This window comes from Taudactylus pleione, unplaced genomic scaffold (assembly GCF_031769625.1).
Source record: "Taudactylus pleione unplaced genomic scaffold, aTauple2 ptg000255l, whole genome shotgun sequence".
NCBI classification, from domain to species: domain Eukaryota; kingdom Metazoa; phylum Chordata; class Amphibia; order Anura; family Myobatrachidae; genus Taudactylus; species Taudactylus pleione.
This window is the reverse complement of record NW_028284657.1, coordinates 1,688,022-1,760,110: the sequence shown is the minus strand read 5'-3', so window position 1 is coordinate 1,760,110 and position 72,089 is coordinate 1,688,022. Positions and strand designations below refer to the sequence as shown.

The following is a 72,089-nucleotide window of genomic DNA, read 5'->3' as shown; positions in this document are numbered from 1 at the left end:
ACTTATGGACGTGCCAGGTCACCTTCATGTTCAGGGAGTCAGCAGGAGCGGAAAAAATCACATAAAAATAAAAGTAAGTTTAATGCCAGGGCCACCTGTTCAGGCGATATTCCTCCATTCCCTGGAATTGCCTGTAGCAGGCAACATTCTAGTGCTCGGTGCAAGCACAATACTTCTGCCCATAGCTGGCATAATTTATCTATCCATAGCTGGCAGCATGAAGGGACCCGCAGTCTGTATAAGGGGTCACCTACCGAACAGCCACATCTTTCCTCTAGTGATTTTGGCCAACCCTCCTCAGTGGACTGGGAGTCAGAGGAGATAACGAGAACCTCTGCCTCTTCACAGCGTGGGGAATTTAGTGAAGTGCAGATGGCTAGAGTGACTTTAGCGAGGCGAACCCCCCAGTCTAAATTATATACCACACACTGGCCCCTAAAGAGCAATTCAGAGGTACAGAAATTTGCTCAGCTCGCCTTTAGAGCAACCCTTATTATGGAAGATGAATTAGTCCTGCACTCCTATAGGGGGTTGCCAGATGTACCTGCTCTATTTACTCCTAAAATTGACCCAGCTTTGGCTTCTATAGTGGGGGAGAAAAGACAAAATGACCCCATGGATCGTATGTTAAGAAAGATCCAATACAAAATAGCAGATGCAGCCGGCCCTCTTCTTTTCATACTAGATAAAGTAGAGAGAGAGGGAGAGTCTGGAGGTACCCTAGATTCTTTGGTGGCATCTAAGCTTGCTCTACTTAAAGCTATTAGCAGGGCAGCTCTTATCATAGGTCAAACATTTAATCACTAATACCCACAGATCTAGGTGGTTAACTAGTGCAGGTCTGGCAGACCTTGCTCCTAAATCCATGGAGTTCCCAAACCTTACAGATGCCAACCTATTTGGCCCACAGTTTATAGAAGAGGTCAAAATATGTCACAAAGCTAGGAAATCCTTTTCTGACATTAAAAAAGTGAATTGACCTCGCAGGAGGCCCTTTCTTCAAGGGGGTCAGATTCCGAGAGCCACAGGTCCGACCCGAGACTTTCAAGACACAAGGAGAGCCCAGAGAGGAGACTTCATGCAAAAATCCCATGTTACCCCTCGAGAATCATCCTCAGGTGCATGGAACAATGCCAGACGAGGCCGCGGTTACAGTGAGTCCACACACACGCCCACTTCACCACAAAACCCTAAAAGATTCATATGTGGAGTGGCAACAAATTACCACAGACAAGTGGTTACTAAAAATAATCCACCCAGAATTAAATCACCCTTTAATCTGCTTCCCTCACCAGGCATTTCATACTCCTTGTTAAAGGAGTTGCAGTCCTCGGTTGGACGATGTACTGACTCTGGCCCTACAACAAGGAAAGATAGAATTGGCAAACCCAGCAGTAAAGGGCGGGTTCAGCCATTTGTTTCCTATAAAAAAGCAAAATGGTTCCTTAGGACCAGTCCTGAATATCAAAACTTTGAATCGATTTTTAAAAACAAAACGGTTTCGCATGGAAGGCATTTCAGTCATCCCTTACCTTCTCACAAAGGACGGCTGTGTATAACAATAGCCCTAAAAGAAGCTTTTCACTCTATATTAATATACCCGAATCACAGACGTCTTCTCAGGTTTTATTAGAGAGACAATCTGTATCAGTGGACAGTGACGGTATTTGGCCCCCTCCACTTTTACACGGGTGATGAAGGCGGTAGTGTCTCACCTGCACCAGCAAGGGGTTCAAGGTATAATATACCTAGACAACATTCTTTTGATACACACAGACCACGATACCCTTTTAAAGCACAGGAATTTAACCATTTCTCTGTTATCAAACCAGGTTTCATGCTAAATATCCCAAAGTCAGTACTGACTCCCACCAAGAAAATCACCTTTTTAGGTTTCGACTTAGATACCCATTCTTTCTCTCTAGCCATTCCACAACAGAAATGGCTAAACACAAAAGATTATATTCAAAAATTGTCCGAAAAGCACAGCATGACCCTCCGTACCTTAGCAACAATCATTGGGAAAATTATTTCGACACGTTCCGCTATTATGCAGAGAATTGCAACGCCTCTTAAGAACTTTGATTCATGCCCAATATTCCTGGACAGACACGATGTATATCTCCAGGATTGTAAAAACAGAACTGTCCAAATGGAACAGTCTTCCCACTCCTCCTCCTCGTCCCCTCTTAGATCACCCCTCCTGCATGACTATCACCACGGCTGCATCTCTAACAGGAATGGGAGGTTTCTCACAAGAGAAAGCAGTAAGGGGTGCTTGGTCAAAGGAAGAATCCCGCTTGTTCATAAACATTTTAGAACTACGTGCAGCAAAATTAGCCCTACAGGCTCTAGTCCCCATTCACCTTATAGGGACCTGTATCCAGCTATGCCTGGACAATACGACCGCAGTGTCCAATATAAACAAGATGGGAGGCACCAAGTCAACATCCCTATGCAAGGAGGCATTAGAAGTGTGGGATTGGGCAGTCCAGAGAGATATTCTTCTGGTTGCAGCTTATGTCTTGTTGAATCGTCAGTATTGACCTTTAGTATATTCCTTCCTATAAACCTCTAAGATTCACCTGTCTAGAACCTCTAAGACAAAACCCCGCCTAAAACCTCTAAACAGAATGCTAATTGCGTACGCAGTATAACTGCAAATAAAGACAGGAGTGGAATCTGTGTTTCCAACGCACAAGTATTATTCAGGTAAAAGTACAGTCAGTTACACGCAATCTATACATACACAAGTTAGGCGTAAAATGAAATAATACAGACCCAAGTACAGTTATACATACGCTGCGCCTCTGGACCCAGAGATAGACTTCTGACTAGATATCCTCAGTTCATCCAAAATTCTGCATGAACTGGCAAACCAGTGTTCAGACACATGTATTTATTCCCCCCCAGACTGAAACAGGACAAAGGGGGAACTTCCTACTGATCTCATTGGTTCCCAGAGGAGAAGCATATGTTACGACACATTTAACAGGTTGTTTCAAATAGACTTTCCCTGCCTCTAACAGCCGGAGTCTTTCAGGTAACACCTCCTGTAACATTCCATCAGCTAAACATTTTGTTGCTTCTAAGTTCTGCGATCAGTAACTTGAGTTTGCATGATGCGATCTCTCCACCGATAACACCGGGATGCTGTAAAAAGTGTACGCATCAAAACGAAACCAAACACACCCTGCTTATCATGTATAATACCTTAGTTATCAAAAACCTCTATTTCTTAGCATTTAAACTAACTTAACCAACTTGAATCATACATTTTGATGCTAATGGCACCTTGTGTGCGAATATGTAGTGTGTGAGTATTCGGGGTTTGATATAAGGACGCTAGATAATTTGGGGTAGATGCGTTGCGCATAAAGCTACTTTTTCGGCGGTTTCATACTAAGTCTCATGCATTCGCTAATATGCGATTATTTAATAGCGCCCTTGTGGGTATAATTGTGCGTATGAAAAATGGTGAAAGAAGCGATCGCATAGTGCTAATAAAAATATCGCCACATGTACTATATTGTGAGTTCACCTAAAATGGTGCATAGGCGGCCATTCGCAAAATGGCGTCTTGCGATCGCATTTCTAAAATGGAGTCTTGCGGCCATTCGCAAGATGGCGTCGCTGCGATTAAATTTTAAACTGAACTTGTCTCACTCAATTATTCAGCTTCGACAGTCTCAGGGGAGGTAAACGAATTAGCAGACTCCCTATCCTGGAAAAGGATCTCCCTACATTCGGTAGCACTGAAAAGTCAAATCTTTCAGAAAATAGTTCCCACATTTGGGAGATTACAGATAGATCTCTCTGCCAGTCCCACAAATGCTCAGATTCAGTGTTTTGTTTCCAGAATATGGACAAAAGGGGTGTCGAGGATGGATACAATGTTCTTTCCTTGGACGGATCTGACTTGTCCCTATGCTTTCCCTCCCCCCTGCACTACTCCTGAAAGTCTTGAGGATAAAGTGCCGCAAATTGTGGTACTGTACCCTGTATGGCCATCCAGAGTCTGGTTTTCTCTGATCAACCAGTTACGAATAGGTCCGAAAATTCCACTAGAGTTATCCAAGGAATGCTTTCAGGGGACCCCAGACCTGTTAAAAACACTTCCCCAATGTATGCGGATGGCAATATTACTAGTATGTTAACTAGGGGTGAGCAGGTTCGGATTTCTGAAATCCGAACTCCCCCGAGCCCCCACGATCCGAGGCCGATCTGAGTCAGGCTCGACTTTTCCCGCCTGACTCGGAAATGAAATCGAGGCAAAACGTCATCATCCCGCCTTCCGGGTCTCGCGGGTTTTGGATCCTATATAAGGTACCCGCGTCGGCGCCATTTTCTCACTCGGCTGTGGACAGTGAAGAGGGAGGGTGGGAGTTAGGGCTGGCTGGGCTGTGTAGTATAGTGTAGTGTAGTGCAGTGTAGTGGTCTGCTGTGCTGTACTGCGCTGTGCTGCTGTTGTCCATAGGGGCTGTGTCCACTCCTTCAAAGTCCATAGGGGCTGGCTGGACTGTGTTGTGCAGTCAGTTGTCCATAGGGGCTGTGTCCACTCCAAAGTCCTGTGCAGTGTCCCAGTCCTAAAGGGGTGCTGTAGTGTTGTCCAGGGGGTGCTCTGTCCGTCAGGGGTGCTCCCCCCAAGTGCTAAAAAAAAAATATTTTTTTGTGTTTGTGAATTGTGTGCACTTTGGCTGCACGTGCATCAACAAAGGAGCAGCATCAAGCATGCGCCTGTGTCCCATAAGTAAAGGGCCAGCTGGCTTGTCCGTTAAAGGGTCCTCAAAGCAGCAGCGAGAAGCGTGCGTCTGTCTGTTAATGGATTACATCGGTGACAGCATCCAAGTAGGCATGTCAGACAGTCCGTACATGTACTGGCAGGAAAAAGAGGCAATTTGGAGGCCCCTGTACAAACTGGCTCTATTTTACCTGAGTTGCCCCCCCCTCCAGTGTGTACTCCGAAAGAGTGTTTAGTGCAGCCGGGAATCTTCTCAGCAAAAGGCGTAGGAGGTTGCTTCCACAAAATGTTGAGAAGATGATGTTCATAAAAATTAATTATCAACTCTTCCAGGGAGACCAGCCTCCAGAACGTACAGAGGGACCTGTGGTGGTGGATTCCAGTGGGGACGAATTAATACTCTGTGAGGATGAGGATGTACACAACACTGAAGAGGGTGAGGAATCGGTGGATGAGGAGGATGAGGACGACATCTTGCCTCCGTAGAGCCAGTTTGTGCAGGGACAGATTAATTGCCAGCTTGTTTTGTGGGGGCCCAAATGAACCAATAATTTCAGCCACAGTCGTGTGGCAGACCCTGGCGCTGAAATGATTGGTTTGTTAAAGTGTGCATGTCCTGTTTATACAACATAAGGGTGGGTGGGAGGGCCCAAGGACAATTCCATCTTGCACCTCTTTTTTTTCTTTGCATTATGTACAGTTTGGGGCCTAGTTTTTCTAACTGCCATCCTGTCTGCCACTGCAGTGTCACTCCTAGATGGGCCACGTGTTTGTGCCGCCCACTCGTATCTCTTAGCATAGTCATCCAGCTACCTCGGTGCAACCTTTTGGATATAAAAACACTATTGTGAGGTGTGAGGTGTTCAGAATAGACTGGAAATGAGTGGAAATTAAGGTTATTGAGGTTAATAATAGCATAGGAGCAGAAAAACCTACAAATTCTGTGATTTTAGCTGTTTTTATGCTTTTACAAAAAAAAATACAGATCCAAAACACAAAACCCAGAACCCAAAACACTGAAGGGTGGTTTTGGCAAAACCAATCCAGATCTAAAACACAAATAAAGATCCAGATCCAAAACCAAAACACAAAACCCGAAAAGTGGCCGGTGCACACCCCTAATGTTAACATATGTAGCTCTAGCATCACCTGCAGAAGCCCTAATAAATGCCTCCTTAAGGCCCTGGACAAGGGCTAGATATTGTACAATCATAAAAGAATTTAACCTTTGGCGATCCAAAACAAACCCCTCTCCCCAGTCTTCACTACTCCATTTAGCTTTAGATCTTCTAGCCTCTAAGTATGAGTCAGGCTTGGCATCAGCTACCATTAAATCATATGGTTCTGCTTTAGCTATTATGATTTCAAACTTAACGAACAACAAACTATACCTACATTTATTAAGAGGTGTATACCTCTCTAGGCCCATAGTTCCAAAATATTCACATACTTGGGACATCAAGCCTTTCCTCTCCCTTCCTGGGAAACAGACTCCAACATTTTCATTTTATCCTGTAAATTAGCATCTTTGTTAGCTCTAATCATAGCGGCCAGAGGAGCAGAACTAACCCTGTTACACATCTCAGACCCCTGGTTAGCACAGACTCCTGCAGGGTACCACATTATCATTAAAGGTTACACCAAAACCTCATCGTTTAATAATCTCATAGTTGAATTCGATGTTATCTACGTCCCTTCAGAACCTAACCTTTGTGTAGCTGCGTGCCTGTCCTCTTATCTGGCCCTGACTGCCCCCATGAGAGACAGTATTACACAACTCTTCATTACATGTAGGAAACCCTTTCACCCAGCAAGATCCTCCACTATCATAGGATGGATTGTAGCATCCATGAGGGAGGCAGGGGTAGATACAAGCCAATTCAAAAGTCACTCCTTACGGGGATCGGCAGACACAAAAGCAGCAGCTAAAGGCATCCCATTACAGTCAATAGTGCTAGCAGCGAGATGGTCCTCAGCTCGTACATTTGCTAAGCACTATTGGAGACCAACAGATCTACAGAAGATCGAGTTTCTCAGAGCAACCACCAGGTATTGGGTAGTTTGCCCACCTGCTGTTGCTTGGTGGCAAGCCTCCCGAAGAACAAAACACTAGTTTGCAGGAATCTATGAGCTGCAAACTGGATTTGTTCTAGGGAACAGGATTGCCACCTAGCAACAGCTCCCACCCTACCCACCCTTTGTCCTTTAGCTTTTATTTCCTCTGGAGAGTCTATGTTTAGGTATTAATAGTTTTTTCTCATATTATCCCTCAAAGCTCAGCAAGAGACCCGAAGAAGCCTCAAGCAGTCACCAATAAAGACCAGAAATAGACTACCAGCCAGTGTTTAACTCTGTTCCGGAAAGCCGCAACCAATGCCATTTCCGTTTTTCTTTATTTCTTTCCAGTTCGTACTATTGATTAAGCCATTTCCAAAGATATCTGCTAACATTCAATAAACTTGTTCTTGCTTGGAAATCACTTGTGTCATAGTCTTCTAAATCAGACAGAGTGCAAAGACAATCAAAGCTAAGATTTAAATGTGTTTTTATTTGCCGCTATCCCTTCAAGGGTTGATTTGCCACCAGTAAGCTTCTGAAAAAATCTGACCAGCAGTGCCTGTGCGCGTGCACGTGACCGTGAGCATGCACGTGACCTAACATGCACGTGACAAGCGCATGCACATGCGCACGTGCACACACTGCTTATTGTTATTGCAGAGGGAGTGAAAATTCTTTCAGCGTATTCGGGAGGCTTGCTGCCTATTGGTAGGTGGCAATCCTGTTCCCTAGAACAAATCCAGTTTGCAAGTCATAGATTCCTGCAAACTAGTGTTTTATCAGTTCTTCATTATACAGGCAGGCTTAATAGGAGAGACAGAAAAGTACAGCAGAGACAATAACAAAGACTTAACAAGTTTATTGAGGAAAGTCATCCGTGTTCCTCATGAGATAATAGACCCATTAAAACAATGATTGTGCACCACCGATTAGAGTAAAAGCTGGCCAGCAAGTTCTGACCTCAATTGACATTATAACTGTTCTAGTTATTTATGACAAGTTGTAGGATCATATTATATTGTTTATGAATTGTTGTCTGGTTAACCTTGATTCATGTTCTAGGAACTGAGAGTAGATGAATCAGCAGTCAGCAGAGTTCCAGCATAATAAAAGCTGTCCTGTTCTATGTGTACTTACTTACCTGCAAATATATTTCTGTATTTCCATGTCACAAAGTATTGAGATTTGTTTCATTGCCTATACTTTTAGCTTAACAATTGTGAAGGCAAATAAAGTACCACACACTCGTTGATGCTTTTAGGTCACTTTATTGTGTGAGGACTTGGTTTTCCTAATCTCCATTGGGAAAGAACGTCACTGAAGGGAAAGTTTGTGAGGGCTACTGACTCCATCAGTGGTAAGAAACCCACACCTCACTACACAATCCAACCGCAGTTAGCTGGGTATTACATGTGTTCTACAGGACATGCGTCTTTGTGCATCCAGTGGGCGTCTCAGGATAATGGTGGCTGTAAATGGACTAAGAAGCCTCCAAAAACTTGGTTACTTTGTGCCCCCTCCAAACGGGGAAAGATGCTGGGCATTGTCTCCTTCACATGAAGATGAAACCAGCAGATGGGATTGCACATTGGTGTGACTGAGACAAATGCACTGGTGAGTGATTGGGGAGGGGGTGTAATTTGCAGACTAGTGAGCCCCCTGGTATTGATGTCATTTTTGGCTACTGTTTAGTGTTGTGTGCACAATTATATACACAGTACCTCTTACACTGACTGATAGTCTGTGTGAGACCCTAACATGCCCAGATTAAAGTGGATATATTCATGGACATAGTACAGAACACTGTGGTGTCTAGTAATGTGCTAACATTAATATATGATACATATAGAGCCCTGCGCTTAGCATAGACTAATAATACTGTAATAATAAGATTACGAAATATTTATACTGTGCTGAATCTGCAGTTACTGCACTTTTAGGGATGTTGTGAGGACAAACTGGAAATAATGAAGAAACTAAACAATCTGACAAATTTCCTTATTCTGTAGAATTTTGAATGTAGGAGGAGGGAGTGGAGGAGGACAGGGGAAAGGGGGGTGACACATGAGGGCAGTAAGGTATGTGAGAGTTTAAACTAAAAAAAAAATTGGGCCCCACCTTCTATATAAAAATATCTGCAGTCTGTTAGAAGTAGCCCAAAACTACAGCAGTGAAAGATACAGAAGGGACCTAACACCAGGAGCTGATACCAGGTGAGGACACAGAACAGAGCAGATACCAGGTGAGGACACAGACAGAGCAGATACCAGGTGAGGACACAGACAGAGCTGATACCAGGTGAGGACACAGACAGAGCAGATACCAGGTGAGGACACAGACAGAGCTGATACCAGGTGAGGACACAGAACAGAGCTGATACCAGGTGAGGACACAGACAGAGCAGATACCAGGTGAGGACACAGACAGAGCTGATACCAGGTGAGGACACAGAACAGAGCTGATACCAGGTGAGGACACAGACAGAGCTGATACCAGGTGAGGACACAGACAGAGCTGATACCAGGTGAGGACACAGACAGAGCTGATACAAGGTGAGGACACAGAGCAGAGCTGATACCAGGTGAGGAAACAGACAGAGCTGATACCTGGTGAGGACACAGACAGAGCTGATACCAGGTGAGGGCACAGACAGAGCTGATACCAGGTGGGATGAGAGAGAGATAGAGCAGAGATGACACCAAGGGCCACATATAACAACAAGCTATAACACCTTTAGTAATTACTACAGTAATGTCCTCCTTTCAGTAACAGCAGTATAATAAGATTACCGCTGGCTGTCACTGTAATGTTTTGTCATCTATAGAGCAATGGGAGCTCAGCACAACCTTTCTGGCTTTAGTGAAGCTTTCCAGGTACTGCCAGCTCCCCACCAGGTAACGTGTAATGCACATGACATAGCAGCCCGTCACTGGCAGATTGACCGTACGCTCTTTCTGAGTGGTATCTGTACAGGGACCATGTAGATGCACAGAATCATTCTGTCTCATAGGACTCTTTCTGGTTGTCTCTCTTTAGTCCTCTCTTCTCTCTCCCCCTCTACTGTTCTTTTTTCTCTCCCCTTCACCTGGTTGTCACCTATCCCGCTCTCTTGTTACCACATTTATCTACCACAGCTGGTCCTCTCTCACTGCCCTTCCCATAAGTGGATCTGTTTTGCCTCCTCCCCTCTGATTCCGCCCTGTCTTACCCCTCTCTTTTTCTCTCTTTTATCTCCCACCCTCCGAACCTAATACTTACTCCTCCACTGGTCCTCTCTTCTTTCTCCACCTCTCTAGTTCTCTCTCCTTGTGATTCTTTATTTTTCTAATCTCTCTAATACTTTGCTTCACCCTCTGACCCTCTCTCATCTCCCTCTGAATCCCTGTGCCCCCTCTTTGATTCTCTCTGCACCCCTCTCTGATTCTCTCTATTCTCCCTCTGTATCTCTCTGCTCCCCCCTCCAAATCTCTGTGCTCCCTTCTGATTCCCTCTGCTCAACCTGTGATTCTCTCTGATCCCCCTCTGACTCTCTCCGACCCCCTCTGATTATCCCTGCTCCACCCTCTGAATCTCTCTAAACTCCCTCTGTATCTCTCTGCCCCCCAACCCCTAAATCTCTGTGCTCTCCCTCTGCTTCACCTGTGATTATCTATGATCCCCCTCTGACCCCCTGTGTTTCCTCTGATCCCCCTCTAATTATTCCTGCTCCACCCTCTGAATCTCTCTAATCTCCTTCTATATCTCTCTGTTCCCCACTCCTTGAATCTGTTCTCCTCCTCTGATTTTCACTTCTCACCATCTGATTCTCTCTGAACCCCCTCTGATTATCTCTACTCCACCCTCTGATGCCTCTGACCCCCTCTGTTTCTCTTTGATCCCCCTCTGCTTCTCACTGACCAACCTCTGATTTCTCTGATTCCCCTCTGATCGTCTTCTAATTCCTCTAATCCCCCTCTGATTCTCTATGAACCCCCTCTGATTTCTCTGATCCCCCTCTAATTCCCCTGTGATTATCTCTACTTCACCCTCTGATTATGGGGCCTATTCATCAACACAAAATAACATTTTTAAGGACATTTTCCTAAAATACCGTTATTTTAGTATTCATTAAGTATCTTAACCCAGGAGATATCACTGCATTCATTTCCACACTCCCCATACATTAGTACATTAGTTAGGGGATATGGAAATTATGGTATTTATCACATTTCGAAAATTAAGTAATTTCAGAATTTGATGGAGTTACTATTCGCCACTGTGAGGTGATGAATAGCAGGTAACACTTACCTGCTTCCAGCTGGGCAGGTCCCCTGGCATCTTCCTCCGGTGATCTGGTCCTTTCTCTGGCTCCATCTGCTATGCTGTCATGTGTTCTCCCAGCAAAACACAATAAAGTTTAGAAGAAAAAAAAAAGTTTTTTTTTTCTAAAATGTAGTATTCTGCCGGGAGACCACAGTATCCGAACAGCCATTGGAGCCGGAGGTGCTGCAGCGGGCAGGTAGAGGGGGGAAGGTTTTTAGTGGGGGGATGGGAGAGGGGGTTGGGGACACACACACAAAATTACCGCAGCTGTAGGTAGTGCTACACATGCACTGGTTTTATGAATGTAACAGCGCATGCCCAGCACTGATTACAGCTGGGGTAAGGTAGAGCACAGATTACAGCTGCGGTAAGGTAGAGCACTGATTACAGCTGGGGTAAGGTAGAGCGCTGATTACAGCTGCGGTAAGGTAGAGCACAGATTACAGCTGCGGTAAGGTAGAGCACTGATTACAGCTGGGGTAAGGTAGAGCGCTGATTACAGCTGCGGTAAGGTAGAGCACTGATTATGGCTGGGGTAAGGTAGAGCGCTGATTACAGCTGCGGTAAGGTAGAGCACTGATTATGGCTGGGGTAAGGTAGAGCACTGATTACAGCAGGGGTAAGGTAGAGCACAGATTACAGCTGGGGTAAGGTGGAGCACAGATTACAGCTGGGGTAAGGTGGAGCACAGATTACAGCTGGGGTAAGGTAGAGCGCTGATTACAGCTGCGGTAAGGTAGAGCACTGATTACAGCTGGGGTAAGGTAGAGCGCTGATTACAGCTGCGGTAAGGTAGAGCACTGATTATGGCTGGGGTAAGGTAGAGCACTGATTACAGCAGGGGTAAGGTAGAGCACAGATTACAGCTGGGGTAAGGTGGAGCACAGATTACAGCTGGGGTAAGGTGGAGCACAGATTACAGCTGGGGTAAGGTAGAGTGCTGAGTACGGCTGCGGTAAGGTAGAGCGCTGATTATAACTGCAGTGAGGTAGAACGCTGGGTAAGGTAGAGCGCTGATTATGGCTGCTGTAATGTAGAGAGCTGATTACGGCTGCTGTAAGGTAGAGCGCTGATTACAGCTGGGGTAAGGTAGAGCGCTGAGTACAGCTGGGGTAAGGTAGAGCACTGATTACAGCTATGGTAAGGAAGAGCACAGATTACAGCTGGGGTAAGGTGGAGCACAGATTACGGCTGCGGAAAGGAGGAGCACTGATTACGGCTGCGTTAAGGTGGAGCACTGATTACGGCTGGGGTAAGGTGGAGCACAGATTACGGCTGGGGTAAGGTGGAGCACAGATTACAGCTGCGGTAAGGTAGAGCACTGATTACAGCTGGGGTAAGGTAGAGCACTGATTACAGCTGGGGTAAGGTAGAGCACTGATTACAGCTGGGGTAAGGTGGAACGCTGATTACGGCTGGGGTAATGTAGAGCGCTGATTACGGCTGGGGAAAGGTAGAGCGCTGATTACGGCTGGGGTAAGGTAGGGCGCTGATTACGGCTGGCGAAAGGTAGGGCGCTGATTACGGCTGGGGTAAGGTAGGGCGCTGATTACGGCTGGGGTAAGGTAGGGCGCTGATTACGGCTGCGGTAAGGTAGGGCGCTGAGTACGGCTGCGGTAAGGTAGGGCGCTGAGTACGGCTGCGGTAAGGTAGGGCGCTGAGTACGGCTGCGGTAAGGTAGGGCGCTGAGTACGGCTGGGGTAAGGTAGGGCGCTGATTACGGCTGGGGTAAGGTAGGGCGCTGATTACGGCTGGGGTAAGGTAGAGCACTGATTACGGCTGGGTTAAGGTAGAGCGCTGATTACGGCTGCGGTAAGGTAGAGCGCTGATTACTGCTGGGGTAAGGTAGAGCGCTGATTACGGCTGGGGTAAGGTAGAGCGCTGATTACGGCTGGGGTAAGGTAGAGCGCTGATTACGGCTGGGGTAAGGTAGAGCGCTGATTACAGCTGAGGTAAGGTGGAGCGCTGATTACAGCTGGGGTAAGGTGGAGCGCTGATTACAGCTGGGGTAAGGTAGAGCGCTGATTACAGCTGGGGTAAGGTAGAGCGCTGATTACAGCTGGGGTAAGGTAGAGCGCTGATTACAGCTATGGTAAGGAAGAGCACAGATTACAGCTGGGGTAAGGTGGAGCACAGATTACGGCTGCGGTAAGGAGGAGCACTGATTACGGCTGCGTTAAGGTGGAGCACTGATTACGGCTGGGGTAAGGTGGAGCACAGATTACGGCTGGGGTAAGGTGGAGCACAGATTACAGCTGCGGTAAGGTAGAGCACTGATTACAGCTGGGGTAAGGTGGAGCGCTGATTACGGCTGGGGTAAGGTGGAGCGCTGATTACGGCTGGGGTAAGGTGGAGCGCTGATTACGGCTGGGGTAAGGTGGAGCGCTGATTACGGCTGGGGTAAGGTGGAGTGCTGATTACGGCAGGGGTATGGTAGAGCGCTGATTACGGCTGCGTTAAGGTAGAGCGCTGATTACGGCTGAGGTAAGGTAGAGCTCTGATTACGGCTGGGGTAAGGTAGAGCGCTGATTATGGCTGTGGTAAGGTAGAGCGCTGATTACGGCTGGGGTAAGGTAGAGCACTGATTACGGCTGGGGTAAGGTAGAGCGCTGATTACGGCGATTACAGCAGGGGTAAGGTAGAGCTCTGATTAGAGCTGCGGCGATGTAGAGCTCTGATTAGAGCTGGGGTAAGGTAGAGCGCTGATTACAGCTGGGGTAAGGTAGAGCGCTGATTACGGCTGCGGTAAGGTAGAGCGCTGATTACAGCTGCGGTAAGGTAGAGCGCTGATTATGGCTGCGGTAAGGTAGAGCGCTGATTACGGCTGCGGTAAGGTAGAGCGCTGATTACGGCTGCGGTAAGGTAGAGCGCAGATTACGGCTGCGGTAAGGTACAGCGGTAAGGTGGAGCACTGATTACGGCTGTGTTAAGGTGGAGCACTGATTACGGCTGGGGTAAGGTGAAGCACAGATTACGGCTGGGGTAAGGTGAAGCACAGATTACGGCTGCGGTAAGGTAGAGCACAGATTACGGCTGCAGTAAGGTAGAGCACAGATTACATCTGGGGTAAGGTAGAGCGCTGAGTACAGCTGGGGTAAGGTAGAGCTCTGATTACAGCTGCGGTGAGGTAGAGCTCTGATTAGAGCTGGGGTAAGGTAGAGCGCTGATTACAGCTGGGGTAAGGTAGAGCGCTGATTACAGCTGGGGTAAGGTAGAGCGCTGATTATGGCTGGGGTAAGGTGGAGCACTGATTACGGTAAGGTAGAGCACTGGTTACGGCTGCGGTAAGGTAGAGCACTGATTACGGCTGCGGTAAGGTAGAGCACTGATTACGGCTGCGGTAATGTAGAGCGCTGATTACGGCTGCGGTAAGGTAGAGCACAGATTACGGCTGCAGTAAGGTAGAGCACTGATTACATCTGGGGTAAGGTAGAGCGCTGAGTACAGCTGGGGTAAGGTAGAGCTCTGATTACAGCTGCGGTGAGGTAGAGCTCTGATTAGAGCTGGGGTAAGGTAGAGCGCTGATTACAGCTGGGGTAAGGTAGAGCGCTGATTACAGCTGGGGTAAGGTAGAGCGCTGATTACGGCTGTGGTAAGTTAGAGCGCTGATTACGGCTGCGGTAAGGTAGAGCGCTGATTACGGCTGCGGTAAGGTAGAGCGCTGGTTACGGCTGCGGTAAGGTAGAGCGCTGATTACGGCTGCGGTAAGGTGGAGCACTGATTACGGCTGTGTTAAGGTGGAGCACTGATTACGGCTGGGGTAAGGTGGAGCACAGATTACGGCTGGGGTAAGGTGGAGCACAGATTACGGCTGGGGTAAGGTGGAGCACAGATTACGGCTGGGGTAAGGTGGAGCACAGATTACGGCTGCGGTAAGGTGGAGCATTGATTACGGCTGGGGTAAGGTGGAGCACTGATTACGGTAAGGTAGAGCACTGGTTACGGCTGCGGTAAGGTAGAGCACTGATTACGGCTGCGGTAAGGTAGAGCACTGATTACGGCTGCGGTAAGGTAGAGCACTGATTACGGCTGCGGTAAGGTAGAGCACTGATTACGGCTGCGGTAAGGTAGAGCACTGATTACGGCTGCGGTAAGGTAGAGCACTGATTACAGCTGCAGTAAAGTGGAGCACTGATTACAGCTGGGGTATGGTAGAGCACTGATTACTGCTGCAGTAAGGTAGAGCACTGGTTACAGCTGCAGTAAGGTATGTATAGACAGGAAAAACTATTTCCCGAAAAGCTGTCATCGCAAAATTTACAGCTACCAGAATAGATAGTTATGGAGAGGAGGAATGATGAATTCCTCCGGTAATTAGGTAAACTCCATGCGAGTTCTAAACCTAATTACCTCCCAGGAATTTTAAGTTATGATGAATAGGTTCCTCTCTCTGGTCCTCACTTTCTTCCCCTTCTGAATTTTTGCTGCTCCCTCTCTGAATCTCTCTCTTCCATCTCTAAATCACCTTTCTGGTCCTCTCTGCTCCCCCTATGATTCACTCTGCTCCCCCTCTGATTGTCTCTACTCCCTCTCCTTTAAACCACATATCCAGAACCTCTCACAGTCCTGTCATTTCCATCTTAAAAATATTTCCAGGATCAGACTCTATCTCACCCAGGATGCTACTAAAACCTTAATACACTCACTGGTCATCTCAAGATTAGATTACTGTAACCTTCTCCTATCTGGCCTCCCCAAATCCCATCTTGCTCCTCACCAGTCTATCCTTAATGCTGCTGCATGGCTTATCTTCCTCTCCAAATGCTCTACATCTGCCTCCCCTCCCATACAAGCCCTCCACTGGCTCCCCTTCCCCTTCAGAGCCCAATTCAAGGTTCTCACACTCACTTACAAAGCCCTAACACACTCTTCTCCCATTTACATCTCTGACCTCATCTCCCTTCACTTTCCTGTCCGCCCTCTTCGTTCAACAAATGCCGCCTCTCATGCCAACTGATCACTTCCTCCCTGTCTAGTTGTCACCTTTTTGCCTTGAGACTTACCCCTGTTAGCTGCCCATGGATCTGTGTGTAATTTGCCTGGAGGATTTGCTCTGATTATTGCACCTGGCCTCTCCTCTGTCTGTGAGCACTGCTAGCCCTGATTGGAATCACAGGTGTGGTTCTCATTCTCAGAGCTGCAGAGATGAATACTCCCTCTGCATGTTGTGCCTTCCACCACTCAGAATGCTACTACCAGACCACCTGTCTGTATCCACCAATTGCTGCCAGACCCATAGTATGTATATCCTCTCCCGATAGCATTCTGGGCCTGAACATCTCGTCTTCCTGTGGTGTATGATTTATGCATTCAAGTCTGTCCCTGTAACCTGCTACAGCAATCCCTGGCGCTATCCAGAAAACCTGTTTCAGCTGTACCTGGCAATCCAGTAAATCTGCTGGCAGCAACCCCCAGTGCTTCCTGAAAACCTGTTACAGCCAAGCCTGGCAATCCAGTAAGCCTGCTAACAGCAACCTCTGGTGCATCCCGAAAACCTGCTACAGTAGTACCTGGCATCCAGACGTCCTGTTACAGAATACCTGGCCTGTGCTCTGCTGCTAGTCCTACTCCTGGTAGGTCCCAGGCACTCTGTAAACCTGCATCGTGTTACCCTGCCTTGCTTCCTGCTGTGGATCAACTCCTGCCCCTGTTACCTACCTATTCCCTCCCTGAAAGTAAAATTCCCAAACCTACCCATTCCTTCCTGAAACCTGTTATTTCCAATTATCCTGTCCAGCCAGCAAATTACCAAACCTACCCAATCCTTCTTGAAACCTGTTATTTCCAATTATCCTGTCCAGCCTGCACATGAGTTCTAGCCTTTGTCATAGTAATTCCAGATTACCCTGTTTAGCCCTCGTCTCAGCATTACCTGACTTCCCTTCAGCCATTGTCACATTCCAGTCCAGAGTCAAGTTCCAAGCTCATCAGTTCAGTCCACATTGCTCCAGTCCAGAGTCAAGTTCTTAGTTCATCAGTTCAATTCAACAAGTCTTCCTGCCGGTCCCAGTCCGGTCACTCCAGTTCCTGTCATTTATCAAAGGCAGTTTTCACTGCTACCCAAGTCTTGTAAATAGAGCTATTTACATTATCTGTGATTCCAGTCATGCCGGCCTCCATTGAAACCCGATCGCCACCTGAGACAGGTAACTCGCAGACACCAATCATGACACTCCCACTCCCGCCTCCAAGACTTTGCCCACACAGCTCCCCACCTCTGGAACTCTCTCCCACTCCCCATCACACTCTCCACCTCTCTACAATCCTTCAAATGGGCTCTCAAGACCCCAATACTTCATCAATGCTTTCCAGCTATCATTCTAACTTGCTACTACATGCTCCTTCCTCCCCTTGAGAATGTAAGCTCTTGTGAGCAGGGCCCTCTACCCTCTTGTGCTTCTCCTTACTTTATGTTCATCTACTTCTTACTCACCACTAGGTCACCAAACACTTGGTGCCTATGCTTTGTTGCTTATGTGGGTGTTAAGGCCACCTATGTATCAATGTATATTATCCATGTACTTGTCCTTTATTGTATTGTATTTTACTGTAAGTCACTTTTTGGTTATGTACCTTGTAAGGCACTGCGGAACACTTGTGGCGCCATATAAATAAACAATAATAATAATATTCTCCCTCTAATTCTCTCTGCTCATCCTCTGATTCTCTCTTCTACACCTCTGAATCTATCTGCTCCCCCTTTGAATCTGTGTGCTTCCCCTCTGATTCTCTCTGCCCCCTGTGATTACCTCTACTCTCTATCTGCTCTCCCCTCTTATTCTCTCTGCTCCCCTTCTGATTTTCACTGCTCATCCTCTGATTATATCTTCTACCACCTCTGAATCTGTCTGCTCCCCCTCTGATTCTCTCTGTTCCCCCCTCAGATAATCTCTGCTTCCCTTGACTCCCAATGTTCCCCCTTGTGATTCACCCTGATACCCCATGTTATTCTGTCTGCTCCCCTCTGAATTTGTCTCTCCCCCTCTGATTCCATTTGCTCTCCCCTCTGTTTCTCTCTGCTCCTCTTCAGATTCTCTCTGCTCCCCCCTCTGATTCTATCTGCTCACTCTCTGAATCTGTCTGCTTCCCTTGATTATCTCTGCTACCCCCCTCTGATTTTCTCTGCTCCCCTTGATTCTCTCTACTGCCCTCTTTGTTTCTCTTTGCTTCCCTGTCTGAATCTCTCATCTCCCCCCTCTGACTCTCTCTGCTCTCCCCTCTGACTCTCTCTGCTCTCCCCTCTGACTCTCTCTGCTCTCCCCTCTGACTCTCTCTGCTCTCCCCTCTGACTCTCTCTGCTCTCCCCTCTGACTCTCTCTGCTCTCCCCTCTGACTCTCTCTGCTCTCCCCTCTGACTCTCTCTGCTCTCCCCTCTGACTCTCTCTGCTCTCTCAGGAAGCCAACCATAGATCATATACCAGGGATGTGTGTGTATGTGTGTGTATACAGTATACACACACCTCCCTGGTAATTACAATGACTAGCATAGACCAGTGAGTGGTAATGAAGTTTTCTTCTCACAGAACATGTCACAGGATTATCAAGAACTCCAGAACTTTCATGGGGACACAACACGAGGCAGCGTTGCAGGATCCAATTGGTGGAAAAAACGAGGTGATAATAATATGGGAAGAAGATGGATCTCCGCTATAACGATGTATTTATTAGCAGTTCCTTATATAGCGCACACTTGTTACACAGCGCAGTAATGGGAGTGTTCCGCAGCCTTTCACATCAGTGACTGCCAAGTGGAGATTACAGCCCATGTTCCCTACCATGCATTGGGTAAAGGTCCTGACTCAGCAGCATATGCAAATACGTTCACAGATCTACCAACTGTTTGCACTGTGTGTGCACTGCAATCATGCTGCAATTACCAGAGGCAGCCAGGACAATACAGTAAGGCGGGTGGTATGAACTTGGGGGTGGAGTAGGGGACATGACTGTGTGATTATGGCCCCGCCCCTGTATGCAATGCAGATATTAATGGCAATGTGCAGCAGAGGGCGGGGCCACGATGACACGATTTAGTGCGAATGGCATATTTAGCTCCCCCCGGACAGCCCACTTGTATTGTCAGTCACTTTGCAATGAAATCCTTGTGGCAAGCAATAATAGCAATGAAACCTATCGCATGCACACGGCATCTCAGACGCATGCACAGATTACCGATAGTCACTCAGCTGCTTAACCATCAGCGTTGCGATGCATCCCACCAATGGAGCATGTGTACTGGTACTTGGTGATGCCGTATGCATGATCATTTAAGCAAAGGACAGTTCTTCCCACAAGAGCCATCCTTTGTGGTCTATGACTCGGGTGTCCCTCTGCAGATGCACAGATGTTGGCCAGCACACGCGTTAGTAGCGGGGGATCCTGGGATGGATCCTATTAGATCCCTCTTTGGGAAGTTTCGTGATAAGAAGCTCATTTTAGTCAGCGCCATCTGATGACATTGCCTATTGGATACAAGCTCCCGAAAGCTCCAGATCTTGGTGCATATAGAAAATATGATCAAACACCCAAAAACTGCATTTTCGGTGGTTTCACCCCATTTTTAGCTTTGATGCATTCCGCCCCCAGTGTGTAGATTTAGGAACAGAGGCCCTGATTCAGGGCCGGATGCTATGACAGATCGCTCGCTCTGAATCAGGGCTTTTTATATATTTTTTCAAGCCAGCCTCCTGGCCGCTCCCTAAGCTGTGGGTGACCACCCACAGCTTTAGTGAGCGGCCAGGTGATGGTCGCGATGGTCAAGACCATCGTGACCATTGGGCTTGTGACGAGACCCTTGCGCTAGGGTCTCGTTGCCACAAGCCCCATTGGACTTCCTGCTCTATTACAGCAGGAAGTCCACCTACTGACATCGCGATTGATGCCAGTAGGGCCGCCCATAAATGGCAGATGTTCCTGCAGGAATGCCTCTGTTTGCCCAGCCACCCCAACTTCCAAATGGGGTGAGCTGTCGATCAACATCGGCAGCCGCCCCTTTTGGATGCGAGTGCCGGAGCGAGTGCTTTATGCGCTTGCTCCGGGGCTCACGCGTGCGCACTGGGACATGATCGACCCACTCGCAAGCACTATGCGCTAGCGAGCGGGTCTGAATCAGGCCCAGAAGTCACAGTAAGTCAGCGCTAGCACCCATCTCCGATGGTTTGAGATACCCAGATGCCGCTCTGCGCTAATCTCATTCTGTGACATCACTCAGAGCGTCACACGTATCACAGATGAATGGAAAAGCTACGGCTGTTAGGGGACGGTGATGTGGAGTGTTTGATAGAAATGAAGCATGTCAGCTCTCTTTTGTAAGCGTGCCAAGGCCTGGGGTCTGCGTCTTCTGATGCAGATTTACTGGAGGGACAGCGAGATGGCATCTGCGCAGTATGGCATGGCACTTTCATCAATGGTGTCAGATAGTTGCTCCAGAATGTCACATCTGTAAAGACCACTCATGGCCGATAGAGCCACGGCAGCTGCTAAATTGCGCTGACAAGTGATGATAAATATCCTATCTATAATAATAAGCGAACATTTGATAAATAGGTCCCAGTCTGTTGTTGTGTCTGATAGGTCAGAGCTTAGACAGAGCTGTCAGGGTGACAGGACAGGGGGCAGCTGTATCCTATATACCTGGTGTGTGTCAGCGTAGTGATGTGGCCGCAGCGGGGTGTCCTGTATATAACATGCTGATGGCTGCGCATTTCTGTGGCTGTGCGCGGTGACTGAAGGCTTCCACCATAATATACACTGTACCCTATATAACCAGCAGTAACAGTATGCACTTATACACAGGTCACGCTCAGGAACACGCCTTATACATGTACATACTAGTACACGCACCTTCATCTTACATCTGTGATTGTGACAGGGAATCAGCTGAGGTTGGTAGCGAATATCCTCCATTACCATTCATTATTAGGTTATACTGGGCCCAGTATGTACAGTATGTGGGATGTGACTCTGTAATGGGACCTCTCATCCTGATACGGGACCCGAATCTCCTCGTGTGGTGGATGTGTAGATCTTAGTGTTACCGGTCCCCATAGCAACAACACTGGAGGCCTTGATTGAAATCCTAAGACTAGATTGTTAGCTCTGCAGGACAAAGTATCTGTGTCTGTGTAAATCAGAGTGTGATATAAACATAAGTTTTCTAACTTTTAAATAAGTTATTTTTTATTCACCAATATAACAGGTGAAAGCTGATTAGGCTGAGAATAGAATAGAGTCCTGGGTTTTTTGCTGATTGGCTGACTTGACAGCCTTGTTGCTAGGTAGATTAGCTTTGTTTTCTTGGTCATGTGGGTGGTTGTCTGACCAATGAGTGGATTGTGGGTGTGTTTAAAATGGATGTATAAAAGTGGTAGTGTTGCCTGTGTTTGGCCTCTTTTCATTTCTGGAGCCGATCCTCCATCCCAAAAACATTGCTGCTTTTTATTCCTTATTTAGGGATGGCGCAGCATTGACGGGAGAATGCTGCATCTCAGTGGCTTTATTGTGGCGCAAGAGAGCGTTCTGAGGGTGCTGGCCCTCGATGTATATGGCGAGTTTGTCCTTCTCTGTATGGGGGGACCTGGGCACTTTTTATGCAGAGGCATTTGGACTAGGCCCAGGAGGGGGGCAAGTCCTTTGCAACGTGAGTGTGTATTTAGGAGGGAGGCATTTCAGTCATCCCCCAAGTATGTCTCCATCTAGAAGGCTGGAACTGGGATTGCAGTGTCTCCTGGCCACCTCAGTTAGGTGAATTCATAAATAAAAGCTGTGACCTTTAGCCAAGCTGTGATTATGTCCATCTAGTTATTAGTTATGTTTGGTGTTAAGGTAAGTAAGGATGTTTTAAGGGGTTAATCAGCGATAAACCAATGGAGGTCTAAATATATTCCTGGAGTGGTTGATGAAATGTAGAACAATCAGTCCCATGAGTGACCGGCCCCAGGGACAGGACGGTGGCAGATCCTCTCATCCTTCTTTCTCTCTCTGTCTCTGCAGGTGCCATGATGAGCAGAGGGGTCTCACAGCCCTCCTATCTGACCTGCGCTCTGTACTCGCTCTGTGCCAGTCTCCTTGTCATCATCATCCTCATTGTGGCCTTGACAAGTGAGTGCGTCACACCCCCATGTTCATATTATAGTAAAACTTACAGAGAACACCTAATATAAGTATCCCCAGATGTACAATGGTGGCATCACAGCAGGTGTTTCTGTAGTAGGAGTGTCATATAGTGATGTCACTGGGGTCAGAGACACACAGGGAGCCAATTACACTCCCCACATTAACGCATGTGGCCAAAAAAGAGAGTGGCCTCATAGGGGAAAGCCTCTGCCCGCACTGCTGGCTCCTCAGAGGGTGACACCTGGTGTCGTACATACCTCCCTAGTGACATCACTGACACATTGTAACCTGCAGATATTTCTGAAATCTCCTCCGTTACAGGAATGATGAATGGGGCTAACAAGTAAATTATACAAAATGTGGTGCAAATTGTATTTTTCATCTGCTTGTGTATAAATGAAGTGATGATGAATAGACTATCACACACATGGAGAATAAATGTTGCTTTCCTTTCTACCATAGACAGTGCAGCAAACCGGACAGAGCTGAGCTTCAATTCCAGGCTGGATAATCTTAGTGTGATTCTAAACTCAATGGCGGAGCATCAGTCTCAGGATGGTGAGTGATTCCTCAGAGGGTGGTCTGGCCAGACGGGGTGCTTGTTATTCTAACCCTGTAACCAAATCCTGTCTACAGGTGCCGGCATGATGGATAAACTACAGGACATTGAGATAACAATTAAAAAAAAACTCTAAAGGTGAGAGATGGAGCTGGCAGTAATGTGTGTGACACTTATACATGGCTGGGGAGAGTGAGAGGTGAGAGATGGAGCTGGCAGTAATGTGTGTGACACTTATACATGGCTGGGGAGAGTGAGAGGTGAGAGATGGAGCTGGCAGTAATGTGTGTGACACTTATACATGGCTGGGGAGAGTGAGAGGTGAGAGATGGTGCTGGCAGTAATGTATGTGACACTTATACATGGCTGGGAAGAGTGAGAGGTGAGAGATGGAGCTGGCAGTAATGTGTGTGACACTTATACATGGCTGGGGAGAGTGAGAGGTGAGAGATGGAGCTGGCAGTAATGTTGGTGACACTTATACATGGCTGGGGAGAGTGAGAGGTTAGAGATGGTGTTGGCAGTAATGTGTGTGACACTTATACATGGCTGGGAAGAGTGAGGGGTGAGAGATGGTGCTGGCAGTAATGTGTGTGACACTTATACATGGCTGGGAAGAGTGAGAGGTGAGAGATGGAGCTGGCAGTAATGTGTGTGACACTTATACATGGTTGGGGAGAGTGAGAGGTTTGCGATGGAGCTGCCAGTAATGTGTGTGACACTTATACATGGCTGGGGAGAGTGAGAGGTGAGAGATGGAGCTGGCCGTAATGTGTGTGACACTTATACATGGCTGGGGAGAGTGAGAGGTGAGAGATGGAGCTGGCCGTAATGTGTGTGACACTTATACATGGCTGGGGAGAGTGAGAGGTGAGAGATGGAGCTGGCCGTAATGTGTGTGACACTTATACATGGCTGGGGAGAGTGAGAGGTGAGAGTTGGTGCTGGCAGTGGTGTGTGTGACACTTATACATGGTTGGGGAGAGTGAGGGGTAAGAGATGGTGCTGGCAGTAATGTGTGTGACAATTATACATGGCTGGGGAGAGTGAGAGGTGAGAGATGGTGTTGGCAGTAATGTGTGTGACACTTATACATGGCTGGGGAGAGTGAGAGGTGAGAGATGGTGCTGGCAGTAATGTGTGTGACACTTATACATAGCTGGGGAGAGTGAGAGGTGAGAGATGGAGCTGGCCGTAATGTGTGTGACACTTATACATGGCTGGGGAGAGTGAGAGGTGAGAGATGGAGCTGGCAGTAATGTGTGTGACACTTATACATGGCTGGGGAAAGTGAGAGCTGAGAGATGGTGCTGGCAGTAATGTGTTTGACACTTATACATGGTTGGGGAGAGTGAGAGGTGAGAGATGGAGCTGGCAGTAATGTGTGTGACACTTATACATGGCTGGGGAGAGTGAGAGGTGAGAGATGGAGCTGGCAGTAATGTGTGTGACACTTATACATGGCTGGGGAGAGTGAGAGGTTTGCGATGGAGCTGCCAGTAATGTGTGTGACACTTATACATGGCTGGGGAGAGTGAGAGGTGAGAGATGGAGCTGGCCATAATGTGTGTGACACTTATACATGGCTGGGGAGAGTGAGAGGTGAGAGATGGTGCTGGCAGTAATGTGTGTGACACTTATACATGGCTGGGGAGAGTGAGAGGTGAGAGATGGTGCTGGCAGTAATGTGTGTGACACTTATACATGGCTGGGGAGAGTGAGAGATGGAGCTGGCAGTAATGTGTGTGACACTTATACATGGCTGGGGAGAGTGAGAGGTGAGAGATGGATCTGGCAGTAATGTGTGTGACACTTATACATGGCTGGGGAGAGTGAGAGGTGAGAGATGGTGTTGGCAGTAATGTGTGTGACACTAATACATGGCTGGGGAGAGTGAGAGGTGAGAGATGGTGCTGGCAGTAATGTGTGTGACACTTATACATAGCTGGGGAGAGTGAGAGGTGAGAGATGGAGCTGGCCGTAATGTGTGTGACACTTATACATGGCTGGGGAGAGTGAGGGGTTAGAGGTGGTGCTGGCAGTAATGTGTGTGACACTTATACATGGTTGGGGAGAGTGAGAGGTGAGAGATGGAGCTGGCAGTAATGTGTGTGACACTTATACATGGCTGGGGAGAGTGAGAGGTGAGAGATGGAGCTGGCCGTAATGTGTGTGACACTTATACATGGCTGGGGAGAGGGAGAGGTGAGAGATGGTGCTGGCAGTAATGTGTGTGACACTTATACATGGCTGGGGAGAGGGAGAGGTGAGAGATGGTGCTGGCAGTAATGTGTGTGACACTTATACATGGCTGGGGAGAGTGAGGGGTGAGAGATGTTGCTGGCAGTAATGTGTGTGACACTTATACATGGCTGGGGAGAGGGAGAGGTGAGAGATGGAGCTGGTAGTAATGTGTGTGACATTAATACATGGCTGGGGAGAGTGAGGGGTAAGAGATGGTTCTGGCAGTAATGTGTGTGACACTTATACATGGCTGGGGAGAGTGAGAGGTGAGAGATGGAGCTGGCAGTAATGTGTGTGACACTTATACATGGCTGGGGAGAGGGAGAGGTGAGAGATGGAGCTGGTAGTAATGTGTGTGACATTAATACATGGCTGGGGAGAGTGAGAGGTGAGAGATGGTGCTGGCAGTAATGTGTGTGACAATTATACATGGCTGGGGAGAGTGAGAGGTGAGAGATGGTTCTGGCAGTAATGTGTGTGACACTTATACACGGCTGGGGAGAGTGAGAGGTGAGAGATGGTGTTGGCAGTAATGTGTGTGACACTTATACATAGCTGGGGAGAGTGAGAGGTGAGAGATGGAGCTGGCAGTAATGTGTGTGACACTTATACATGGTTGGGGAGAGTGAGGGGTTAGAGGTGGTGCTGGCAGTAATGTGTGTGACACTTATACATGGTTGGGGAGAGTGAGAGGTGAGAGATGGAGCTGGCAGTAATGTGTGTGACACTTATACATGGCTGGGGAGAGTGAGAGGTGAGAGATGGAGCTGGCCGTAATGTGTGTGACACTTATACATGGCTGGGGAGAGGGAGAGGTGAGAGATGGTGCTGGCCGTAATGTGTGTGATACTTATACATGGCTGGGGAGAGTGAGGGGTGAGAGATGGAGCTGGCAGTAATGTGTGTGACACTTATACATGGCTGGGGAGAGTGAGGGGTGAGAGATGGAGCTGGCAGTAATGTGTGTGACACTTATACATGGCTGGGGAGAGTGAGAGGTGAGAGATGGTGCTGGCAGTAATGTGTGTGACACTTATACATAGCTGGGGAGAGTGAGAGGTGAGAGATGGAGCTGGCCGTAATGTGTGTGACACTTATACATGGTTGGGGAGAGTGAGGGGTTAGAGGTGGTGCTGGCAGTAATGTGTGTGACACTTATACATGGTTGGGGAGAGTGAGAGGTGAGAGATGGAGCTGGCCGTAATGTGTGTGACACTTATACATGGCTGGGGAGAGTGAGGGGTGAGAGATGGTGCTGGCAGTAATGTGTGTGACACTTATACATGGCTGGGGAGAGTGAGGGGTGAGAGATGGAGCTGGCAGTAATGTGTGTAACACTTATACATGGCTGGGGAGAGTGAGAGATGGAGCTGGCAGTAATGTGTGTGACACTTATACATGGCTGGGGAGAGTGAGAGGTGAGAGATGGAGCTGGCAGTAATGTGTGTGACACTTATACACGGCTGGGGAGAGTGAGAGGTGAGAGATGGTGCTGGCAGTAATGTGTGTGACACTTATACATAGCTGGGGAGAGTGAGAGGTGAGAGATGGAGCTGGCCGTAATGTTTGTGACACTTATACATGGCTGGGGAGAGTGAGAGGTGAGAGATGGAGCTGGCAGTAATGTGTGTGACACTTATACATGGCTGGGGAGAGTGAGAGGTGAGAGATGGATCTGGCAGTAATGTGTGTGACACTTATACATGGTTGGGGAGAGTGAGAGGTGAGAGATGGAGCTCGCAGTAATGTGTGTGACACTTATACATGGCTGGGGAGAGGGAGAGGTGAGAGATGGAGCTGGCAGTAATGTGTGTGACATTAATACATGGCTGGGGAGAGTGAGAGGTGAGAGATGGAGCTGGCAGTCATGTGTGTGACATTAATACATGGCTGGGGAGAGTGAGAGGTGAGAGATGGAGATGGCAGTAATGTGTGTGACACTTATACATGGTTGGGGAGAGTGAGAGGTGAGAGATGGAGCTGGCAGTAATGTGTGTGACACTTATACATGGCTGGGGAGAGTGAGAGGTGAGAGATGGAGCTGGCAGTAATGTGTTTGACACTTATACATGGCTGGGGAGAGTGAGAGGTGAGAAATGGAGCTGGCAGTAATGTGTGTGACACTTATACATGGCTGGGGAGAGTGAGAGGTGAGAGATGGTGCTGGTAGTAATGTGTGTGACACTTACACATGGCTGGGGAGAGTGAGAGGTGAGAGATGGATCTGGCAGTAATGTGTGTGACACTTATACATGGCTGGGGAGAGTGAGAGGTGAGAGATGGAGCTGGCAGTAATGTGTGTGACACTTATACATGGCTGGGAAGAGTGAGAGGTGAGAGATGGTGCTGGCAGTAATGTGTGTGACACTTATACATGGTTGGGGAGAGTGAGAGGTGAGAGATGGAGCTGGCAGTAATGTGTGTGACACTTATACACGGCTGGGGAGAGTGAGAGGTGAGAGATGGTGCTGGCAGTAATGTGTGTGACACTTATACACGGCTGGGGAGAGTGAGAGGTGAGAGATGGTGCTGGCAGTAATGTGTGTGACACTTATACATGGCTGGGGAGAGTGAGAGGTGAGAGATGGAGCTGGCAGTAATGTGTGTGACACTTATACATGGCTGGGAAGAGTGAGAGGTGAGAGATGGTGCTGGCAGTAATGTGTGTGACACTTATACATGGTTGGGGAGAGTGAGAGGTGAGAGATGGAGCTGGCAGTAATGTGTGTGACACTTATACATGGTTGGGGAGAGTGAGAGGTGAGAGATGGAGCTGGCAGTAATGTGTGTGACACTTATACATGGTTGGGGAGAGTGAGAGGTGAGAGATGGAGCTGGCAGTAATGTGTGTGACACTTATACATGGTTGGGGAGAGTGAGAGGTGAGAGATGGAGCTGGCAGTAATGTGTGTGACACTTATACACGGCTGGGGAGAGTGAGAGGTGAGAGATGGTGCTGGCAGTAATGTGTGTGACACTTACACATGGCTGGGGAGAGTGAGAGGTGAGAGATGGAGCTGGCAGTAATGTGTGTGACACTTATACATGGTTGGGGAGAGTGAGAGGTGAGAGATGGAGCTGGCAGTAATGTGTGTGACACTTATACATGGTTGGGGAGAGTGAGAGGTGAGAGATGGAGCTGGCAGTAATGTGTGTGACACTTATACATGGCTGGGGAGAGTGAGAGATGGAGCTGGCAGTAATGTGTGTGACACTTATACATGGTTGGGGAGAGTGAGAGGTGAGAGATGGAGCTGGCAGTAATGTGTGTGACACTTATACATGGTTGGGGAGAGTGAGAGGTGAGAGATGGAGCTGGCAGTAATGTGTGTGACACTTATACACGGCTGGGGAGAGTGAGAGGTGAGAGATGGTGCTGGCAGTAATGTGTGTGACACTTACACATGGCTGGGGAGAGTGAGAGGTGAGAGATGGTGCTGGTAGTAATGTGTGTGACACTTATACATGGCTGGGGAGAGAGAGAGGTGAGAGATGGAGCTGGTAGTAATGTGTGTGACACTTATACATGGCTGGGGAGAGTGAGGGGTTTTAGATGGTGTTGGGTGTATGGTGAGTTACATATAACATCTTTGTATCCCATTTCCCAGATACCTCAGTGATGAACAAACTGACGGAGATCGATGAATCGGTGAAGAGGATTCTGTCTGATGAAGTCACAGGTTTGGAACACTAAATGGAGATGACAAAGTTTAGATTTCTGAGTGCATATGGCTCAGTGAAAGGTTTGCACACACGCACGCACACACGCACATAGTCATATATAGGTTGCCATTGATCAATTTATACTGTATTTAGGTCCCAATTCAGACCCTCTCGCTAGGCTGCGTTCGCACATAGCCTGATGATATTTGCTCTCTGTGCATGCGTACGATTACCCCTTGTGCATAGAAACCTCATTAGCTTGTGTGACAGGATGAGGCATTTGTGGGTGGTAACCGGGGTTGATTGATTGAAACGGGGAGTGAAGGTGTGAACGTAAGCGTGCCTGAGCGTAGTAACGCCATTTCAGAGGCATGCATAATTAAGACGCAGCATCATAGCAGTCGTCACTTGTCTGAATTACACACTGAGGCACTCACAGTGCTTGCGGTATGGTCAGGCACAAGTACTGTGTATGGGTACGATGGTACTCAGTGTCACCGATTGTTGTATACACTTCCTGGGGATGATGTGTATAAGTGGGCATCTTAAGACAGACTGGTGGGCATCTAAGTACATACAATGATCACATGCCAAGACATAGTGGGCGTGCTAATGCCTTTCCGTGCGATCGCGGGATTTGCATAATTTGGCTACGTGCGAACGCATCTAGCGAGTGGATCTGAATCTGGCCCTTAGTCTGTGTTATTGTGGAATCTCAGCTGAGGGAGGTCCCTGATAGGGAATGTAAATAATTCTCATAGCAGTTTGTTTTATTACTGTCCCTGAGCCCCTGAGATCTCCCGGCCTGAGAGTCTGGTGACCAGGACATGGGTAATATATGAGGTGCTATAGTGGGATGTAGTGATTGCTGCTTCCTATGGAGATTGGGTGTGAGATAGAGCTGTGCAGAGCAGAGTGTTATATACATGGGGCTGTGGGGGGCAACGTGTTATATACATGGGGCTGTGGGGGGCAGAGTGTTATATACATGGGGCTGTGGGGGGCAGAGTGTTATATACATGGGGCTGTGGGGGGCAACGTGTTATATACATGGGGCTGTGGAGGGAAGAGTGTTATATACATGGGGCTGTGGGGGGCAGAGTGTTATATACATGGGGCTGTGGGGGGCAGCATGCTATATACATGGGGCTGTGGGGGGCAACGTGCTATATACATGGGGCTGTGGGGGGCAGTGTGTTATATACATGGGGCTGTGGGGGGCAGAGTGTTATATACATGGGGCTGTGGGGGGCAGAGTGTTATATACATGGGGCTGTGGGGGGCAGAGTGTTATATACATGGGGCTGTGGAGGGAAGAGTGTTATATACATGGGGCTGTGGAGGGCAGAGTGTTATATACATGGGGCTGTGGAGGGCAGCGTGTTATATACATGGGGCTGTGAGGGGCAGCAAGCATGTTATATACATGGGGCTGTGGGGGGCAGCAAGCATGTTATATACATGGGGCTGTGGAGAGCAGCGTGTTATATACATGGGGCTGTGGGGGGGCAGCGTGTTATATACATGGGGCTGTGGGGGGGCAGCGTGTTCTATACATGGGGCGGTGGGGGGGCAGCGTGTTATATACATGGGGCGGTGGGGGGCAGCGTGTTATATACATGGGGCGGTGGGGGGCAGCGTGTTATATACATGGGGCGGTGGGGGGCAGCGTGTTATATACATGGGGCTGTGGGGGGCAGCGTGTTATATACATGGGGCTGTGAGTAACTGATATTCTCCATATCACAGGTGTATTGCAGAGCGATATACAGAGGATATTAAGTTCTATTGGAAGATTGAGAGAAGAGATCCGTAATGAGAATGGTGAGTAAATATTCTTCCATGCACCGGGGCACTTACCCACCAAGCCTATTTCCCAATACATGCTGCTCTATAAGTTACTAAACAGGTAAAATTTTGCTGGAAAGGTCTATTCTATCTATGGGAAACCAGCACCGCTAGGGGTATTATTCTGTCAGATTGGTATGATGAAATAAGGACATGTATGAACGATATAAAATGTATGTTCCCTTTGAAAAATATACGCAGGTCTGATAAGAGCATTTGAGGGTATTCTGATTCTGGGCATGTGCAGTTTGAGTTCATGAAACGTGACTCAGCCCAGTACTACAGTATCCATTACAAGTACTGGGAACTATGGTAATCATTGCTAATACTGGGGACTCTGGTAACCATTGCTAATACTGGGGACTGCAGTATCCATTGCTAATACTGGGGACTGTGGTATCCATTGCTAATACTGGGGACTGTGGTATCCATTGCTAATACTGGGGACTGTGGTATCCATTGCTAATACTGGGGACTGTGGTATCCATTGCTAATACTGGGGACTGTGGTATCCATTGCTAATACTGGGGACTGTGGTATCCATTGCTAATACTGGGGACTGTGGTATCCATTGCTAATACTGTGGATTGTGGTATCCATTGCTAATACTGGGGACTGTGGTATCCATTGCTAATACTGTGGATTGTGGTATCCATTGCTAATACTGGGACTATGGCAAATATTGGTACCTGGTAGGTATATGGTGTGCTAATACATGGTACTAGTTTCCATCACCAATATATTTTGCCAGGCCTGTGACAAATAGTGAGGACACTGAGGAAACAGACTTGAAGCTGGTATTGGGTGACTCACAGTCAGTTGGCTCCAGCATCCGTGTGGGTCAGTCCTCATCTGCTGCTCATCTTCATGCTGCCCTAAAAATGAGATACTGACAAACATCGCATCATAAGGTCACTAACAGTGCATCTCATTCACGGTATGCCATGAGTGGGGAAAGTTGAGCAACAGAGTGCAGTGTTAGTGCCAACCGCAACGTCTGTTAAACTGGGTGGCACAGCAGAAAGCCCAGTAAGCAATCTGGTCAGCAAGAACTGAGTGCATGATCGCAATGGAGGCAGAACTCATTCCCCCTAAATACAACTGATGGAAAGCGGTTCCATCCCTTTACAGCCCACTTTAACTCCCAATTGGAGTTACCGCAAGTGGTTAGGGACTACCCGAAAGTGAGGGCTACACTGAAAATGGTGGCCCTGAGTCTTGCAAGTACTGGGGACTATGGTATTTCTTAACACAGTGCCTCACAGCGCTCCTAGTAATGGCAGCCTAATATGCCTGAACACAACACAGTGCCTCACAGTGCTCCTAGTAATGGCAGCCTAATATGCCTGAACACAACACAGTTCCTCACAGTGCTCTTATGTAATTTTATTTTAAATAACACAGTGCACCCTTAACACAGCTCTCCTAGTGGTGTTTCTTAGTACCTGAAAGTGAAGTGACAATGCATCAAAGTGCTACAGCCCACAGCCCCACATCCTCTTCCTCTGATCTTCTGTGTGAAATGGTGCCCAAGGGAGGGACTTTTATATTCAATCTAAAAATAATTAAATCCAATGCCGGTAAGATGTTGTTTTGACTTATTTCAGGATCTTAAGTTGTCAGGAACCCTGAGGTGGAGCGCAATTAAACTCGTAATTCCTTTGTTCGGGTGTGTTGGTATTCTAGTAATCCAAAATCGTACATCTCTAGTCCTTACAGCCACAAAAGTTGGGACAATCCTAGTATGCCTTAAACTTAAAAGTGAAACCATAGTCACTGACATCCAGGATGTGTTATTTGTACCAGGTTTGGGGACCAATCTCATAGCTATAAGTGTCCTGGAAGACAAAGAATTAAAGGTCGAATTCACTAAGGACAAAACGTGTGTTGTGCAGACGTATAATGGGACTGTGATAGCAACAGCAACCCAGTGCCAGCAACCGTATGTCCTAGACATGGAGGAATATTATGCGATGACAGCCTCTGATTCCAGACAACCTATAGAGCTGTGACACAGGTGACTAGGTCCAGGAACTCCTTCATGAGGTGATGGCAAGAATAGTCTTGAGCAATCCAGAGAGACTGGCATGTAAAGAACTGTATAAAGGGTGAACAGCCCCTTTGTCCCTCTCCAAAGTCAGTGACCAGTGCTGAGGCTCCCCTAGCATTGGTGCATACAGATGTGTGAGGTCTAATGGAGGTGGAATTAATAGGTGAATACCAATACTTCTTTATATTCATTGATGATGTCACAAGAATAACACACAGTTACTTATTATACAATTACTTGTTAGTTATTATAATAGTAATAACCAATTTCACACTACAAGAGTTTAGTAAAGGCTCAAACGGGTCAGAAACTAAAGACCTTGAGATCTTACAATGTTGAACAATGAGAATAAAATTCTAGCCATCTTCTTAAAAAAAATATGGCATTGAGCACCAGCTAACTATTGCACACATGCCATAACAGATTGGTGTCAGTGAGCGTGCCAACCACACAATCGTTGAGAAAGCATAGACTATGCTGAGTGACTCTGACCTAGAAAAAGTTTTGCGCACAAAAGCTGTGTCTATAGCAGTATACCTAAAAAAGATGTGCACCCACATTAGCTGTGAATAGCAAAATGCCATGATTGGTGTGGTCTGGAAGGAAGCCAAGGGACAGTCATCTCTGAGTCTTTTGGTGCAGAACGTATGTACACATCCATAAGGAGAAAATATTTAGGGGCCTATTCATGATGTTAATTATCGGGGTCCAATACAAAATCAGCTGTCCCCATGAGCGGCTTCACTGCTCTTATTTGGAGCAATGAATCTTTTCATTGCTCCTTACAGAGCTGTAAAGGTACTGTGAATGCGTGACCTAAAGGTCACACATGCACACAGTAGCCCCTATATCTCACTGAAGGATCAGGACAGGGGCAAATGGATCCAAAAGGACAGGAGTGGGTTTTCAAGAGGATTTACCATCTCCTGCTTTACCTTCTTGATGTATGCCGAAAACTTTATTTTTACAAAATCAGGTGAAAATTAAGTGATGAATATAAACTGGATTCCAAGTCAATTTATCATGTTAGGATACTGCCAGAAAAGTAAAGGATACAAAATATGGGACATTACAAACAAAAAGCTTAAAAAATCCAGGTATGCTGTGTACCATGAAATAGTATCATCATAATGTAAAGATGGAGCAAGAACTGCCAAACAAGTTTATTATGCTTGATATGCCGACAGCTAGAAGCCTGGCTGAGTTAGAGACAACCAATTTGGATATCCAATCACAGAGCAGGAGCTCTCTGAAAGCAATAAAAATAAAAACCCCTTGGAGATATTATGAGGAGTTAGCAAATAACACTTTCAGAGAACCGGCAAAATATCCAAGAGGCATAGTCAAGCAAGAAATAAAAATGAGCAATAGATAAAGAGCTAGCTTCATTAGATCATAACAATACATGGACTGTTGTTAACAGGCTGAATCAGTGCAAGACAGTAAAGTTGGTCTTTGGTAAAAAGCTAAATACAGACTGAACTATTGCCTGTTTACAAATCCTATCTTTGCTAAATGTTATACACAAACCCTGGAATTGACTATGGTGAAATCTACTCTCCTGTTCCAGGTACAGTACATTACATTTAGTCATTGCCATTTCTGCCATGTACGATTTACTGCTGTACTAATTAGATTTTGATTTAGCTTTCTTAAATTGAGAATTAGTTGAGTAAATTAATATAAAAGCTCATCAGAGTATGTTCCAAGTGGAAAAAACATTGTATGGTCTAAAACAGAGTGGTCATTGATGGTATATTAAGCTAGATGTTGTACTATTAAAGATGGACTTTATGTGCTCAGAGACTGATCACTGTCTATACCACATGATAATAGAGCAAAACATTTTTATCACCGTTATACACATGGATAATCTGTTCGTGGCAGGTCAGGAGAAACACATAGCCAGTGTCAAGCATCGAGGGCTAAATTTACTAAGAATTGTGTCTGGTCTTGATGTCAATAATGGGTATGTTCTGCCATTTTTTACAACTTTCAAATTTATAAAAGGCAAATTCGGGTGCGAAATATTGAAACTCAGCAAAACCCTGGTGAAAACACAAATAGAACTAAATGCACCAAACTTGCAGGTAATTTCCATAGACAGGAAAACAACACGGAATATACCAAGAATTGTGATTATAATCACGGGTGTAATTTTAGCAAACTCTGTTGTAAATAGAAGTTTTAAATAGATTACCTCTTGAGCAGCTTGTTTAACAGAAACATATATAGATCCGTGTGATCTTTGTATGTTTCTGCCTCTAAATAATGAAAAAAGGGCTAATTTTAGAAAAAAAAAACAGCATGGGGTTCCCCCCAAATGCATAGCCAGCCCCAGACCCTGTCAACCAGTCCTGGTTCTAAAAATACAGCGGAAAAAGTCCCCATATTTTATGAACAGCGAACAGCGGACAAAGGGCCTGATTCAGACCTGCTTGCTGAGCGCTCGCAAGTGGGTCGATGTTGGGCCAGTGCGCATGCGCATGACGGACCCGGCTCAGTCATGCAAATGCGTGAGACCTGGATAGCGATGGGCAAGCCGTTGCTATGGGTCTTGCTACAAAGGGGGTGTGCTGTCGATGGTGAGTGACAGCACGACCCCTTTGGTGGGTGTGCCGGTTCGTGGCTAGCCAGATGGAGGCGTTCCCATGGGAATGCCTACCGTCTGGGGCCGGCCCCACTGACATCACAAGTGATGTCAGTGGGAGTGCTTTTGGCTCTGATAGAGCCAAAAGCACTCCAGGGCTTGCGGCAGATGAGACCCTACCACAAGGGTCTCGTCGCAAGCCCGATGGTCGCGATGGTCTTGACCATCGTGACCATTTTTTTGGCTGCTTGCTATAGCTGTGGGTGGTCACCCACACCTATGCAAGCGGCCAGGAGGCCGCTCTAAAATCAGGAAGAATGGCCCTGATTCAGAGCGAGCGCTCTGTCAGAGCGTCCGGCTCTGAATCAGGGCCAAATTACCCATTTTATATGAACCAGCACTGGACTCTGTGAGCCACTTTTAGTTTTAACTACGGGTTACACAGGGAACATGGGAAGGAAACAGGATCATATACACCATCAGAAAACATGATTCAACAAAACTTGATTCTTGGTAAATTTTGAATGTTTCAGCTAATACAAGTCACCAAAGTTACTGCGATGCTGTACGGGTTTAAACTTGGACAATCTCAGGCCAGACATGATTCTTAGTAAATTTACCCCTATGGCCTGCACAGCACCTCTTAGGCTTAAGGATTTTACAAAACTTGAATGCAGGAACTGTTACAATTGATCAGCAGATATATATATATATAATAACGTATGGGTGTGACATTACATATCGATCTTAAATTGAGGAGCGTACACAGTCCCACAATTCAATTCCATATACTTGGATGCAGTCTTTTTGGAAACTTCAAATCATTTATGAAAAATTATCTCTTCTCCAAGACATTAACTCAAATATGGATGTAGGTGGTAGTATTACTTCAAGAAAAGAGACAATAAAAAAATTCACTAATAGGGCATTATGGTAAAATCTATAAGGATGCTAATAAGTCTACAATACAAATTTCCAATGTTATGTTTGAATAATTATAATAATCACTTACTGTAGGGACCCAGGACCCTCTGTGCAGCCAAGACTGGAGGCATTCTGTGATGAGCTGCTATTATCTGTCCAAGAGAATCCGAACATGGGCTGGGGCCAAGAAAGACTGTGAAGATAAGAAGTCTCATCTGGTCATAATTAACAGTGCTGAGGAGCAGGTGAGCTAACTGGGAGCAGCCCAGAACAGGAAATCATTTAATATAATAGAAGAGACTGAAAGGTGTATAAGTAACTGTGGGAGCACAGAGTACAGAGATGGTGTATAAGTAACTGTGGGAGCACAGAGTACAGAGATGGTGTATAAGTAACTGTGGGAGCACAGAGTACAGAGATGGTGTATAAGTAACTGTGGGAGCACAGAGTACAGAGATGGTGTATAAGTAACTGTGGGAGCACAGAATACAGAGATGGTGTATAAGTAACTGTGGGAATACAGAGTACAGAGATGGTGTATAAGTAACTGTGAGAATACAGAGATGGTGTATAAGTAACTGTGGGAGCAGTAGCTCTGAATCAGGGCCGGGCATTTTTTTTTTTAGAGTGGCCTCTTGGCCGCTCGCATAGCTGTGGGTGACCACCCACAGCTACTGCGAGCGGCCATGATGATGGTCATGATGGTCAAGACCATTGCGACCATCAGGGCTTGCGACTTATGGTAGGGTCTCACCCATCGCAAGCCCCAGACAGCTTTTAGCTCTATCAGAGCCAGAAGCTCTCCACTGACATCATTTGTGATGTCAGTTGGGCTGCCCCCAAATGGCAGGCATTCTCATGGGAATGCCTCCGTTTGGGCAGCCACCACCCCGGCCCACCCACCAAATGGGGCGAGCTGTCACTAAACATTGACAGCTCGCCACTTTTGGAGCGAGACCCGGAGCGACGGAATGCCCGTCGCTAGCCGGGTCTCGCGCATGTGCACGATGGAGCCTGCTCCGTCATGCGCTGTGGGCCACCATCGACCCAGTTGCAAGTGCTCTTCGCTTGCGACCGGGTCTGAATCAGGCACAGAGTACAGAGACGTGTATAATCAGATACAGTATATAGAGAGAACTTAGAAGTGTATTTATTAATGTACTGTTCTCTATTATTATACTTGATTAAGGCATTTGTAGGTGAGATAACCCAGCAGTTAAGAATATGGATTGGTCTCACGGATCAGGACGGCAGCTGGAAATGGGTGGACGGGACACCCTATGACTCGTCACCAAAGTAAGTTATTGAACAGTCCATCTACCATGTGCAGAATAGTAATTGTTACTGACCCCATGTATTCAGTGTGAGGGACACACTATTACTTTATACACAATGAGGGAGTAGTCAGTCTGACTTAGAGTAAATTCTGAATGCAGCTCCCCAGAAAGGCTCTGGCCATCCCCTGATTGGTAGCGCAGTCAGATTGGATACATATTTATTTGGTAAAAAATACAACAATAAAATAGGATGCAAAAATAATCATTTGATGAAATGAAACAGTTTAAAATAAACACTTAGAAGAGAACCTATAGCCAGCGGAATACGTTTTAAACTGTCCTATTCTATTAGCCAGACTGATCTTGTAAATGAACTCTGTTATGTTATAATACTCAATGAGACAATGATGCCACAAACTACATACAAAGGTTATGTGAATTAAACAAACAGTGCAGTCCATGAGTGTGCTGAATCTTCAGGTAACCGCAGAGTGTGATGACACCAGATCTGTATTGCACAAGGAATATGTCCGTTAAGGCGTCAGCCTTAATGATCGGAATTTCATAGATTTTTTGAGATTGAGTGGAAGAGTTACAACAGGTTTCTGAAATGTCCGATCATATGTAAACTATGTACACAGACAGCCACAGGAGCCATGCATGCACTGCTGAAAACTATTGCATGCTGACTTTTCCCATTAAAACCTCTTCTGCGCATGTGCGGTTATTCGGTGGTAGTATAGTTTCTAACTATCAATGGTTCCAGCTAAAACGCCCATTAATTGCAACCATTGATGAGCATCATATTAACCAGCCCCAAAACTGTTCAGCCCAGGGCTGGAATTCCTCAGAAAATAGGGACTCAAACAAATACGTTGGCATCCCCCCTTTTGAGTAACAACCAGCCCTGGGCTTTCGGCATTGGTGGTGGAGGGTACAGTGTTCATTATATCTTATTAATGTTCATTACAGGCTGTCACGACACCTCACCCCAGCCTGTGCTCAGATACGCCAAACTGATGCAGATGGGCGGTTGTGACGTGGGTTTTACCAAAGCTGCAACCATGAAGAGTATTAGAATAGCGCTCTTGCGTTCGTCAGATACTGAAATTCTCAATTATTAGCCAAGTGTAGCATGGCATCTCCAGACACGTAAATTCATTAAACACAGATATAATGCTTATAAACTTTTAAGATTTATTGAGAAATATCTCCAGAGTTAAATTACAAGGAAAAATAGGTGAATAAATAAGACATAGTTATAAATGCAGTTTGATTTCAAGTAAAAGAAAATGATAATGAATCAGAATCCTAAGTTATATTATGATGAGATCTTAGGGGGTCTGTGTGTGGAGGGGGACCACCATAGACTGCAGATGGGGGAGCACTCCTAGCATGCAGCTACTCCCTTGAAGAGTGAACCCAGTGAAACAGGGGTGGCTGGCTCTTATGGTTCATCAGCCCCCTCTCCCTTTATGGGCTCAAAAGGCACTGTCCTTTGTTCTCCCAGGGTCTGTGTAGATGTAAATTAGCACAACTACTGTACAATACCTAAACCTCATAACACTCTGGGCTTTGAAGATATTTTACTGTAGGATGACTGATAAAGTACTGTAAGGTGCTACAAATGACCCTCTTAGCAACCGGTGTGTCTGTTCTCTGGACTTGCACAATGGCCACCTAGGGTGACAGCAGACATTACTTCTGTCATGACTTTAGAAAAGTTGGCCTCCTGTGATGAAATAGACTCTGCAGACTGATATGATGGTAGCATGAACTGAGGAGGTTTTAGATAGCTTTTCCTCATAGGAGAATTAATACTTGAATCTTAGTAGCTTGTGAAAGAACATGAGGTTTTATTGAACAAACAGCAGATAATTGGGAATGATGGGTAGAATCAGAACAAAAGTCCAGAGTGATAAGAACATGAATCTTGAGAATCTGTGATGAGAAAGTGGCAGCGTAGTAGGAGTGGGACGACTGGTAAAACTGCATGAACACCACAACAAGCAGGACACTGGTCAGATGATGCTGGGAATCCTCAACAGATGGATGTAGGAATCCTGAGTCCGAGTCTCCGGGATTCACCCAGAGAGAGGAGATGAGAATACTAGGTCAGAAGTATAGAGGTTTATCCAGCTAGACTGAGATGACTTGTGCTAATCGAGGGTCTTGAGCAGCGGCGTAACTAGGGTATTTGGAGCCCAGGACAAATTAAAAAAGTGGAGCCCCCCCTCCCACTTATGTGCACGCGCCCCAGGCGTGCATGGCGAAAAATGGGTGTGGTCACAAGGGGCGTGGCCATGAAAAATGAGGCATGTCAACATGACACAGCCCTTTCTTGACACTGGGAACATTTCTTTCCATTTCCACCTTAATGCAGTGCCCCTTATACAGTCGGGGGGACTGTATAGGGGGGCTATGCAGTGCCCCTAGTAGTGGTCCCCCTTATACAGGCCCCCAGTAGTGGTCTCCCCTGGAAGCAGTGCCCTCATAGTATCCCCCCAGTAGTGGTCCCCCTTGAAGCAGTGCCCCCCGTAGTATCCCCCCAGTAGTAGTCCCCAGTTGTGGCCCACCTGAAGCAATGCCCTGAGTAGTATCCCCCCAATAGTAGTCCCCCATGATGCAGTACCCCCAGTAGTGGTCTCCCCTGGAAGCTGTGCCCTCATAGTATCCCCCCAGTAGTGGTCCCCCCTGAAGCAGTGCCCCCTGTAGTATCCCCCCAGTAGTAGTCCCCAGTTGTGGCCCCCCTGAAGCAATGCCCTGAGTAGTATCCCCCCCAATAGTAGGCCCCCATGATGCAGTGACCACAGTAGTATCACTGCCCCAGTAGTAGTCCCCAGGAGTGGTCCCCCCCGCCTGAAGCAGTGCCCCCAGTAGTATCCCCCCAGTAGTAGTCCCCAGTAGTGGTCGTCCCCAGTAGTGCCCCCAGTAGTAATCCCCTCCTTAGTAATAGAGCCCCCCCAAACACACACAGAGATGAAACAATTAAAAGAAAAATACTTACCTGTATCCACGCTCCTTCTCCTGCCGCCGCACGCACATCTGTCCTCCCAGGCTGCTCTGCATTATGGGAGAAACGTCATGACGTCTCTCCGATTACTCACTGCAGGAGGTGGACGGAAGCCCGGCTCTTGCAGTGGGTGCGCAGCAGCCAATGATTCTATCTGACTCTCATTGGCTGCTGATTCACACACACACATCGCCGCCACTTGGTGGTGATGTGTGTGCAGCAGCAGCAGCAGCCAATGAGAGTCTGTCTGACTCTCATTGTCTGCTGAATAACACACACATTGCTGCCTTGCTGGCGGCGATGTGTGTGTTAAGCACAGCCTGAGCCCGCCTGTCACCCTCCTCCTGGCGCTATTGGACAAGTGCTCAGGGTGAGGAAAGGGGCTCAGCTGTGCAGCACAGGACCAGCGCTGGAAGCCTAGCACCGGTCCTGTGTAAATGTGTAGCGCTGACCACACTCACTGCGGTCGAGGCTACACTGGCTTACTAGGGCGGGCCGGTCCCACGGCACCCAGGGCATGTACCCTGATCACACTGCCCTAGTTACGCCACTGGTCTTGAGTACACAATGCTGCATCAAACTCCAGATGAAGCACACTGAGATGCGGCATGGAGATGTGGACGGGATGCACAGGTGTGCCACTATAGGTGCTCTGGGTTTGTACCCAAAGTAGCATCTTTAGGCAAAGAGAAGGACATGATGAAATACAGGAAATGGAAGATTGCCCGGTATCAGGAGCCAATACTAGGACTTGAGAAAACGTTGTACAGGCACTGAATGAGCATCCAAGAAGGTCTTATATATGCAGTGCCTGTTGCTGATTGGTGGCTGACTCCCAGCTGACTAGAGAACCAGGAATCAATATTTAGAATGTTACTATTGAATATTATCGCTCCCTAAGTGGCCTTAATGGTGTGAAAAGAGCTGCTGCCAACCAAAGGAACGTGCAGAAGCTTCAGGACATAACAAGTAAATGGAATGTTGGCTGCGCTGATTCAACACCACCGCAAGCTCTACAGAGTTCAATATGAAAAACATTTATTACATAAAACATATTAGTAAATATTAGGGGTGAGCGGGTTCGGATTTCTGAAATCCGAGCCCCCCCGATCCGGGTCCAATCCGAGGCAGTCTCGACTTTTCCCGCCTGACTCGGATCTGAAATCGAGGCAAAACGTCATCATCCCGCCTTCCGAGTCTCGCGGGTTTTGGATCCTATATAAGGTACCCGCGTCGGCGCCATTTTCTCACTCGGCTGTGGACAGTGAAGAGGGAGGGTGGGAGTTAGGGTTGGCTGGGCTGTGTAGTGTAGTGTAGTGCTGCTGTTGTCCACTACTTCAAAGTCCATAGGGGCTGGCTGTGTTGTGCTGTGCTGCTGTTGTTAATAGGGGCTGTATCCACTACTTCAAAGTCCATAGGGGCTGGCTGGACTGTGGTGTGCAGTCAGTTCTCCATAGGGGCTGTGTCCACTCCAAAGTCCTGTGCAGTGTCCCAGTCCTAAAGGGGTGCTGTAGTGTTGTCCAGGGGGTGCTCTGTCCATCAGGGGTGCTCCCCCCAAGAGCTAAAAAAATATTTTTTCTGTGTTTTTGAATTGTGTGCGCAGTAGCCGCACGTGCATCAACAAAGTAGTGCCAAGCGTGCGCCTGTGTCATAAGTAAAGGGACGGCTGGCTTGACCGTTAAGGGTGCTGTAACCCCCGAAAGTACACTCCAGTCCAAACATTAGAAGGCTGGACTAAGTCTTGGCTGGGTGCCCTATCTTTAGAAGTGTCCTATTTTAAAAGTGTCAACTTCTTTTTAAATCGATTAATTGGCGTTATATCAGCGTTAAACAGCAGTGAAACAGAAGGAAACCCACCAAACTACAAACAACAACCTAATTAATTGGACAAAGTGGAATGAACAATTGTGAGTTCACAGTCTCCATACTACTAGCTCCTGTGGACACATAACCAGGACTTTCATTATTGAACTCCCTGTCTGGTGGCTGCATACACCTGGTGCCTCCCTTGCTACTATTGCTGCTGGCTCTGCGCTTTACATATAATCCTAATGCATACTTATCTGTGTTATGTCAGTTTTCCTCTATAATAATGTACTTTTACCTTAGCTCTTTTTCTAAGTCTTAGATCTAGCTCCTACCACTGTATATTTTACTATTTAATTTCTGCTCCCACCAAATCTCCACTTTTTTATACTCAATAATAAACTTTTGCAGTACAGACTCTTTTCCCACACTGCACTATTACTTGCTTTTCTGGAAATCTGCTCTCTCCTACATTCTGTCTTCATTCCTACTTTTAACTTTTCTTCCCCTATTTACATCTTCCTTACTATTACCATGTTTTCTTTAAATCCCACCTTCACTCAGTGTCTACCTAATCTTTTGTTCTGCCCCTTGCTTCCATCTTTATCCTTTCCCCCTTGTCTCCTCCACTTCCTCTTCCCCTTATCTCCTCTCCTCTGTTTACCTTCCTCCCCATCTTCTCCCATTACTCCACTTTCATTCTCTTATACTCCACAGGGGTCCTACAACCTCACTGCTAATCCCTCCTCCCACTCCCCTCTCCATGTCACTTTACCCCACATCCATCCACACATCATTAATTTCCCTTCCTGCCCTCCTTCTACTGGCTCCCCTTCTAGCACTGGAGTCCGCACCATCGCTACACTCTATTCAGCTCGGTCCCCCAAATTAATCTCACCCCCACGCTATAGCAACCCTGATAATCTCATTCAAATCTCTCCAACAAACTCTGTCCCTCTATCCTGTGCCCTCTGGAATGCCAGGTCAGTCTGTAATAAACTGGTCCCAACCCATGACCTTTTCATCTCCAACTCCCTGAATCTCCTAGCTATTACTGAAACCTGGATTTCACCCTCTGACACCGCTTCTCCTGCAGCTCTCTCCTCTGGGGGCCTCACCTTTTCCCACACCCAACGACCTGGGGGTCGCCATGGTGGTGGTGTTGGGGTCCTTCTATCCCCTGGTTACTCATACCAACCCATTCCCTCTGAACCATCCCTCACATTCTCTTCATTTGAAGTCCATGCTATACGCCTCTTCCACCCAGTACACCTCCAAGTAGCTGTCATTTACCGTCCCCCTGGCCCTCCCTCCAAGTTCCTTGACAACTTTGCTTCCAGGCTCCGTCACTTTCTCTCCTCAGACCTTCCCTCCATTATCCTAGGTGACTTCAATATTCCAATTGATATCCCCACAGAATCCTCTGCCTCCAAACTCCTCTCCCTCACATCGTCACTTGGTCTCTCCCAATGGACCTCCTCACCCTCCCATGTGAGTGGCCATGTGCTTGATCTGGTATTCACACACCGTTGTGATATTTCTGACCACCTCAATTCCCCATTCCCTCTTTCTGACCATCACCTTCTCTCTTTTAACCTGTCCCTCTCTCCTTCCCCTCCTCTACCTCCAAAAGCCTCCATTACTAAGCGTAACATTGACACTATCGACACAGGTTCCTTTTCTTCCCTGCTTGACTCACTTCTCTCCCCTATCCTCTCTCTCTCCTGCCCTGAACAAGCTGCCTCCCTATACAATGCCTCCCTTACTTCTGCTCTGGACTCTGTTGCCCCAGCGATCACTATTCACACTCGCAGATCTACTCCTCAACCCTGGCATTCCAAATGCACCAGATACCTGCAAAAGTGTTCTCGAACTGCCGAGCGACAGTGGAGAAGATCACGCTCTAAGGCAGATTTTCTCCATTTCAAATTTATGCTCTCATCCTATAGTGCTGCGCTCTCCCTCTCTAAACAGTCATACTTTAAGAACCTCATCTCCTCTCAGTCCTCTAATCCCCAGTGTCTCTTCACTACTTTCAAATCCCTCCTTCGCCCACCCCCTCCTCGTCTCCCCTCCTTGCTCACTGCCCTTGACTTTGCTACCTACTTTACATCTAAAATTGATTCCATACGTCAGGACATCATATCCAATCAGTCCCCCAGCTCTCCACCTCCTCCTTTCCCTAGTCACCCCTCCCCATCAACTTTACCAACTCTAACATCCTTCTCCCCTGTATCTGGAGAGGAAGTCATGGCCCTCATCCGGTCCTCCCCCCCTTCCACCTCCCCACTTGATCCCATCCCCTCCCGCCTCCTCCGCTTCCTCTCTCTTAGCCTGCTCCCATCTTGCCCACCTCATTAACCTCTCCCTCTCATCAGGCACTGTTCCTTCTGCATTCAAACATGCCCTTGTCTCCCCCATTCTTAAAAAAACCTACCCTTGATCCTAACCTTCTTTCTAACTACCGTCCCATCTCTCTCCTCCCCTTTGCCTCCAAACTCCTTGAGCGGATTGTCTACAACCGCCTTACCACTTTTCTTTCCTCCCACTCCCTCCTTGACCCTTTTCAGTCTGGCTTCTGTTCTCTCCACTCCAATGAAACTGCCCTCACAAAAGTCAGCAATGACCTCCTTGCTGCCAAATCCCAAGGCCACTACTCTCTTCTCATTCTCCTTGATCTCTCTGCTGCTTTTGACACTGTGGACCACCCTCTCCTGCTGAATATCCTTCACTCCCTTGGTCTACGTGAAACTGCCCTCTCCTGGCTGTCATCCTACCTCTCTGACCGATCTTTTTCAGTTTCCTCTCACGACTCCTCTTCCCCTCCACAGCCTCTTATAGTAGGTGTTCCCCAAGGTTCTGTTCTTGGTCCTCTCCTATTCTCCCTCTATACTTCCTCTCTAGGTGAACTCATCAGCTCTTTTGACCTCCATTATCATCTCTATGCTGATGATACTCAAATCTACCTTTCCTCCCCTGATCTCTCCCCCTCTCTTCTGACTCGTATCTCCAACTGTCTCTCTGCTGTCTCTTCCTGGATGTCCCAGCGATTTCTTAAACTTAATATGTCTAAGACAGAGCTAATCATCTTCCCACCCTCCCACATCACCTCACTTCCCACTATTTCTTTATCAATTGATGGAATAACTATCTCATCTAGTCCCAAGGTGCGCTGTCTTGGAGTTATCCTGGACTCATCCCTCTCCTTCAAACCACATATCCAGAACCTTTCACTGTCCTGTCGTTTCCATCTCAAAAATATTTCTAAGATCAGACCCTATCTCACCCAGGATGCTACTAAAACCCTCATACACTCACTGGTCATCTCCAGATTGGACCATTGTAACCTCCTCCTATCTGGCCTCCCCAAATCCCATCTCTCTCCTCTCCAGTCTGTCCTCAATGCTGCTGCACGGCTTATCTTCCTCTCCAAACATTCTGTATCTGCCTCCCCTCTCCTACAAGCCCTACACTGGCTCCCCTTCCCTTTCAGAGTCCAATTTAAGGTTCTCACGCTCGCTCACAAAGCCCTCACCCAATCTTCTCCCATATACATCTCTGATCTCATCTCCCTTCACGCTCCTCTCCGCCCTCTTCGCTCAACTAATGCACGCCGCCTTTCATGCCAGCTGATTACTTCCTCCCACTCCCGCCTCCAAGATTTTGCCCGCACTACTCCCCACCTCTGGAACTCTCTCCCACTCCGCATCAGACTCTCCACCTGTTTGCAATCCTTCAAACGGGCTCTCAAGACCCACTACTTCATCAAAGCCTTCCAGCTATCATTCTAACTCCTTGCTACATGCTCATTCGTCCCCATCTACCCCATCTGTGTCAACCCAGTTTGTCTTCCCCCACCTTTTTAGAATGTAAGCTCTCACGAGCAGGGCCATCTACCCTCTTGTGCTTCTCCTTACTATAGTGTCATTTACTTCTTACTCACCACTAGGGCACCTAACACTTGGTTGCTTATGCTCTGTTGCTTATCTGGGTGATATGGTCACTAATGTAGCAATATATATTATCCATGTCCTGTATTGTATTGTTCTGTAAGTCACTTGTATACAATTTGTTCATGTACTGTGTAAGGCGCTGCGGAACACTTGTGGCGCCATATAAATAAATGCTAATAATAATAATAATAACCAAAAAAAAAATTATTTTCTGTGTTTGTGAATTGTGTGCGCAGTAGCCACACGTGCATCAACAAAGTAGTGCCAAGCGTGCGCCTGTGTCATAAGTAAAGGGCCGGCTGGCTTGACCGTTAAGGGTGCTGTAACCCCCGAAAGTACACTCCAGTCCAAACCAAAAAAAAAAATATTTTCTGTGTTTAGCCGCACGTATATATCAAATCGATATAACATAAATGGAGGACCAAACTTTCTCTGATAAAAATAAAATAGAGAAAGATCAAGAACCACTTCCTCCTAGTGCTGAAACTGCTGCCACTAGTCATGACATAGACGATAACATGCCATCAACGTCGTCTGCCAAGGCCGATGCCCAATGTCATAGTAGAGGGCACATACAATCCCAAATGGCAAAGTTCAGGAAAATGACCTTGAAAAAGACATTTAAATCAGCTAAAGAGAAACGTAAACTTGCCAATATGCCATTTACGACACGGAGTGGCAAGGAACGGCTAAGGTCGATCCCTAGTATGTTCATGACTAGTGGTTCAGCTTCACATGACGATGGAAGCCCTCCTCCCACTAAAAAAATCAAGAGTTAAGCTGGCAAAAGCACAGCGAAGAACTGTGCTTTCTAAGAAGATATCACAAATCCCCAAGGAGAGTCCAAGTGTGGTGGTGGTTGCGATGCCTGACCTTCCCAGCACTGGATGGGAAGAGGTGGCTCTTTCCACCATTTGCACGCCCCCTGCAAGTGCTGAAAGGAGCACCCACAGTCCACTTGCTGATATGCAAATTGAAGATGTCACTGTTGAAGTACAACAGGATGAGGATACTGGTGTAGCTGGCGCTGAGGAGGAAGTTGGCGAGGAGGATTCTGATGGAGATGTGGTTTGTTTAAATCAGGCTCCGGGGGAGACAGTTGTTGTCCGTGGGATGAAAAAGCCCATCACTGTCATGCCTGGGCAGAAGACCAAACATTCCACCTCTTTGGTCTGGCAATATTTCTATCCAAATCCGGACAACAACTGTCTTGCCATATGTACCATATGTAAAGGTGAAATAAGTAGGGGTAGGGACGTCAAGCACATAGGAACATTCTCCCTTATACGGCACCTGCAGCGCGTTCATAAAAAGTTACTGTCAAGTTCAGAAACTTTGGCTAAGACCGTAAGCAGTCCAGGGACACCTAAATCCCGTTGTCCTGTTGTATCCAAGCGCCTGCAAACCACGCCGTCAACTCCCTCCTCATCAATTTCCTCCTTAGTCAGGATCGGAAGTAGTCCTGCAGGCCATGTCACTGGCATGACTGACTCTCCTATCCGGGATTCCTCCGGAGGATCCTGCATTGCTACGCCTACTGCTGCCGCTGCTGCTGTTGCTGCTGCTGGGAGTCGTTCATCATCCCAGAGAGGAAGTAGGAACACCACTACTTTTACTAAACAATTGACCCTCCAACAGTCCTTAGCGAGGAGGATGAAGTACGACAGCAGTCATCCTGAAGCAAAACGTATAACTGAGGCCTTGACTGCTATGTTGGTGTTAGACGTGCGTCCAGTATCCGCCATTAGTGCAGTGGGATTTAGACAATTGATGGAGGTAGTGTGTCCCCGGTTCCAAATCCCGTCTAGATTCCACTTCACTAGGCAGGCGATACCGAGACTGTACAGAAACGTCAGAAAAAGTGTCCTCAGTGTCCTGAAAAATGCAGTTGTACACAATGTCCACTTAACCATGGACATGTGGACAAGTGGAACAGGGCAGACTAAGGACTATATGACTGTGACAGCCCACTGGGTAGATGTATCACCTTACGCAGCAACAGCAGCAGCGTCACCAGTAGCAGCATCTCAGAAACGCCAGCTCGTTACAAGGCAGGCTACGCTGTGTATCACCGGTTTCAGTAAGAGGCACACCGCCGACAACCTCTTAGAGAAACTGAGGGAAATCATCGACCCACTTAGACTCTCCTGGGGATTTGTGTTATCTGACAGCGCCACCAATATTGTGCGGGCATTACATCTGGGCAAATTCCAGCACGTCCCATGTTTTGCTCACACAATAAACTTGGTGGTGCAGAATTTTCTGAAAAGCGACAGGGGCGTGCAGGAGAGGCTTTGGGTGGCCCGAAAAATTTCTGGCCACTTTCGCCATTCAGTGACTGCGTGCCGAAGACTGGAGCAGCAAACACTCTTGAACCTGCCCCGCCATCACCTGAAGCAAGAGGTTGTGACGCGGTGGAACTCAACCCTCTATATGCTTCAGAGGATGGAGGAGCAGCAAAAGGCCATACAAGCCTATACATCCACCTATGACATAGGCAAAGGAGGGGGTATGCACCTGACTCAAGCGCAGTGGAGAATGATTTCCGTGTTGTGCAAGGTTCTCCAGCCCTTCGAACTTGCCACACGTGAAGTCAGTTCAGACACTGCCAGCTTGAGTCAGGTCATTCCCCTCATCAGGCTTTTGCAGAAGCAGCTGGAGAAAGTGAAGGAGGAGCTAAGACGGAGCGATTCCGCTCGGCATGTGGGACTTGTGGATGAAGCCCTTCATTCGCTTTGCCAGGATTCCAGGGTGGTCAATCTGTTGAAATCAGACCACTACATTTTGGCCACCGTGCTCGATCCTAGGTTTAAAGCCTATGTGGTGTCTCTCTTTCTGGCCGACACAAGCCTGCAGAGGTGCAAAGACCTGCTGGTGAACACACTGTCAGCTGAAGCGGAACGTGACACGTCAACGGCTCCTTCTTAATTTTCTCCCGCAACTGGGGCTGCCAGGAAAAAACTTAGGTATCCTAAGCAACCCGCTGGCGGTGATGCAGGGCAGGCAGGACCAAGTTTGGACATCTGGTCCGGACTGAAGGACCTGGCAACAATTTCTGACATGGCTACTGTCACTGCATATGATACTGTCACCATTGACAGAATGGTGGAGGATTACATCGGTGACAGCATCCAAGTAGGCATGTCAGACAGTCCATACCTGTACTGGCAGGAAAAAGAGGCAATTTGGAGGCCCCTGTACAAACTGGCTCTATTTTACCTGAGTTGCCCCCCCTCCAGTGTGTACTCCGAAAGAGTGTTTAGTGCAGCCGGGAACCTTGTCAGCGAAAGGCGTAGGAGGTTGCTTCCACAGAATGTTGAGAAGATGATGTTCATCAAAATTAATTATCAGCTCTTCCAGGGAGACCAGCCTCCAGAAGGTACAGAAGGACCTGTGGTTGTGGATTCAAGTGGGGACGAGTTAATACTTTGTGAGGATGAGGATGTACACACTGAAGAGGGTGAGGAATCTGTGGATGAGGAGGATGAGGATGACATCTTGCCTCCGTAGAGCCAGTTTGTGCAGGGACAGATTAATTGCCAGCTTGTTTTGTGGGGGCCCAAACGAACCAATCATTTCAGCCACAGTTGTGTGGCAGACCCTAGCGCTGAAATGATAGATTTGTTAAAGTGTGCATCTCCTGTTTATACAACATAAGGGTGGGTGGGAGGGCCCAAGGACAATTCCATCTTGCACCTCTTTTTTTTTTCTTTGCATTATGTACAGTTTGGGGCCTAGTTTTTCTAACTGCCATCCTGTCTGCCACTGCAGTGTCACTCCTAGATGGGTCACGTGTTTGTGCCGCCCTCTCGTGTTGCTTAGCATAGTCATCCAGCTACCTCGGTGCAACCTTTTGGACATAAAAACACTATTGTGAGGTGTGAGGTGTTCAGAATAGACTGGAAATGAGTGGAAATTAAGGTTATTGAGGTTAATAATGGCATAGGAGCAGAAAAACCTACAAATTCTGTGATTTTAGCTGTTTTTTTATGCTTTTTTAAAAAAATATACTGATCCAAAACACAAAACCAAGAACCCAAAACACGGAAGGGTGGTTTTGGCAAAACAAATCCAGATCCAAAACACGAAGAAAGATCCAGATCCAAAACCAAAACACAAAACACGAAAAGTGGCCGTTGCACACCCCTAATGTATAGTAAGAGGCAGGATAATGGAGTATTATAGATAGTATAGTATGAGGCAGGATAATGGAGTATTATAGAATGTGTAGCATGAGGCAAATAATGGAGTACTATATAATGTATAGTATGAGGCAGGATATTGGAGTATTATAGAATGTGTAGTATGATGCAGGAAAATGGAGAATTATATGATGTATAGTATGAGGCAGGATAATGTAGTATTATAGAATGTATACTATGAGGCAGGATAATGGAGTATTATATAATGTATACTATGAGGCAGGATAATGGAGTATTATATAATGTTAAATATGAGGCAGGATAATGGGGTATTATATAATATATAGTATGAGGCAGGATAATGGAGTATTTATATTGTTTAGTATGAGGCAGGATAATGGAGTAGTATATAATGTGTAGTATGAGGCAGGATAATGGAGTATTATAGAATGTGTAGTGTGAGGCAGGATAATGGAGTATTATAGAATGTGTAGTATGAGGCAGGATAATGGGGTATTATAGAATGTGTAGTATGAGGCAGGGTAATGGAGTATTATATAATGTATAGTAGAAGGCAGTATAATGGGGTATTATATAATGTATAGTATGAGGCAGGATAATGCAGTATATTATATTGTTTAGTATGAGGCAGGATAATGGAGTATTAAAGAATGTGTAGTATGAGGCATGATAATGAAGTATTATATAATGTATACTGTAAGGCAGGATAATGGAGTATTATAGAATGTGTAGTATGAGGCAAATAATGGAGTATTATATAATTTACAGAATGAGGCAGGATAATGGAGTATTATATAATGTGCAGTATGAGGCAGGATAATGCTGTATTATAGAATGTGTAGTATGAGGCAGGATAATGGAGTCTTATAGAATTTATAGTATGAGGCAGGATAATGGGATATTAAAGAATGTGAACTATGAGGCAGGATACTGGAGTATTATATAATGTGTACTATGAGGCAGGATAATGGAGTATTATATAATGTATGCTATGAGGCTGGATAATTTAGTATTATATAAAGTGTAGAATGAGGCAGGATAATGCAGTATTATATAATGTGTAGTATGAAGAATGATAATTGAGTATTATAGAATGTGTAGCATGAAACAGGATAATGGAGTATTATAGAATGTGTAGCATGAGGCAGGATAATGTAGTTTTATAAAATGTATACTATGAGGCAGGAAAATGGATAATCATATAATTTATAGTATGAGGCAGGATAATGGAGTATTATAGAATGTGTAGCATGAAACAGGATAATGGAGTATTATAGAATGTGTAGCATGAGGCAGGATAATGTAGTTTTATAAAATGTATACTATGAGGCAAGAAAATGGATAATCATATAATTTATAGTATGAGGCAGGATAATGGAGTATTATATAATGTGTAGTATGAAGAAGGATAATTGAGTATTATAGAATGTGTAGCATGAAACGGGATAATGGAGTATTATAGAATGTGTAGTATGAGCTAGGATAATGGAGTATTATTGAATGTGTAGCATGAGACAGGATAATGTAGTAATATAGAATGTGTAATATGAGGCAGGACAATGTAGTATTATATAATGTATACTATGAGGCTGGATAATGGAGTATTATATAATGTACAGTATGAGGCAGGATAATGGAGTATTATAGATAGTATAGTATGAGGCAGGATAATGGATTCTTATATAATGTATACTATAAGTCAGGATAATGTAGTATTATAGGATGTGTTGTATGAGGCAGAATAATGGAGCATTATATCATGGATAGTGTGAGGCAGGATAATTGAGAATTATAGATAGTATAGTATGAGGCAGGATAATGGAGTATTATAGGATGTGTAGTATGAGGCAGGATAATGGAGTATTATAGAATGTGTTGCATGAGGCAGTATTATGTAGTATTATAAAATGTATACTATGAAGCAGGAAAATGGAGAATTATATAATGTATAGTATGAGGCAGGATAATGGAGTATTATTGAATGTGTAGCATGAGACAGGATAATGGAGTATTATAGGATGTGTAGTATGAGGCAGGATAATGTAGTATTATATAATGTATAGTATGAGGCAGGATAATGGACTAATATAGAATATGTAGTATGAGGCTGGTTAATAAGAGTAAAATATAATGTGTAGTATGAATTAGGATAATGTAGTATTATAGAATGTGCAGCATGAGGCAGGATAATGTAGTATTATAGAATGTACACTATCAGGCTTGAAAATGGAGAATTATATGATGTACAGTATGAGGCAGGATAATGGAGTATTATATAATGTATACTATGAGGCAGGATAATGGAGTATTATATAATGTATACTATATGGCAGGATAATGGAGTATTATAGAATGTGTAGTATGAGGCAAATAATGGAGTACTATATAATGTATAGTATGAGGCAGGATAATGTAGTATTATATAATGTATACTATGAGGCAGGATAATGGAGTATTATATAATGTTAAATATGAGGCAGGATAATGGGGTATTATATGATGTATAGTATGAGGCAGGATAATGGAGTAGTATATAATGTGTAGTATGAGGCAGGATAATGGAGAATTATATAATGTGTAATATGAGGCAGGATAATGGAGTATTATAGAATGTGTAGTGTGAGGCAGGATAATGGAGTATTATAGAATGTGTAGTGTGAGGCAGGATAATGGAGAATTATATGATGTATAATATGAGGCAGGATAATGGAGAATTATATGATGTATAATATGAGGCAGGATAATGGAGTATTATAGAATGTGTAGTATGAGGCAGGATAATGGAGTAGTATATAATGTGTAGTATGAGGCAGGATAATGGAGAATTATATAATGTATAATATGAGGCAGGATAATGTTTAGTATGAGGCAGGATAATGGAGAATTATAGAATGTATACTATGAGGCAGGATAATGGAGTATTATAGAATGTATACTATGAGGCAGGATAATGAAGTATTATATAATGTATACTATAAGTCAGGATAATGGAGTATTATATAATGTATACTATAAGTCAGGATAATGGAGTATTATATAATGTATACTATAAGTCAGGATAATGGAGTATTATATAATGTGTAGTATGAGGCAGGATAATGGGATATTATATGATGTATACTATGAGGCAGGATAATGTAGTATTATAGATAGTATAGCATGAGGCAGGATAATGTAGTATTATAAAATGTATACTATGAGGCAGGAAAATGGAGAATTATATAATGTATAGTATGAGGCAGGATAATGGAGTATTATATAATGTGCAATATGAAGCAGGATAATGGAATATTATAGAATGTGTTGTATGATGCAGGATAATGGAGTAATATAGAATGGGTAGTTTGTGGTAGGACAATAGAGTGTTATAGAATGTGTAGTATGAGCTAGGATAATGGAGTATTATATAATGTGTAGTATGAGGCAGGATAATGGAGTATTATAGAATGTGTAGTATGAGGCAGGATAATGGAGTATTATAGAATGTGTAGTATGAGGCAGGATAATGGAGTATTATAGAATGTGTAGCATGAGGCAGGATAACGGAGTAGTATATAATGTGAAGTATGAGGTAGGAAAATGGAGTATTATAGAATGTGTAGTATGAGGCAGGATATTGGAGTATTATAGAATGTGTAGTATGAGGCAGGATAATGGAGTATTATATAATGTGTAGTATGAGGCAGGATAATGGAGTATTATAGAATGCGTAATATGAGGCAGGACAATGGAGTATTATATAATGTATACTATGAGGCAGGATAATGGAGTATTATATAATGTATAGTATGAGGCAGGATAATGGAGTATTATAGATAGGATACTATATGGCAGGACAATGGAGTATTATAGAATGTGTAGTATGAGGCAAATAATGGAGTATTATATAATGTATAGTATGAGGCAGGATAATTGAGTATTATAGAATGTGTAGTATGAGGCAGGTTAATAAGAGTAAAATATAATGTGTAGTATGAGGCAGGATAATAGAGTATTATAGAATGTATAATATGAGGCAGGATAATGTAGTATTATAGAATCTATACTATGAGACAGGAAAATGGAGAATTATATGATGTATAGTATGAGGCAGGATAATGGAGTATTATAGAATGTATACTATGAGGCAGTATAATGGAGTATTATATAATGTATACTATGAGGCAGGATAATGGAGTATTATAGGATGTGTAGTATGATGCAGGATAATGGAGTATTATACCATGTATAGTATGAGGCAGGATAATGGAGTATTATAGAATGTATACTATGAGGCAGGATAATGGAGTATTATGTAATGTGTAGTATGAAGCAGGATAATGGAGTATTATAGAATGTGTAGTATGATGCAGGATAATGTAGTATTATAGAATGTGTAATATGAGGCAGGACAATGGAGTTTTATATAATGTATACAATGAGGCAGGATAATGGAGTGTTATATATTGTATACTATGAGGAAGGATAATGGAGTATTATAGAATGTGTAGTATGAGGCAAATAATGGAGTATAATATAATGTATAGTATGAGGCAGGATAATGGAGTATAATATAATGTATAGTATGAGGCAGGTTAATAAGAGTAAAATATGTGTAGTATGAGGTTGGATAATGGAGTATTATATAATGTGTAGCATAAGGCAGGGTAATGTAGAATTATAGAATGTGTAATATGAGGTAGGATAATGGAGTATTATATAATGTGTAGCATGAGGCAGGATAATTGGGTATTATAGAACTGGTATTATGAGGCAGGGTAATGTAGAATTATAGGATGTGTAATATGAGGTAGGGTAATGGAGTATTATATAATGTGTAGCATGAGGCAGGATAATTGGGTATTATAGAACTGGTATTATGAGGCAGGATAATGGAGTATTATAGAATGTGTAGTATGAGGCAGGTTAATGGAGTATTATAGAATGTGTAGTATTAGGCAGGATAATGTAGTATTATGTAATGTGTAGTATGAGGCAGGATAATGGAGTTATTTAGAATGTGTAGTATGTGGGAAGATAATGGAGTAGTATATAATGTGTAGTATTAGGCAGGATAATGGAGAATTATATAATGTTTAGCATGAGGCAGGATATTGGTGTAGTATAGAATGTGTAGTATTAGGCAGGATAGTGGAGTATTATAGAATGTGTAGTATGAGGCAGGATAATGGAGTATTACAGAATGTGTAGTATTAGGCAGGATAATGGAGTATTATAGAATGTGTAGTATTAGGCAGGATAATGGAGTATAATATAATGTATAGTATGAGGCAGGTTAATAAGAGTAAAATATTATGTGTAATATGAGGTAGGATAATGGAGTATTATATAATGTGTAGCATGAGGCAGGATAATTGGGTATTATAGAACTGGTATTATGAGGCAGGGTAATATAGAATTATAGAATGTGTAATATGAGGTAGGATAATGGAGTATTATATAATGTGTAGCATGAGGCAGGATAATTGGGTATTATAGAACTGGTATTATGAGGCAGGATAATGGAGTATTATAGAATGTGTAGTATGAGTCAAGATAATGGAGTTATTTAGAATGTGTAGTATGAGGGAAGATAATGAAGTATTATATAATGTGTAGTATGAGGCAGGATAATGAAGTATTATAGAATGTGTAGTATGAGGCATGATAATGGAGTATAACATAATGTGTAGTATGAGGCAGGATAATGCTGTATTATGGAATGTGTAGCATGAGGCAGGATTATGGAGTATTATAAAATGTGTATTATGAGGCAGGATAATGGAGTAGTATATAATGTGTAGTATGAGGCAGGATAATGGAGTATTATATAATATGTAGTACTAGGCAGGATAATGGAAAATAATAGAATGTGTAGTATGAGGTAGTATAATGGAGTATTATAGAATGTGTAACATGAGGCAGGATAATGGAGTAGTATATAATGTGTAGTATGAGGGAGTATAATGTAGTATTATAGAATGTGTACTATGAGGCAGGGTAATGTAGTATTATAGAATGTGTACTATGAGGCAGGGTAATGTAGTATTATAGAATGTATTGTAAGAGGCAGGATAATTGAGTAATATAGAATGTGTAGTATGAGGCAGGATAATGTAGTAGTATATAATGTGTAGTATGAGGGAGTATAATGTAGTATTATAGAATGTGTACTATGAGGCAGGGTAATGTAGTATTATAGAATGTATTGTAAGAGGCAGGATAATGGAGTAATATAGAATGTGTAGTATGAGGCAGGATAATGTAGTAGTATATAATGTATAGTATGAGACAGGATAATGGAGTATTATATAATGTATAGTATGAGGCAGGAGAATGGAGTATTATAGAATGTGTAGTATGAGGCAGGATAATTGGTTATTATAGAATGTGTAGTATAAGGCAGAATATTGGAGTATTATATATTCTATCGTATGATTAGGATAATGAGTATTATATAATGTGTTATATGAGACAGGATAATGATAGATTATATATTGTGTGGTATAACGCAGGATAATTTAGTATTATAGAATGTGTAGTAGGGTATTATATATTATTATATATTGTGTGGTAGGACAATTACATTTTATATATGTAGTAAAAAATAATTTAGATTGTCATTTGTCTATTACAGGTTCTTGAATGAGGATCAGCCAGATAACTGGTTTGGTCACAATCTTGGAGGAGGTGAAGACTGTGCTCAGATGTTCAATTTTGATGATGGCTTTGTATGGAATGATGACCACTGTTCTAGGAGCTTTCATTACATTTGTGAGAAGAAAATTTAGTGTATCATGTAACCTCCATGATCAACTTTTTTTTCTATACCCTCACATAGGCTGCTCAGATGTTTAGTCTGATGACAACTGTATCTACTAATGATCATTTCAGTTGCCTTATAGTATCACTAGGATATGTCCATGTTATGCCCCTGATATCCCCTCCTCGGGTAGTAAGAAATTTCTGGCTGTCACATCCGTACAGAGCACATAGTGTATTTCACATGTTGTCATTTATCACCCCAAGCAGGACCTCCATCATTAGTGCCATCTACACACAAATTATTCAGGTTCCTTATGAGTTATGCACCCTACTTTGGATCTCCATCAAGAATGGACTGTACTCATATCCTGTATCATCAAAGTTCTCCCCACAAGACCTTCAGCAAAAATGCAATTAAATCAGAATCTTTTTCTTTAATGTCTTCCACTCTGCACATTCTTTATTAAGGCCTTTCTCTAAGGATTTATACACTCTGGTCCTCCATCATTAAGGCCATACAATCTGGTCCTCCATAATTAGGGCTATACACTCTGTTCATCCATCTTTAAAGCCGTACACTCTGGTCCTCCATTATTAGGTCTGTACACTACTCTAATCCTCCATCATTAAGGCTGTACACTCTGGTCCTTCATAATTAAGGCTGTCCACTCTAGTCCTCCATCATTAGAGTTGTACTCAGTGGTCCTCCATCATTAAGGCTGTACACTCTGGTCCTTCATAACTAGGGCTTAACACTCTGGTCCTCCATCATTAAGACTGTCCACTCTAGTCCTCTATCATTAGAGCTGTACCCTCTGGTCCTCCATAATTAGGACTGTACCCTCTGGTACACCATCATTAGGGATGTACCCTCCATCATTATGGCTGTACACTCTGGTCCTTCATCATTAGGGCTGTACACTCTGGTCCTCCATCATTAATGCCTTACACTCTGTTCCTTTATCACACTTGGGTCACCTTCATTCAACCATCCAATCCATTCTAACCTCCATCATTCCGGTCATCCATTCTGGCCTCCATCATTAAGGACTTCCATTATTCAGGCTATCCACTCTGGGCCACCATCATTCAGGCCATTCAATCTGATCCACCATCATTCAGGACATCCACACTGAGCCACCATCATCTAGGTCATCCACTATGGGTCTGCTTCATTCACTCTAAACTTTAATAATATGCACCGATGAATACTGACACCTATCTTAATCCCGATGCTGGTAGACAGACAGATGCTGGACCGATCAAGGTAAGTCCTGCACAACTGATCTGTTAGCAGTGGGGGAGAGGGTTAGGTTTAGGAACCTCTGGGGGGACATAGGGTTAGGCACCCACCAGGGGCTAGCGGAAAGAGAGGTTTGGGTTAAGTGCCACATTTAAGTTTAGGGTGCAGGAAGGGGAGGGTTAGGTTTAGGCACCAACCGGGAGTTTTAGGGTTATGCACCACCATGGGAGGGTTGTGGAGGATTAGAATACTTTCCAGCCCCAGTCAGGTCATTTTGGGCTTCTGCAGTGGGGATTTCAATCCCATTCCCTGTACAGCAAGTGCCTTCTGCCCTGCACAGCACTGGCCTCCTGCACCACACTGCACCTCCCTCCTGCACCATACATCACCAGCCTCCTGCACCACACTGCACCTCCCTCCTTCACCATACATCACCAGCCTCCTGCATCAAACAACACCTGCCTCCTGCACCATACATCACCAGCCTCCTGCACCAAACACCTGCCTCCTGCACAGTACCTGCCTCCTGTACCACAAAACACTTACCTTCTGCACTACACAGCACCTGCCTCCTGCACAGCACCTGCCTCCTGGACCAAAAGCACTTACCTACTGCACTGCACAGCACCTGCCTCCTGCACAGCACCTGCCTCTTGGACAAAAAAAACACTTACCTCCTGCACAGCACCTGCCTCTTTAGTACAAGTTACTGGTGATGGTCAGAATAACGGGACATTGCTGAAGCTCACTGCTACACAGCCACTGTCTGCACTAAGGGCTGATTCAGACCCATTTGCTAGGCTGCGTTTGCATGCTATGGCCGATTGTTACCCATCTGCGGATGCTTATGCATTTCACTGCACGTGCACAAGCCAGTCATTGCGATCGGGAAGCGATCAATTGGAATACATAGACAGCCCACTTGTTGAATTGACAGAATGTGCCGTTTGTGGGTGGTAACAGGGAAAGACCCTTGAAAACAAAGGAGTGTTGGTGCGGATGCTGGCATATCTGAGCATTAAAAATAGCGTTCTTTTGGCGTCCATAATTAAAGTGGAGAATCATTGTACACGTCACCAGGCTTTTTTTTGACTGAAGCACTCGCAGTACTTGCGGTAGGGTAGGGTCAACCACAAGCACTGCATATGTATCCGATGGTTCTCGATGTTACCGATTGTTAAATACACATCCTGGAGATGACGTGCTGTGAAGGGAAAGTGGCAGCATTAGACTGGCTTGCGATCACACTGCCGTCGCACGCTGACACATAGTGGGTGTCCTGAAGCCATGCCGTGCGATCGTGGGATTTGCATACTCTGCACCTGATGGCAGCATGTGAACGCAGCCTAGCAAACGGATCTGAATTGGGCCCTAATTTAGGACAAGCTTCATAGTCTTTCTGTGAGAAGGCGAGAGCTGACGCGGTCCAGGAATTCATTTATTTTTTAAAGTATGTGAAAAAGGTGATTAAAGAATAACAACTTGTTTTATCTGACGGTATTACATCGGCCATCAGGATATGTTTTTATACATTGTTCTATTTTCTGTTTTTTCTAAAAAATAAATTATACTTCGTTCAAAGTCAAAATACTTTCAAGAATGTTTCCTTAATTGCACAAAGATGTTAAAAATTCAGTATTTAGAAAATACAATAAAGTTGTCATGAAAAATATATGTAAGATTCCCTAGTAATGAGCTGATGCATTTATATGTGAAACAATATAATGTAATCAAAAAGATCTCACAATGAGGAGCAGTGATAGATTTATTGGTGACTGAATGACCAGGTGAGGGGCCAAACCATTTATTGAGAAGATAGTGCTACTCTGGAATGGTCCCAGGGGGGGTTTTGTGAGGTGGTGTGGCTGGCTTGGGGGGAAGGTGGGTGGACCTTTTTAGGGGGCTCCTTTCCATGCTGTTCTGGACCAGCACATTTTCCCTGCTGGACCTATGGTCTACAGTCTTGGTAGTCGCCAGGGGGATGTGGTGATGGTGTGGACAAGTGTGCTGCTGTCGTGGCGTCCCGCACTGTCTAGCAAGCATGAAAATGATCTACCAGTAGGTTGCCTGTGATATGGCATTGCAGATGGGGTATGGCAGCATTGGAGTGATGGAAGACTGTTCCTGGTAGGACAACAGGTGCCAGCACCGGGTGGGCATTGCTGAAGTCTGCAGCATGCATGGGGTGAGTGGTGTAACCATTAGAGGATGCTGTCCATACAACACCTTTGTGGTGATGGAAGTCTGGTCCCAGTAGGACGGTGGGTACTGGTGCTGGTGGGCAGTGCTGGGGTCTGTAACATGCCTCGATTGGTGTGGGTTGGTGCCACTGAGATGGAGTCTGTGGATGGCCACTTGCCAGGGCCTGGGTGGTTGGCGGTGGTTGGAGCCATGAAGCGGTTTGCAGAATCAGTCTCTCTGTCGTGTGGTGAGCGGGAAGCCAATGGTGGAAGGGAGTGTGATGCAGTCCAGGGCAGAGTGCCATTTGCTGAAGGTGCTCGCTGCTCCTTGGACAGATAGGACTCCTGTACACATAGGGGGGTGACAGATGTGGGCAGTCGCGGTGCTTGTTGCAACTGTGTCGGCATGCACCTCAGTGCAGGGGGGTAACTCCGGTCACAAGTGGAAAGTGGGTAGCTGGAGCAGACTGGGTCCTTGTGCTGGGGTGGCAGGAGGTAGCAAGATCTAGGAAGACCAGAGTTAAATGTGATGGCTTAAGATGTGCCTAGTATTACAAGAGGTGATGCAATCTGGTGACTGAGTTGGAGCTTTGGGAGCCGATGAAGCAGCTTGAGAGCAGGAGATGTGGCTGTGTGCTGGTGGTGTGGCTAAAGAGCTGGTGGTGCGGCTTTGAGAGCCGGTGATGTGATGCAGCTTTGAAAGCCACAAGTACAGCAGAGAGCCGGTGGAGTTACCTGAGAGCTGCTGATGTGATGTGGCTTTAAAAGCTGGAGGTGCGTCTGATTGCTGGTAGTGTGGCTTTAGAGCCGGTGATGTGATGTGGCTTTGAGAGCCGGAGGTGCGGCTGAGAGCCGGTGTAGTGGCTTGAGAACCAGGGTTGTGATGTGTCTTTGAGAGCTGGTGGTGCAGCTGATTGCTGGTAGTGTGGCTTTAGAGCTGGTGATGTGATGCAGCTTTGAGAGCCGGAGGTGAAGCGGAGAGCCAGTGTAGTGGCTTGAGATCTGGGGTTATGATGCTGTATTGAGAACCGGAGGTGCAACTGATAGCTGGTGGAGTGACTTGAGAGCTGGTGATGTGATTTGGCTTTGAGAGCTGGAGGTGCAGCTTAGAGCCAGTGTAGTGGCTTGAGAGCCGGAGTTGTGATGCTGCTTTTAGAGCCGGAGGTGTGACTGAGAGCTGTGGAGTGGCTTGAGAGCTGGTGATGTGATGCGGCTTTGAGAGATGGAGGTGCAGCTGAGAGCCGGACAGTGATATGATGCAGCTTTGAGAGCTGGAGTTGTGGTTGATAGCTGGTAGTGTGGCTTTAGAGCTGGTAATGTGATGTGGCATTGAGAGCCGGAGGTGTGACTGAGAGCTGGTGGAGTGACTTGAGAGCCATTGGTGTGATGCAGCTTTGAGAGCTGGAGGTGCGGCTGAGAGCTGGTGGAATGGCTTGAGAGCCGTTGGTGCCGCTTGAGAGCCGGGGAAACATGTGGAAGCTGGAAAGAGGTGATCCACTTCAAAAAACAAGTTCGGGGATACACCCAGACCATGTGACAAGGCTGGGAGAACTCACAGAAAATGCTAGAAAAAGTCTAGCAACAGGAACTGGAAGGGCATGTACGGAGAAGTTAAAGCCGGCAAAGCCATGAGGACACTGCCTGGTATAAAAAGGGTGATGAACCAATCAAATCAATGGGATATCATCCTGTTTTACCAGAAACCCATGACGCTGTCCGGTGTCCAGGTTGCCTAGAAACCGGTGGTGCAGTTCACACACGGCAGGCAGAAGTAGTGGAGGTGATGTCCACAGTGTCGAAGAGTGACAAGTCATGCCAGAGACTTGTAACACTGCTTTCCTAATAATAGCTTGCTCTATTTTAGCCAAACATGGGTTGGCTGCTTATAGTGTTCTCTAGTAAGCTCTATGTATTGTATGTCTGTCATTGGAATGTTTGTCATATTGTATATTGGTCTTTGGAATGCTCCCTGTATAGTATATTGTCTCTGGAATGTTCCATGTAATATATATTGAATACTCCCTGTATTGTATATCAATCTCTGATGTGCTCTTTTTATTTTATATCAGTCTATGATAATTGTCTTCAAGTTCTCTGCATTTAAAGCCTAGCACCAAAAACACCACATAAAATCCTCGTAATGTAGTAAATGTTTTTTTAATAAATAAAAGATACAATATTAAAATCTTCTCTCTCTGTCTTTCGTGTGTGAACTCCTGTGTTTTGGTTCTATCTCATCATCGTGTTTTGGTTTTTGATCTGGATTTTTTATAATTTATAAATACAGCTATAATCATAATTTGTACCTGTTTTTTGTTACTGCAATATTTTTAAGCTCAATAACATTCATTTCCAGTAAATTTTGAGCACCACAGCTAACAATATTGTTCACCAAACTAAGCTAAACTAAGTGACAGAGCAGTGGTACAAATGGACAACTGTTTAAAAGAATATATAGGATATCTATGAAACATTGCATCACATCAGCGACAGACTGGATGGCACTTTAATAAACTGTACAGCCACATAGAAAGAATGTTTTCAATAAGAAAGAACTAGATCAGACAGAGGTTCGAATGGATGTGGAGTATGTAGTGGAAGACAGGTAAAGCATTGATTAATTAAATGATTAAAAAATGTGGCATTGCAAGAGCGTTTTTTCAGCAACTAAGAAGAGAAAAGGCCATACAAGAATACAATGTTAATAGCCAAGGATTCCTGGGGAAGAGACCTGTGTAATACATTTATGAGGTGTACCAGAAAGTCTGAGTATGAGGGGAACTACAGTATTTAAAAAGGCATTCATCTGGACGAGGGATGTGATGAATACAGATGATATGTCTGCTCTCTTTAAAGTATCATATAGTGCAGTAGGTAGCAATGCCAGATATTTGGAAGAGTGAACTATTGGCGAGATTTTCTTCTGGATTGTGAAGGTTCGTATATTACACAAAGTAAGCTCTAGATTGTTAATACTGATCAATGCATATCTTTATGTATCTAACTCTCTATCAATCTATCTATATGGAATACATACGGATGGCTGGCATTCGGGATGCCTGCGGTCAGAACATAGACAGTAGCAATCTGATGCTCAGGATCCAAACAACCATTGGATAAGTATAATAGCCCTCTTCCCACTAAGCCTTCCTACACGATGCCTAACTCTAAAGGTGCGTACACAGTGGGCAATTAAAGTGGATGACTGTACGGTAACTATATTGTTATCATTCAGTCGTTCACATTATCGTCCATTTTTTCACCTAAACGATGAACGATAATGACGAACGACCAACAATGTGTCTTCCCACAGGTCGTTCATCTTTATCGTTCATTGGGCAAACATGCAGGCCAACCTGACGATAATATCAGGTTGCTGCATGTTGGGGAATGGGAGAGAGAGCCCGGTGCTGCACGATATCATTAATGATATCATTCAGTGGCTTTGCTCAATGTCAAGAACAACATTGAGCACACCCTGCCGGGGACACACTAGGCGATATCACTCAGGGAGCATATCATCTAGTGTGTATGCTCCATTATCCTCCCACTACTGCAGCCTAACCCTAGACCTTCGCTGTAGTGTCCAAAGCTAACCCTACCCACTTATTGCTTACATTTAAACCTCTTCCTTAGTGCATAACCCTAAACTATGCTTGTTAGTGCCTAACCCACCCTCCCTGCTGCCTCACCATAACCATCCACCCTTCCCAGCCTAACACTAAGCCTCTAGTGCCTAAACCTAACCTCAAAACACCGCACCCACATGGCTTACCTGTAGCCGAGAAAAGCATAATTGTAATCGATATGCTGGCTGTTGGGATTCCCAAAGCTACAATGCTGTTCCCGGAAACCTTCTCTGAGATTTTGTACAACATCCACAGAAGTTCAGCACTCAGGTCATAATCAATGACGAGTGCCAATGTTAGATTTCAATGTTTCATTCCTATTTTATTTAGGACTGCTTTCTGAATATAAAAGAAAACATAGAAAATTCTTACCTAATATTCCCAAAGAGAACCACCCACGTGCAGTGCGAACACCAGAAATGGGACCCAGCATCCATCAAAGAGACGCAAGAAAATAACGTTAGTTACTAAGTGCCTGACTCACTGTGTCTACCCCATTCCCAAGGAAATTGACATAACACCTTACTTTGAAAGAATACAATAAATTAATGAAAAATTATGTCAAAAACTGCAGTACACTTCTATAGCTATTAATACTGCTGGCCTTCTGATTCTCACATACATCTCACTGCTTATCATCCTTGTCACCATGTCAGTTTACATCTTTCCACTTTGAAACACTGGCCTGATTCAGACCCGCTTGTGAGCACACAGTGCTCACAAGCAGATCAATGGTCCCACACTGCACATGCACACGCTGGAGCCGGCTCCGGCGTGCTCATGTGCAAGACCATGTCAACGACGGGCGCTCCGTCACTAAGGGTCTTGCACCAAAATGGGGTGGCTGTTGATTGTAATTGACAGCTCGCCCCGTTTTGGAGGTGGGCAAGGGGGGTGGCTGCCAAACGGAGGCATTCCCAATGGAATGCTTGCCATTTGGGGGCAGCCCCACTGACATAACGAGTGATGTTAGTGGTGAGATTCTGGCTCTGTTAGAGCCGAAAGCTCTCTGGGGCTTGAGACATGCGAGACCCTACCACAAGGATCTATTCGCAAGTCCCAATGGTCATGATGGTCTCATCCCACAGCATTAGCAAGTGGCCAGCTGATGGTTGTCACCCACAGCATAGTGAGCGGCCAGGAGGCCGCAAAAAAAAAAAAAGTCCGGCTGTGATTCAGTGCGGTCGCTCTTTCAGAGCATCTGGCTCTGAATCAGGGCCACTGTCCTTTATCTTCGCTCTCTTGCCTAGCCGCTGTAGAAGTCTACCTTTTATCAGGTGTTTCATATAGTAATAAAGTCCAATCCAATATACTTAAGAAATTGTCATTTTATTAGTTAATTAAATAAATAGATCTAGCCCTTTTAACTGGGAGAATGTGTCTCTCAGGGTTAATGCAGCAAACAACACCCATTGACATTGTTACATAGTACTTATACCCTCTATTACAGTCCTCAGGTAATACGCCCCCTGTACACCCACTGACATTATCAGATAGACAAAGTTTGCTCTTATGGTCTTATTTCCTTCGGCTATAAAAATGAAACTAAATTCCTTTAAGAGATGCTCATGTTATGCTGCATCCCTATATTTGGTCCGAGTGTTTCTCTTGAGCACAATTATACATAAATGGGCAAGCGCTTGTACACACTTTCAGATAAACAGTTTCCCTTGGGAGCAGCTTTAAAGGCACCTTACCTAATTTCGCCATTTAAATGTGAGTTTAAAATGGATGTGCAAAGGCATATTGAATTTCATGAACTGTTTCATTATAAAGCATACAGCATAAGTAAATATGGAATTATGTAAATATGTTTCTTGCAAATTAGTCTTCCACACTTCACATCCTCTATCTGCTTACAATCTGCGTTATTTTTAAAATTCTGCACATATTAGATCCCTACTTTTAATCCTCCCTATAACAAACTTGTTAATCAGCATACATATTTACCATCACTGTTCTTTCACTTACATTTCAACAAATCTCTTCCATTCATTTTTCATTTAAATTTCCAACTTTCATTCCTCTTGTTTGCTTATAAACACCATGACAAGGTTTTCAACAACTCCCTCCTTCACTCAGTCTCTACCTAATCCTCTGTACTGCCCCCTGCTTCCACCTTTATCCTTCTCCCCCCTCATCTGTCTGCATACTCGTCCCTCCTCTCCAATTACTCCACTTTCTTCCTGTTCTACCCCCCCTCTGTCCTACTACCCCACCACCAAACCCTCCTCCTTCACTCCTTTCCCTGTCACTTCACTCTACTGCCATCCACATCTCCCACCCTGCCCACCTCCTACAGGTTCCCTTTCTAGCTCAGGTGACCACACCATCACTAAACTCTATTCATATCGGTCCCCCAAATGAATCCTGCCTTCACATTACAGCAAACCGGATAATCTTATTCACATCTCCCCACAAATGCTCTCTCTCTATCTTGTGCCCTCTGGAATGCCAGGTCTGTCTGTAATAAACTGGTCCTCACCCATGACCTTTTCACCTCCAACTCCCTGAATCTCCTAGCCATTACTGAAACTTGGATCTCACCCTCTGACACCACTTCTCCTGCTACTCTATCTTCTGGGGGCCTTGCCTTCTCCCACACACCCCACCCTAGGGGTCGACATGGTGGTGGTGTTGGGGTCCTTCTATCCACCAGTTATACCTATCAGCTATACCCTCTGAATCATCCCTTACACTCCCCACATTTGAGGTTCAAGCTATTCGCCTCTTCCAACCAGTAAACCTCAGAATAGCTGTCATTTACCATCCCCCTGGCTCTCCCTCCAAATTCCTTGACAACTACGCTTCCTAACTCCCTCACTTTCTCTCCTCAGATTTTCCCTCCATTATCCTAGGTGATTTTAATATTATTATTGACATTCCCACAGAATCCTCTGCAGCTAAACTCCTTACCATCACCTCTTCATTTGGTCTCGCCCAATAGACTTCATCACATGTGAGTGGGCACTCACTTGACCTGGTCTTTACTCACCGTTGTGATATTTCTGATTACTCCAATTCCCCATTCCCCCTCTCTGACCATCACCTTCTCTCTTTTAACTTATCCCTCTCTCCCTCCCCTCCTTTACCTCCTAAGGCTACCATTACTAAACATAATATTGAGGCTATTGACACTGTTGGTTTTTCCTCCTTGCTTAACTCTCTTCTCTGCCCTATCATTTCTCTCTCCTGTCCTGAACAAGCTACTTCCCTGTACAATTCTTCCCTTACTTCTGCTCTTGACTCATCCTCACAGATCCACATCACAACCCTGGCATTCCAAATGCACCAGATACCTGCAAAAGAGTTCAAGAATTGCAGAGCGTCAGTGGAGAAGATCACGCTCTAAGACTGACTTCCTCCATTTCAAATGTATTCTCTCTTCCTACAGTGCTGCCCTCTCTCTCTCCAAACAAACATATTTCAAGAACCTCATCTCCTCCCAGTCTTCAAACTCCTGGCATCTCTTTGCCACTTTCAACACCCTCCTCTGCCCTTCCCCTTCCCCTCCTCGCCTCCCCTCCTTGCTCTTGGCCCTTGACATTGCCACCTACTTTACATCTAAAATTGACTCCATATGTGAGGACATCATTTCTCATCAGACCCTCAGCATTCCTCCCCCTCCTTTCCCTGACCACCCTTCCCTTCTGTCTCACCAACTATGACATCCTTCTCCCCTGTTTCTGGATAGGAAGTCATGGCCCTCATCCTGTCCTCCCCTCCTTCCACCTCCCCTCTTGACCCAATCCCTTCCCGTCTCCTCTGTTACCTCTCTCCTTTTGCCTGTTCCCATCTTGCTCACCTCCTTAATCTCTCCTTATGATCTGGCACTGTCCCTTCTGCATGCAAACATGCCCTTGTCTCCCCCATTCTTAAAAAACCTTCCCTTGATCCTAACATATTTTCCAACTACCGTCCCATCTCTCTTCTCCCTTTTGCTTCCAAACTCCTTGAGTGTATTGTTTACAACCGCCTTACCACCTGTCTTTCCTCCCACTCCCTCCTTGACTCATTTCAATTTGGCTTCCATTCTCTCCACTCCACTGAAACTGCCCTCACAAAAGTCAGCAATGACCTCCTTGCTGCCAAATCCAAGGCCCACTACTCTCTGCTCATTCTCCTTGACCTCTCTGCTGCATTTTACACTGTAGACCACCCTCTCCTCCTGCAAATCCTTCACTTTCTAGGTTTACATGGCACTGCCCTCTCCTGGCTTTCCTCCTACCTCTCTGATCATTCCATCTCTGTGTCCTCTCATGACTCCTCTTCTCAACTTCCACTAACAGTAGGAGTTCCCCAAGGTTCTGTTCTTGGACCTCTCCTTTTCTCCCTATATATGTCCTCTTTAGGTGAACTCATAAAACTCCTTTGACCTCCAATATCATCCCTATGCTGATGAAACTCAAATTTACCTTTCCACCCCTGAGCTCTCCCCCTCACTCCTTACCCATATCTCCAACTGTCTCTATGCTGTCTCTTCATGGATGTTCCAGTGCTTTCTTAAACTTAACATGTCTAAGACTGAACTGATCATCTTCCCACCCTCTTCCACTACATCACTTTCCACAATTTCATTATCTATTGATGGCATAACTATCTCCTCTAGCCCCAAAGTGCACTGTCTTTGAGCTATCCAAGACTCCACCCTCTCCTTTAAACCACACATTCAGCACCTCTCGCAGTCCTGCCATTTCCATTTAAAAAATATCTCCAGGATTAGACCCTTCTTCACCCATGATGCCACTAAAACCCTCATCCACTCACTGGTTATCTCCAGATTGGACTACTGTAACCTTCTCCTAGCTGGCCTCCCAGTCTCTCACCTCTCTCCACTACAATCAGTCCTCAATGCTGCTGCTCGGCTCATCTTCCTCTCCAGATGTTCTACATCTGCTTCCCCTCTCCTTAAAGCCCTACACTGGCTCCCCTTCCCCTTCAAATGCCAATTCAAGGTTCTTACACTCGCCTACAAAGCCCTCACCAACTCCTCTCCCACATACATTTCTGACCTTATCTACCTTCACACTCCCACCCGTCCACTTTGCTCAACAAATGCATGCCGCCTCTCTTGCCAACTGATTACTTCCTCCCACTCCCGCATCCAAGATTTTGCCCATGCTGCTCCCTACCTTTGGAATGCTCTCCCTCTCCCTATCAGACCCTCCACCTCTCTACAAATCTTCAAACGGGCTCTCAAGATCCACTACTTCATTCAGGCCTTCCAGCACTCATCTTAACCCACCTCATGCTCTTTCCTCCCTATCTTCCCCTTCTGTGTCATGCCTGCCTGTCTGCTCCTCCCCTTTAGAATGTAAGCTCTAACGAGCAGGGACCTCTTCCCTCATGTGCTTCTCTTTACATTTTCTTCTACTCCTTACTCCCCATTATGTCACCTAACACGACTGCTGACTCCCTGCTGCTTATTGTGAGTGTAATAATCGCTATTGCAGCAATGTATATAAATCGTGTCCTTGTCCTGCACTGTAATGTACTGTAAGTTACTTGTTTCTTGTTCAATTATTAGTTCTATTCACTGTGTATGGTGCTGCAGATCACTTGTGGCGCCATATAAATAAAGGATAATAATAATACTAATAATATTCAAGTCAATGTGATTTTGAATAGCTGCAGGAGGGGGATCCCGAAGCTATTCACTACACCAGTGTTTAGAGAGGCTAAGGATTTCTTCTTGCACCCCCCTGGGGATACAAGGAGAAATAGAACAGGAGAGCCGGGCATTCAGCTGTTATCTAGCTTAGCGCGGTGCTAACAGCCACGTACCCGGCACTTTGGCCAGAGAATGCCGGTTCTCATGTCTAAACATCATGTTAAGTCGAAAGAATCAGCATTCTCCTACATAAAAGCTCGCTGAATTGGATAACTACGGGATCTCCCTCACAGCACTATTCAATTAGCGTTGAATTGAATTCCCTAATTCAAATGGTATATATTAATAGCATAACATACATATTATGCATTTATAAGACTAATTTTCCTAAAAAAAATCTAAAATTATCTAACTTAAGTGGCCAAAGCTATAAGGGGTAAATATTCTTTAAGTCCATTAGTGTTAATAACATTTAACGCAATAATCCACCGGGCCTCAGCCTGCCATAACTTTTTTCAACTATCACCTCCACAGGGGGACGTGCACCTGTTTGATCATACAATATCTCTTATACTAGACCATAGGTTCTCAAATTCAGGCTTAGGACCCCACACAGGTCACATGTTCCAGGTCACCCAGGAGGTGCACAGGTGTATTCATTACTCACTAACACACTTTAAAAGATCCACAGATGGAGCTAATTATTTGGAAAAAATGCACTGTTTGGGATCCAGACAACTGAGGTCCTGATTCAGAGCTGAACGAGCGCCCGCTCTGAATCAGGGCCTTTGTTTGTTTTTTTTTGTTGCGGCCTCTTGGATGCTCACATAGCTGTGGGTTACTACCCACAGCTTATGCGAGTGTCCATGATGGTCGCGATGGTCAAGACCATCGCAACCATCGGGCTTGCGACAAGACCCTTGCGGTAGGGTCTCGTGGCTGCAAGCCCTGGAGTGCTTTTGGCTCTATCAGAGCCAAAATCACTCCCACTGACATCACTAGTGATGTCAGTGGGGCTGGGCCCAGATGGTAGGCGTTCCCATGGGAACGCCTAAGTCTGGGCAGCCATGCCCACCAAAGGGGGCATGCTATCACTCACCATTGACAGCACGCCCCCTTTGGTGCGAGACCCATAACGACGGTTTGGCAGTCGTTATTCGGGTCTCGTGCATGCACACAACGGAGCCGCATCCATTGTACACATGCGCACTTGGCCAACAATGACCCACTTGTGAGCGCTCAGTGCTTGCGAGCGGGTCTGAATTAGGCCCAGAGATTGAGAACCTGTGGCATAAACAAATTGTGCCCCACTTATAGAAAGTGGCAAGCTTCAGGTCAGTTGCTTTTTACCAGTATCCAAGGCAGCACTAATCGCAGACCGGTGGGGTGCTAGTCTTTCTTTATTGTACAAAGAAGAAAACTCTTTATTCTGGGGGCACAAACTTATTATCATTTGCTAAAAATTATATTTTAATGTTATTTTTAAAAGTATATTTGGACATGGATCACACATAGACAAAAAACACAAAACATATATATAGTATATCACACTGTAATAAATTATCCCCAGACCTCCGGATTGGAAATAAATTCAGTTATTCGATACAATCAGACCCAGAGGGTATGATTAGTGTGATTTACAATAATATAGAGGGTGACAAAATATATTTAAACAATATACACCAGTGAAGTATTTTATGGAAATAACACCAGACCCATTCCTACTGTGGACTTAGGGCCTGATTCAGAGCCGCTCGTAAGCGGTCGCTCTGAGCGATGTTTGCCCAACTGCGCATGCGTACGGATCGTAATACGCATGCGCGAACCAGTCAGTGCGGCCGAAAATCAATTGTTCGCTAAATAGAGAATGCCTGCTATTTTGAGTGACAGGAGGAGGCGTATGTGGGTGGTAACAGGGGAAGGTGCTTGAAAACAGGGAGTGGAGATCCGAACGCAGGCGTGCTTAAAGGTCAAAACGGGTGTTTTAAGGATGTGCATAATTAATACAGTAGCGTCATTGACCACGTCACTGGGTTATTTTCAAGCCAGAACTGCTCGCAAAATTGTGGTAGCAAAAACCAACCACAAGAATAGCGAGCAGCTCATACCCTGGTCGATGTACTCGATTAATCTAATAAATTGCGGACATGACGTAGGATGCAAATGGCCAGGGGGCGTATTTTTTCAAAAAACGACCGCAAGTTTTGTTCGCTCGTTCAGACTTAGAGGCGTGAACAGACCGCAAAGAGCGAACGGGTCATTTGAATAGCCACCCCTATTTTCTGAATGAGCGAGCGCAAATGGCGTCCGGCTCTGAATCAGGCCCTTAGTAGAGAATAACGGAGAGGAAAAATAACTCTGGTTTAAAAGACTGCTAAG

The 72,089-nt window shown here is 45.4% G+C and overlaps 1 protein-coding gene and 1 pseudogene across 1 annotated transcript; both read left to right on the top strand.

Annotated features, from left to right (window-relative positions):
* LOC148515064 (uncharacterized) overlaps window positions 1–2,546 on the top strand; it is a 2,738-nt pseudogene extending 192 nt beyond the window's left edge.
* Window positions 2,547–16,367: 13,821 nt separating this feature from the next.
* LOC148515063 (asialoglycoprotein receptor 1-like) lies at window positions 16,368–57,073 on the top strand. Its single transcript, XM_088480538.1, has 9 exons — window positions 16,368–16,674; window positions 18,625–18,715; window positions 22,091–22,198; window positions 22,676–22,771; window positions 28,625–28,696; window positions 30,429–30,503; window positions 36,185–36,336; window positions 37,281–37,387; window positions 56,920–57,073. Exons 2-9 carry the CDS (start codon window positions 18,628–18,630, stop codon window positions 57,071–57,073), a joined length of 852 nt encoding a protein of 283 aa, XP_088336664.1. The 5' UTR covers window positions 16,368–16,674; window positions 18,625–18,627.
* The last annotated feature ends 15,016 nt before the right edge of the window (window positions 57,074–72,089 follow it).

Bases quoted from the DNA above. Each gene is read 5' to 3' on its own strand.
- LOC148515063 (XM_088480538.1), top strand. From the start codon at position 18,628: ATGTCACAGGATTATCAAGAACTCCAGAACTTTCATGGGGACACAACA. The intron at 22,199-22,675 runs GTGAGTGCGTCA...TTTCTACCATAG, and splicing joins CCTCATTGTGGCCTTGACAA to ACAGTGCAGCAAACCGGACA. The intron at 37,388-56,919 runs GTAAGTTATTGA...TGTCTATTACAG, and splicing joins CCCTATGACTCGTCACCAAA to GTTCTTGAATGAGGATCAGC.